At 45.3% G+C, this 72089-nt stretch overlaps 1 protein-coding gene across 1 annotated transcript; it reads left to right on the top strand.

Annotated features, from left to right (window-relative positions):
* The first annotated feature begins 37639 nt into the window (after window positions 1-37639).
* Window positions 37640-64865, top strand: HDDC2 (HD domain containing 2). The gene is made up of 6 exons (XM_040429095.1): window positions 37640-37749; window positions 40314-40435; window positions 43834-43936; window positions 47548-47616; window positions 61586-61724; window positions 64728-64865. The coding sequence occupies exons 1-6, from the start codon at window positions 37675-37677 to the stop codon at window positions 64823-64825; spliced, it is 606 nt and encodes a 201-aa protein (XP_040285029.1). The 5' UTR covers window positions 37640-37674; the 3' UTR covers window positions 64826-64865.
* The last annotated feature ends 7224 nt before the right edge of the window (window positions 64866-72089 follow it).

The raw sequence follows: 72089 nt of genomic DNA, 5'->3' as shown, positions 1-72089 counted from the left end.
AAAGGAACTGCTCATTATCCTAAGCATACCACCTCATTAGTGAAGCATGGTGGTAGTAGTGTCATGGCGTGGCATGTATGGCTGCCAATGGAACTGGTTCTCTTGTATTTATTAATGATGTGACTGCTGACAAAAGCAGCAGGATGAATTCTGAAGTGTTTCGGGCAATATTATCTGCTCATATTCAGCCAAATGCTTCAGAACTCATTGGACAGCGCTTCACAGTGCATATGGACAGTCACCCAAAGCATACTGCAAAAGCAACCAAAGAGTTTTTTAAGGGAAAGAAGTGGAATGTTATGCAATGGCCAAGTCAATCACCTGACCTGAATCCGATTGAGCATGCATTTCACTTGCTGAAGACAAAACTGAAGGGAAAATGCCCCAAGAACAAGCAGGAACTGAAGACAGTTGCAGTAGAGGCCTGACAGAGCATCACCAGGGATGAAACCCAGCGTCTGGTGATGTCTATGCGTTCCAGACTTTAGGCTGTAATTGACTGCAAAGGATTTGCAACCAAGTATTAAAAAGTGAAAGTTTGATTTATGATTATTATTCTGTCCCATTACTTTTGGTCCCTTAACAAGTGGGAGGCACATATGAATACTGTTGTAATTCCTACACCGTTCACCTGATTTGGATGTAAATTCCCTCAAATTAAAGCTGGCAGTCTGCAGTTAAAGCCCATCTTGTTCATTTCATTTCAAATCCATTGTGGTGGTGTATAGAGCCAAAAATGTTAGAATTGTGTTGATGTCCCAATATTTATGGACCTGACTGTATATGTAAAATTTGTTTTTGTTTTTTTTTGCATTTTACACTGTAATTTTTAGTTGAACATGCGATCTTCTGATCGCTTGTCACATAGACTGCAAAGATTGAATTTTATCACTCATCAAAATGGGGCTTGCAAAAATCCATGTGCATGCTACAGAAACCACCTCATTCAGATGCATGAGAAGGATTTATTGAGTCACAGAAGTTTCGCTGACGAATTTGCCGATCGTAAACGCACCTAACATGCGAATGCAAGGAACAATCTGCATTTCCACCCCCTGGAAGCACATGTAAAATCATGCCCTTTTTGTAGGAGACATTCTGAAGTTTTTTCTTCTCAAATTGTAGTAATTTATATCCAGTCAATCTTGATATTTTTGGGGGCGGAAAAAGCGATTAGAGATTTGTGAATGAAGAGAGTAATTGGTATATCAATGCAAAATACTTCTTTCATGCACTGTAATGTACGATGGAAGCAGAATAAAAGGAAAATAACCCCTTTAGTTGCAATGTAATCATATGCGATCCTCAGACCTTCAGGCTTTGCAGTAGGCCCTCTCCTCATGCTGCCTTTGACCTCACTCATGGTTGTTTGTTCAGGCAGTGACTCAGACTGGAATGGAAGGACTAGAATTCTTTTGCATAAATATCCACTAAGTACAAGAACTTAAGCTGGTGTTTAAAGTTCTCCCATAGGTCCAGCAGGGAGTATCAGAAACACAACCTTAACCACCCGCTGACAATATGGTAGATAGCGAAGCCAAAAAAATGGCTCAGTACAGTTGTGAGGGAATATGTGGCTTGGAATCTGTGCCAAAGAACTTATGTATGCCAGGGGATATGGGAGGGGGTTGGAGGAAATCTCACCTCATAATGAGAAAAACAGTCTTGGATAAGCTGGCACAAACAGGCGGCCCACTGTCACAAATCTGTATTTGTTTTGGAGAGTAAATATCTTTCTCATTTACCTTGGTTTACAACACAATAAAATGCTTCGTTTGTTACTTAGCTTCCAAATGTGGTTAATTGGAGATGTCCGTTCACACTTTCTATGTGCAAGTACAATTTCTGTTTTACATTTACAGCTATACTCACCGTATTACCCCATACCGTATATGCTAATATTTCACCTAACCTAGATACTAAACAGGGGTCAGGGCTTTAACACCCGGAAGGGGCCATTTACTTTAGCACGGAGACCTATATTTTTGTGACTATCAACTCCATCCCTGCCTGTCTTGTTCATGGCACAACAAAATTGGCTGTTGGCAATGTATCGTTAAATTCACATTGGAGCAAATGAGTCACATCTGGTTGAGCGCATTGCAGGTGTTTTGGAAGCTATGAAGTGTACGTCAATGGAACATGGTGGCATATAAAGCTGGCTGGTGGCAGGAATAGGTTTTACATATTTTATTAAAGGGGTTGTTCAGGGTCCTGATATAGATGCAGCCAGCATTAAAGTCATACCTGGTGCATTACCACACCAGCTTATCAGGCTCGTTTAGTGTAACCCACTGATTTTGGTGCTTGCTACATCTGTATCCTCAGGATAGGTCATTTATTTCTAAAAGGTAAAGGTCCAACATCCCGCACCCTCATTGATCCATTGTTCCCTGGAGCCACTGGCGCTGGATTTAGCACTTTTAATAGAGCAGGAACCACAGCTCCATTCAAAAAGAAGTGGCCATTCCGGGTTACTGCAGCTCAGCTCCTACTGAAGTGAATTTAACCTGGCATGGCCACAACACTTTGAACAGAACTGTGCTTTCTGGTCCATTTAGAGTGCTAGCTCCAGCACCAGAGACTACAGGGAACGGCTGATCGGTGAGGGTGCGAGGTGTCGATTCATACTGATTTGATGTTATTGACCTATCCTGAGGATAGGCCATCAATATCAGGAGATGGGAGAAACTCTTTAACCTTACAGCAGCTCTCAATTTTGAACAACCGCTTACCATTAAGCATATTAGAATAGTTTAAGGTTATTTGGGTGTGCTTCTTAATCAGATTAGGCTACTTTCACACTTGCCCTAGGAGGGTACTAATGCTAGCCCAAGTGTGCTGCCGGAAGCACGCTGTAGTTTTTTTTCCGTCAGTCTTTTGGCATTATAGTGAATGGGGCCGAAGCGGACTTCTGGTGGCACACTTGGGTTAGCACTAGTAAAGATCCGGCAGGCTAGTCCCCTGCCGGAACAGCCTGCCGGACCATCCTAGCGCTAGTGTGAAAGTAGCCTTAGACCCTACCTTTTCCACCTTAGACAAAGAGTATGTAGCAAAGAGAAATTCTCGATCTAGTGCATCGCTGACATTACATGAGATTGCACAGATGATAATTGAATTCAATGGACACTGTATAAAGCTTCATTTTAATTACATTTATCAAGTTGTTCCCCCTAGGGAAACGGATGATCAACTACTTGCCGGGGAACTTATAATATCAAAGACAAGACATGGAACGCATGTCACATGATCCTTTTCAGAACTGCTGAGTGTGATCGTGTCATATGTCATGTCACTCTAAGGTGAATGACGTGTGGCTGGCCTATGTTGGGTCTCTAGTTTAGCTCTAGTAGGGGATCATCCTGATGCTCTAAATGATATAGATCTGCCATAACCTCAAGTTCCCTGTACCTAGAATAGGACATTACCAGATTGTATCTTCAATAATTTTTTATTGAGTACTTTGCATAATACAGTACATGCATGCCCATCACGGCATAATATCACAGTGTGAAACATATCAAAGTACATTTTTCAGAGAGAAAACATACATAAAGTACATAACAGAAAACCAAAACAAAAAAAAGGTCCCAACAAATCCCACATTAATCTTGCCCATGTTGAGGTAAGTGTTGTGACATTACCAGATTTTATCCTTTGTGGGGATAAACACAGCAGAAGCCAATCATATACCTGTAACACAACAAAATCATAGGTTTGTCCTTTTCCAAGTAAACAGTTCTATAATGCATGGCAGGCTTTGGGGGAAATTAACAATAAGCAATTCAACAGTTTTTTTTATTAATTTTTTTATTGCTAGAAGTAGTTTATTAAACATGTACAGTTATGAGAAAAACTTTTAAAGGGATCAGGCCGGGTTCCCATCCAGTTTATTTTTCCATTCTTCAGAAGAACAGAGAAATAAAAAGAAAAAAAAATCCTGTAAAAAAACGGATCCTGAGCATCAGTTTTGCACATCTGGCATCCGCTTTAGCCATTTCCATCTGAGATCTGTTTTTTTAGATGGAAAAAGAAGTCCTGCATGCAAAAAGTGTCTAAAACAGTTAACTAATGCAGTGCCATGCATGTACTGTATGTGTATGGCTGGTTTTTTTTAGCATAAATTGCACCAGAATTCTGGTGCATTTTGAGTAGTAAATTTCCCTCATTGTCTTTATGTCATCTCAATCTTCACCAGTGTCTAGCATTGGGCTTCCCTTTAAATTATCTTAACTTTTTCTGATTGTTCGCTTTGGTTACCCCGTACAGATGGTTCTTTCGTGACCTTCTCACCCTCGATCTTTAAGACCACCATGGAGTGAAAATATGTATCTATGATTCAGATACACTTTGGTTTTCTTTTCACATTGTATCCTGTATTGACAAGGGAATACAAAAGAGGAAAATTGAATGATTGCTAAGGATAAATGAATTTAGAAGATGAGAATAACACGCACATGTCTGTATAGGGTTTACTGCATATTTGTGGTGGCTGTGTATTTAACAGAGACAGACAAGGCCAGATACCTCACAGCACTAATACTTCCATTGCCACAAATATTCTGAAAACAAAGAATATAATCACTGACGCAACAAAATCAGCATCTGACGGGCATTTGTGCTGTATTAAGTAGTACTGCAAACATGTTTCTTATATACAGTGCTCCTCTAACCCCAACCATGCTGAGGTAGAAGGGAGAAGACAGAGTAGAATAACATTGTGGTTAGTCTGTCAATAACACACAACCTTACTAAAATAATAGTGCTTGCTCAAATTGATATCATGATGCTCTGGATTTATATTCATGCTTGCTTGCTCTACGAATGCATGGCAGATTGGTGTAATTGCTTATTTCAAAATACTTCCAATAAAGCTCATTAAATGTCCATTCAAAGCTTCTGATGTGCCTTTAGGAATAAAGGAAATTATTTTAGGATTATAAGATCTTCTTGACTTCATCTTTATCTCTTTTAATGTTAGATTGGTCGGGGCCCAACTGCGGGGACCCCCACTGATCCCATGAACGTGGAACCTGTACCCTGTGGGGCCCCCTGAAATGAATGGAGCAGCAGCTTGTACTGCTGCTCTGTTCATCTATATAGGATTGCTGGAGATAGCTGAGTACAAGCGCTCGGCTACATTAAGCAGGTCCCATAAAGATGAATGGAGTGACATTACACATGCTAGAACTGCCTTTCCACTCATGTTAGGGGTCCCCGCAGGGTATGAAGCCCCTATCTTATGGTTGTTCCAGTGATCTAATGTGGATAGAGCAGTGGTGTGCTGGGGGTGAAAACGGTTCCGCCCCGGGTGCTCTCCATCAGGGGGGTGCCAGAGGCAATGAGCGCTTCCATCAATACAGATGGAAGTGCTCATTGCTGGAATGCTGGGAGCTGCGGTCCTGTCACTCACCACTCAGCTCCCCGCGCTCCTCCCATCCTTCAGGCCGGCGGTGCACAGAATGGTGAAGCAGGGAGACTTCTATCTGCTCAACCATTCAGCCTGCAGGCACAGATTGCGCTGTGGGCCTGTGTGGGAGGAGCCTGCAGCTCGGGAATTTGCCTAAGCTCCTCCCACACAGTGCTGCACAGTGATCTGTGTCTGCAAGGAAGAGCTGGATGTGAGCTTCAGGAACGAGACAAAGTGAGTAGTTACTGTGTGTTTTTTTGTGTGTTTTTTTTAACACAGGGGGCATTACTACTATAAAGGGGGCACAGAGAAGAGGGCATTACTACTATAAAGGGGGCACATTGGTCATTACTACCATGAAGGGGGTACCAAATGCATTACTACTACAAAGGGGGCACAGAGGAGAGGGCATTACTACTAATGGAGGGGGCACAGAGGAGAGGGCATTACTACTACAAAGGGGGAAACAGAGAGAGCATTACTACTACAAAGGGGAACAGAGAGGGCATTACTACTACAAAGGGGGCACAGAGGAGAGGGCATTACAACTAAAAAGGGGGCACAGTGGGCATTACTACTACAAATGGGGCACAGAGGGCATTACTGCCATAAAGGGGGCACAGAGGGCATTACTACTATAAAGGGGGCACAGAGGACATTACTAATATAAAGGGGGCACAGAGAGAATTACTACTATAAAGGGGCACAGAGGGCTTTACTACTATAAAGGGGACAGAGAAGGCATTGCTACCATAAAGGGGGCACAGAGGGCATTACTACTATAAAAGTGCATAGAGGGCATTACTACTATAAAAGTGCATAGAGGGCATTACTACTATAAAGGGGGCACAGAGGGCATTACTACTATAAAGGGGGCACAGAGGACTACTACCATGAAGGGGGCAAAATAAGCATTATTACTTTAAAGGAGGCACAATGGGCATTATTACTATGAAGGGGGCACAATGGGCATTACTACTGTGAAGGGGCATAATTGGCATTACTACTGTAAAGGGGGCACAATTGGCATTACTACTGTAAAGGGGGCACAATGGGCATTACTACTGTGATGGGGGCACAATGGGCATTACTACTGTGAAGGGGCACAGAGGGCATTACTACTGTGAAGGGCCATCACTGTTATGGGGCACAGAGTGGGCATTACTACTGTGTAGGGGGCACAGTGGGCATTACTACTGTGAAGGGGGCACAGTGGGCATTACTACTGTGAAGGGGCACAGTGGTCATTACGACTATGAAGGAGGCACAATGGGCATTACTACTGTGAAGGGGCCCTTACCAATACATTACCAATGTGAGGGGGCACAGAGCGGGCATAACTACTGTGAGGGGGCATAACTATTATGGGGGCACAGAGTGGGCATTACTACTGTGAAGGAGGCACAATGGGCATTACTACTGTGAAGGGGGCACAATGGGCATTACTATTGCGAAGAGGGCACAGACTGGGCATTACTACTGTGATGAGGGCATAATGGGCATTACTACTGTGAAGGAGGCACAATGGGCATTACTACTTTGTAGGGGGCACAAAGAGAGCATAACTACTGTGAGGGTACACAAAGAGGGTATTACCACTGTGAAAAGGGAACAGATAGGGCATTACTACTGTGAAAGGGGCAGAATGAAGAGATAAGTACTTTAAGGGGGCACAAAGTGGATTTTATTATTGTAAAGTTTGTATAATGAGGGCAATGCTTTTGTGAGGTAACACAAATTTTTTAAGTATTGGGGAGGAGGGTGCCAGAGAAAGGACCAGCCCTGGGTGCCAAACACCCTAGGCACGCCACTAGGATAAAGTATAACTTGTCCTAGTCAGATTACCCCTATAAGTAAGATTACAATATAGTGACATAGAGCATGCAAAGAGCATGTAGTACTGAACATGGTAAACAACCAAACACAAATGCGAGCAGTCATATTCCAGAGATATGCTTCCTTGACTTCAGTCTTCTTGGAATGTGGGGTCGTTGATGGTAGGCTAGGAGCGGTCCTCAAGGGATGAGGATTTTTTGTTATAAAACTTTTCACAAGTACAACAGAATATATTATTAATATGAATAAAAATTTGAATACAGGCAGGCAGGGTGTCAGTAATTAATTTCTTTCAAGTTTTTCACCTTTTTGATTGTTACATTATCACACATATGCATTTCTCATTGATTTATTAGCTAAATATCTGTCCTACCTGCCTAGAAAAGGCCCATTAGACTGCCTATACTTCCTGAAGTATCCAGATAAGCTGCATAGATCATGGGATGTTAGACATCCATTCCTGGCAGCCTCATAGTAGCCATTTCATCTGAACATTCACACATCTTTATGGAGTTATTGACAGCAAACACACATTTGTGGGACCCTATTTCAGAGATGATGTCCTCTACCTAACTATTAAAAAGCTGAGGGGTCTTCCGGAGAGTTGGTCAGTCGAGCTGGGCTGTGATGTCACCCTTTCTACGAAATGGACATATCCACACCCTCAACTAGGAATACAACATATTAATAATTTACAGCTAATTATTGAATGTTATATCAATAGAGGTGAAGCAGGAAAGTGGAAAGAAACCAGAAATCAACCAAAACCATGCTAGTGATTGATACAATAAATCAGAGTTAATTCTTTCCTTCCATACTTTCTCCTCTTTTGATAATTACATTATCATTCATATATACATTTCTCACTGATTTGTTAGCTAACTATCTGTCCTAGCTATTTTAGTAAAGGCCCCTTAGACTGTCTGTACTGCATGAAGTATCTAGATAAGCTGCATAGATCATGGGATGTTAGACATCCATTCCTGGCAGCCTCATAGTAGCCATTTCATCTGAACATTCACATATCTTTATGGAGTTATTGACAGCAAACACACATTATTATCTACCTAAAAGGATGACAACAGCAAGCCAGAGGTTCACCCCAACACAAGGACCACCCCGGAGTAATCCCGGTGAAATCATGCTTTTAGGGCATTGACTCTTCTTGTAGGAGTGGTGCTCAAACTGCTAGGGTGCATCTGTGGGACCCTCTTTCAGAGATGATGTCCTCCACCCAACTCTCAAAAAGCTGAGGTGTCATCAGGAGAGGTGGGCAGTCGAGCTGGGCTATCAGACGGTCAACTCTGTAGCTGTGATGTCATCCTTCCTACGAAATGGACATATCCACACGCTCAACTAGAAATACAACATATTAATCCTTTCTGGGTAATTATTGAATGTTATATCAATAGAGGAGAAGCATAAAAATGGAAAGAAACCAGACATCAACCAAAACCCTGATAATGATTGATACAAGAAATCAGAGATAATTCTTTCCTTTCACATTTTCTCCTCTTTTGATCATTACATTATCACTAATATATACATGTCTCATTAATTTGTTAGCCAACTACAGTATCTGTCCTAGCTGTCTAGAAAAGGCCCCTCAGACTGCCTGTACTGCATGATGTATCTAGATAAGCTGCACAGATCATGGGATGTTAGACATGCATTTCTGGCCACCTAATAGTAGCTATTTCATCTGAATATTCACGCTTATTTATGGGGTCATTGACACCACACATAATATCTACCTAAAAGGATGATGACAGCAAGCCAGAGGTGCATCCCAACACAAGGACCACCCCGGAGTAATCCCCGGTGAAATCACGTTTTTAGGGCATTGACTCTTCTTGTAGGAGTGGTGCTCAAACTGCTAAGGTGCATCTGTGGGACCCTCTTTCAGAGATGATGTCCTCCACCCAACTCTTAAAAAGCTGAGGGGTCATCAGGAGAGGTGGGCAGTCGAGCTGGGCTATCAGACGGTCAACTCTGTAGCTGTGATGCCATCCTTCCTACAAAATAGACATATCCACGCCTTCAAAAAGGAATACAACATAGTAATCATTTCTAGGCAATTATTGAATGTTATATTAATAGAGGAGAAGCAGGAAAGTGGAAAGAAACCAGACATAAATTCAAATCCTGATAATGACTGATACAAGAAATCAGAGTTAATTCTTTCCTTCCATATTTCCGTTATGCTGGAAACAAAGTTCTGTTGACAGTTCTGTCGGAGAACTTTGTTTTCCGTCCAGTATAACGGAATCCAGATGGACCCGTTATGCTTGCCCATATACTTCTTTTATGACGGATCAAAACTGAATATCTCTAAAGGTTTCCGTTTTGATTTCCGTCTTATGGATTCCATTTTTTCCCATTATAACAGAAAGCCATAACGGAATACATAACGGTGATGTGAACAAGCCCTAAGCTTCATAGATCATGGGATGTTAAACATCATCTGAACATTTACACATCTTTATGGGGTTATTGACAGCACACAACCAGATCATTATCTAATTGAATGACGACAGCCAGCCAGAGGTGCATCCCAACACAAGGACCACCACAGAGTAATCCTCAGTGAAATCACTCTATAAGGGCATTGATACTTCTTGTAGGAGTGGTGTTCAAACTGCTGGGATGCATCTGTGGAACCCTCTTTCAGAGATGATGTCTTCCACCCGACTTTCAAAAAGCTGAGGGGTCTTCAGGAGAGGTAGGCAGTTGAGCTGGGCTATCAGACGGTCAACTCTGTAGCTGTGATGTTATCCTTCCTATGAAATGGACATATCCACACCTGAAAGGAAGAATACAACATATAAATCATTTTGAGGCAATTATTGAGGCAATAGAGGAGAAACAGAAAACTTGACGGAAACTAGAAATCAGGGGCGGATTACAGGTCTGAGCCCTCCTCACAGCCAGACAGTGAAAGTTTTTGGGGATGTATTTTGTGCTCCACTGTGGTATTTTGCTCTGTTAGGGTAGTATAATGTACCACAATATAGTATTGTTGGCCCTGCCTTCCATCAATTTAACCTGACAACAAAACAGGGCCACTTTTAGTATTTTTTCCAAGGCCACTTAAAGTTCCCCATCCGTCCCTGCTAGAAATGAACCAAAACCCTGATAACGATTGATACAAGAAATCAATTCAACTGCTAGAACCGTGGTCTCCAACCTGTGGCTCAGCAACTGCTTCTGTAGAACTACAACTCGCATCATCCTATAATAGCCTACAACTCTCAGAACATGTTTGGAGTTGTTTTCCAGTCACCAGTCATCTGAGGGGAGATTTATCAAGAGCAGGGGGGTTGCATTTAATTTATAATGAGGTGCACATCTGGTTTAAATTAAGTGCATCCTCGGACAGTCTGTGCACCTAGAATTAATTCTAGGCCAGCTGCCATAGATTTCGTTCATCATTTACAGCAGAAAACTGGCATAGATTATGTAAATCTTCTGGGGCTGATGGCCAAGCCCACCCCTTTCAAACAATGGAGAAGTTGGCAGTAAAACACAATTCACGAACATTTTAAACAGGATTTGCAACTTTTTTACTTCAGTTTTCTAGTGTACGGGAAAAATAAATATCCCCTTGTGCTCTAAACTACCAAAAGCAGTGGACATAATAATTTATCATTGCTTCTCCTGACCTTGGTGTTATCATGGTTGCCGTTATTTGTGTGATCAGTGACAGTGACCAGTAAAATAGGGGGAACATTGACCAGTAAGATAGAGCAGCATCCAGTATGATAGGGGAGAGAGTAAGCAGTAAGATTGGATGAATAATGACCAGAAAGATAGGACAGTGGAAATATCAGACTATTTAGACCACTGATAGATACAATGGTCCCGAAGATAATTAATAATGGGTAAGGTCTGAGCGTCACCCACAATAAATATCATCCATAACCCCAATTCCAGTATCAAAAATATGACTTTATTGATTCATGACAATGCACAAAAACAGGACATAGAGATAACCCGTAATTCCCAACATATCTTGTTTGGTCCAATGTGTGAGAGAGAATCTAAATCGCACATCCTCATTACTATGCTTTTGATATAACAACTGTTTTAAATTTCAGCAAGATAAAAAATGGCTATACAGCACTATTATCATTAATTTGCTATGCACTATTAGGAGGCATTTAGTATACAGTTTGATCAAAGAGCATAGGCCCACTTACCACGACAAGGTCGCCTCCTTTCAAGTGGGGACCTACTCTAACTATGGCGCGGCGTAGTGCGGCGACCATCGCGCCCCCACACCGCTCCAGCAGGCAATAGGACCCAGTAGCCACACAGCACCCACTGTGCAGAAAAGCCACCTAGGCCCTGGGTCCCATTACTCCACCAGCACGGCACAAAAGCAGCGACGGCCACCGTCCAGCACCGCATGTGAACTGGTGCAAAGAGCTCACCTGTTCACAGCCTCTCAGGAACAACAACTGAGATTTGGTAGGAATTTTAAACCCTATGCAGACTTCTGCAGATTAAAAGCACCTGAGCCGAATGGGGAGGAGTGCTGATCCAGAGGGGGGGGAAAGCACTCCTACCAAATCTCAGTTGTTGTTCCTGAGAGGCTGTGAACAGGTGAGCTCTTTGCACCAGTTCACATGCGGTGCTGGACGGTGGCCGTCGCTGCTTTTGTGCCGTGCTGGTGGAGTAATGGGACCCAGGGCCTAGGTGGCTTTTCTGCACAGTGGGTGCTGTGTGGCTACTGGGTCCCATTGCCTGCTGGAGCGGTGTGGGGGCGCGATGGTCGCCGCACTACGCCGCGCCATAGTTAGAGTAGGTCCCCACTTGAAAGGAGGCGACCTTGTCGTGGTAAGTGGGCCTATGCTCTTTGATCAAACTGTATACTAAATGCCTCCTAATAGTGCATAGCAAATTAATGATAATAGTGCTGTATAGCCATTTTTTATCTTGCTGAAATTTAAAGCAGTTGTTATATCAAAAGCATAGTAATGAGGATGTGCGATTTAGATTCTCTCTCACACATTGGATATCTTGTTTGGTGTTCTATATTATCAATCTCAGTGAGTTGAAGATAGGACAGTTACCAGTAAAATAGGGCGGATAGAGATCAGTAAGGTAGGGTAATAACCAGTAAGTTAGGAAAGGCCAGTAATATATGGAAGTAAATTGTAAGATAGGATAGTTAGCAGTAAATTAGGGTGGATAGTGACCAGTAAGATAAGGAAGTGACCAGTAAGATAGGGCAATGACCAGTAAGATAAAGAGGCAGTAAATAGATGAATCAAAGGCACTTTCCAAATGGTCTGAGAGCTGGAACATTATTGGCTGCTATGAACAACCTACACTCGTATTTTGCAGTGGTTTAGTTGAATCTCTTCATTCATATAAATCATTCAATATAGTTCCCTGGTATAGTAATGGAACCTTCCAGATCCCCCTCCTGCAATGTCTGACTGAGAACTTACCATGATCTGAAGAGGGGTCGCAGACTTCACCACACACACGGATGCTTCTCTCTTGCAGACAGAGGAGGGGTGAGATGCAGCAAAGCTGGGAGAGATCTTCCTCCTCCTGCAGCCGGCAACCAGGCAAGACAGTTTGTAACAGCAACCATCATTCAGGTTTTTGAGGGAAAGTGCTGATTGGTTGAACAGATTCAAATCCACCAATCAGCAGCTGTCTGTTCTCTGCAGCCTGGGACTGGAGGAGCACACAACAGCCCGAGCCCTGAGTGCAGTATAACTTGTGTGTGACTGTGAGGTGGACTGCATTTTACGGATTAAAGGACCAATTATTACCCCTATAGCAAAGTGTTGGTAGGGTTGATGCAAATTACATTTCCCATTAGTATCCATACTTTTGCCCTTTTTCCACTGAAATGTTTCTACTTGCAGGGGACATATGGTTAAGGAAAAAAAAATTGTTGTTATTGCACTATGCTATGAATAAGCTTTATTATTAATCCCACTAGAGGGCTTTTATCCCATTCCTGTTATTTTTTACCCTTCTGTACACAAAGTTGGGGTCTGCACACTCGTGTTGGTACTAGCGAAATGACCATGTGGTCAATACCAGCATAACATTCTCTACCGCCTCCTCCATGTACAGTATTACCTCCACCCATTCCTCCATGCGTCAGGATAGCCTTCAGAACCAACAATACATTTTATGCACAAGCCGCGTTTTGCGGTCACCCGGGCAACCGTATTGGACACCCGACCAGTGTAACCTAATGACGTGATGAATAAAATAAAAATATAGAAAATAAATAATAAAAAAAAAAATCATAAATTAAAGATTTTTTTAAATATTTTTTTATTTATTTTCAGTATTTTTATTTTTTATCCTTTATCTTATTCCCCACCTTTTTTTCCTCTTTATTCTTCTTTTTATCTCCCACTTTTTTCTTTTCTCTTTTCCTTGCTGGTTCCTCCTTCTTCCTTTCTATTCCTTTCCCCTTCTTTCCTCCTTTTCCCTTGGCCTTCTCCCCTCTCTCGGGGTCCATTATAGTCCCTTAGGCCTCATGCACACGACCGTTGTGTGCATTCGTGGCCGTTGTTCCGTTTTCTATGATTTTCTGCTGACCCATTGACTTTCAATGGGTCCGTTGAAAACTCGGAAAATGCACCGTTGTTCATCCGCGGCCATGATCCGTGTTTCCTGTCCATCAAAAAAATATGACCTGTCCTATTTTTTTGACGGACAACGTTTCACTGACCCATTCAAGTCAATGGGTCCGTGAAAAAACACAGATGCACACAAGATTGGCATCCACGTCCGTGGTCCGTGGCCGTAGGCTACTTTCACACAGACGGATCCGCAGATCCGTCTGCATAAAAGCTTTTTCAGAGCTGAGTTTTCACTTCGTGAAAACTCAGATCCGACAGTATATTCTAACACAGAGGCGTTCCCATAGTGATCCCCTCCCCTGTATTTAACTCATTGGTGGCCAGTGCGGCCTCCCCTCTCCCCCCCCCTCCCTAATTAAAATCACCCCCCCATCATTGGTGGCCAGTGCGGCCTCCCCTCTCCCCCCCTAATTAAAATCACCCCCCCATCATTGGTGGCCAGTGTGGCCTCCCCTCTCCCCCCCTAATTAAAATCACCTTCCCCCATCATTGGTGGCAGCGGAGAGTTCCGATCGGAGTCCAAGTTTAATCCCTGGGGCTCCGATCGGTGACCATGGCAACCTGGACACTACTGCAGTCCTGGTTGCCATGGTTACTTAGCAATTTTTTGAAGCATTATACTTACCTGCGATGTCTGTGTCCGGCTGGGCGCTCCTCCTACTGGTAAGTGACAGGTCTGTGCTATAGGCAATGCGCCGCACAGACCTTTCACTTACCAGTAGGAGGAGCGCCCGGCCGGTCACAGACAGCGAAGGTAAGTATAATGCTTCTAAAATTGCTAAGTAACCATGGCAACCAGGACTGCAGTAGCGTCCTGGTTGCCATGGTTACCGATCGGAGCCCCAGCGATTAAACTGGGACTCCGATCGGAACTCTCCGCTGCCACCAATGATGGGGGAAGGTGATTTTAATTGGGGGGGGGGAGGGGAGGCCGCACTGGCCACCAATGATGGGGGGTGATTTTAATTAGGGAGAGGGAAGAGGGGAGGCCGCACTGGCCACCAATGATGGGGGAAGGTGATTTTAATTAGGGGGGGAGAGGGTAGGCCGCACTGGACACCAATGAATATAATACTGGGGAGGGAGGGAGGGGGGCCGCACTGGCCACCAATGATGGGGGGGTGATTTTAATTAGGGGGGGAGAGGGGAGGTCGCACTGGCCACCAATGATGGGGGAAGGTGATTTTAATTAGGGGGGGGGGAGAGGAGAGGCCGCACTGGCCACCAATGAGTTAAATACAGGGGAGGGGGGTCTGCCCCCTGCTGCCTGGCAGCACCCGATCTCTTACAGGGGGCTATGATACGCACAATTAACCCCTCAGGTGCGGCACCTAAGGGGTTAATTGTGCGGATCACAGCCCCCTGTAAGAGATCGCGTGCTGCCAGGCAGCAGGGGGCAGTCATGTACAAAGTTCTTAGTATATTCTAACTTGAAGCGTCCCCATCACTATGGGAACGCCTCTGTGTTAGAATATACTGTGATGGGGACGCTTCAAGTTAAAATATACCATTGGATTGGAGAAAACTCCGATCCTATGGTATATTAGCTCCTGACTTTACATTGAAAGTCAATGGGGGACGGATCCGTTTGCAATTGCACCATATTGTGTCAACGTCAAACGGATCTGTCCCCATTGACTTGTATTGTAAGTCAGGACGGATCCGTTTGGCTCCGCACGGCCAGGCGGACACCAAAATGACTTTTTTTTCATGTCCGTGGATCCTCCAAAAATCAAGGAAGACCCACGGAAAAAAAAACGGTCACGGATCACTGAACATCGGAAATCCGTTTTGCAGACTGCAAAAAAAAACGTCCGTGTGCATGAGGCCTTATTAGGTTTATTTATATCAGCATAACATTCTCTACCGCCCCGTCCACGTATTACCTCCACCCATTGCTCCCTGTGCGGAATGAGCACGTGTCAGGATAGCCCACAGAACCGCTCTCTGCATAAGTAAGCACACGCTAATATAAACCTCAGAACCGATAGTACATTCTATGCAGCCGGCTACCCGGGAAAAAGTCGCGTCTTGCGCGTCGGGCAACCACATCAGACACATGAAAAGCGTCACCTAATGACGTGATGACGCTCCCCGCCCCTTACACTTAGATAGCCCAATCAGATATATGACCAATGTCATCCAATGATGTGATGACGCTCCCTGCCCCTTACACATGCGCCCTGCATATAACAGGACGCTACTGCATCATACCACATGATCCAGCCTTCCCTGATGCCATACTACTCACACAGGTCGGTTTTACTTCTGCTCCTCCATGTGATCTCCCTGCTTCTTCCTTTCTCTGCCCCCTAGTACTGATCCTCCTGTTTTATATACTACCAAGGACACTCTCTGCTTACCTCATCTCTTTCTATACGTCTCATCTTATCTCCTAATTCATCTGTACTCGGTTAGGGACAATAATGGAGCTGATACAACATATGTTATATTATACAAAAATTTGGAATGATGATTAGGCCAACATGCTGAACTTTTGTTATTTATGTATCTTTGTATGCGACCCGTAAGCTTCTGGACATATACCCAATTGTTATGTTTTGTGTTATACTAATTTTTATTTTAGTTTTTGTCTGTCATATTCCATGAGTTTACCTTGACGTCCGTTCTGATCATGTGATGTAACTCATTGATTATATTATACTTACCTATAGGTAACACCGCTGAAGAAGATCCACTCGGACCGAAACGTTCAGTGATTTACTGCGGAAAAATTATGATAAAAATATCTGGATCAGAAATCATAGGCGGTGGCTGGCTTCCTGCTGCCGGCCGTACATAAGGTTCCAAGGGGGTTATTTAGGCACAGGATGTTAGTTAGTCCGTGCAGGTGATCTGCGTTATACCATGCTCTTCATGCTCGTACTCAGAGCTGTGCCCATACGAGAGCTGCTTAAGTGGTTGATAGTGAAAAAATAAAAATAAAAATGTATATATATATATATATATATATAAAATATATATATATATAATAATATATACATTTTTGAGTCTCTCACGCATGGCTTCTCCGTGTTAGTTTTACACATACGGATCTGCCATTAGAGTCTCTCACGCATGGCTTCTCCGTTTTAGGTTTACACATATGACTCCGCCGTCTGAGTCTCTCACGCATGGCTTCTCCGTGTTAGTTTTACACATACGGATCTGCCATTAGAGTCTCTCACGCATGGCTTCTCCGTTTTAGGTTTACACATATGACTCCGCCATTAGAGTCTCTCACGCATGGCTTCTCCGTTTTAGGTTACACATATGACTCCGCCATTATAGTCTCTCACGCATGGCTTCCCCGTTTTAGGTTACACATATGACTCCGCCATTAGAGTCTCTCACGCATGGCTTCTCCGTGTGAGTTTTACACATACGACTCCGCCATTAGTCTCTCACGCCTGGCTTCTCCGTTTTAGGTTGGCACATATGACTCCGCCATTAGAATCTCTCACGCATGGCTGCTCCGTTTTAGGTTTACACATATGACTCCGCCATTAGAGTCTCTCACGCATGGCTTCTCCGTTTTAGGTTACACATATGACTCCGCCATTAGTCTCTCATGCATGGCTTCTCCGTTTAGGTTCACACATATGTCTCCACCATCAGAGTCTCTCACGCATGGCTTCTCCGTTTTAGGTTTACACATATGACTCCGCCATTAGAGTCTCTCACGCATGGCTTCCCCGTTTTAGGTTACACATATGACTCCGCCATTAGAGTCTCTCACGCATGGCTTCTCCGTTTTAGGTTACACATATGACTCCGCCATTAGAGTCTCTCACGCATGGCTTCTCAGTGTGAGTTTTACACATACGAGTCCGCCATTAGTCTCTCACGCCTGGCTTCTCCGTTTTAGGTTGGCACATATGACTCCGTCATTAGAATCTCTCACGCATGGCTTCCCCGTTTTAGGTTACACATATGACTCCGCCATCTGAGTCTCTCACGCATGGCTTCTCCGTTTTAGGTTTACACATATGACTCCGCCATTAGAGTCTCTCACGCATGGCTTCCCCGTTTTAGGTTACACATATGACTCCGCCATTAGAGTCTCTCACGCATGGCTTCTCCGTTTTAGGTTACACATATGACTCCGCCATTAGAGTCTCTCACGCATGGCTTCTCAGTGTGAGTTTTACACATACGAGTCCGCCATTAGTCTCTCACGCCTGGCTTCTCCGTTTTAGGTTGGCACATATGACTCCGTCATTAGAATCTCTCACGCATGGCTGCTCCGTTTTAGGTTTTCACATATGACTCCGCCATTAGAGTCTCTCACGCATGGCTTCTCCGTTTTAGGTTACACATATGACTCCGCCATTAGTCTCTCACGCATGGCTTCTCCGTTTAGGTTCACACATATGTCTCTGCCATTAGAGTCTCACGCATGGCTTCCCCGTTTTAGGTTACACATATGACTCTGCCATCTGAGTCTCTCACGCATGGCTTCTCCGTTTTAGTTTTACACATATGACTCCGCCATTAGAGTCCCTCACGCAGAGCTTCTCCGTTTTAGTTTTACACATATGACTCCGCCATTAGTCTCTCACGCATGGCTCCGCCATTAGTCTCTCACGCATGGCTTCTCCGCTTTAGGTTTACACACAGGACTCCGCCATTAGAGTCTCTCACGCATGGAGATTAAAAAAAATAAATAAAAATATTTTCCTCACCAGGCCCAGCTGCGCTGGGACTAGTCTCCCATCTCACCATAGCTAAGAGACTGATGGCCAATTCCTTGGCCAGTAATACTCTGAGGGCTTACAAGACAGCTTGGCACCTGTTTCAGAGATATGAGAACACCTACCCGGCCGCTGGCCGGGGACCTATCACTCACCTATTGGGCTTTGTCTGGGTTTTTGCCACTCTCAATTAAACCTGTCCTATAGCATTGTTAACTATACATGGCAGGTATTCAGCACCATTGGTGCAGGCTACATCCGGACCTACCGTCACTCTTCTCCGCCCACCCAATCAAAGCGGCGTTGAAGGGTTTGCGCAAAATGTCTGTTGTGAAACGACATGGGCGTCAGCCATTTACCGGTAGCTTGTTCAGGCCGTGACAGGCAAACTGCAGGGGCAAACCGTTCGGGCCACAGGTTAGCGCTCTGGTAGAAACAGCCTTGTACCTGGCCTTCCATGGATTCCTCAGGTCAGGCGAGCTCATGGGCACCAATACGCTGGCTGGGTGCCTGCGGAAAGGTCAGCTCATCCGGCGCGGGTCCATCTATGTCCTCACCTTGGCCTCGTCCAAGACGTCACGGCCGGGGCAACCAGTGGCGGTCAGATACTTTCCCACGGACAGCAGATGGTGTCCGGTGCAGGCCTTGGAGGCTTGGCTGCGTAGTATTTAGTCCAAGCGGCATGTTCTCCCGTACTCGAACTAGGCAATGCCCGGCTAACCACCGCGGCCTTTCTTACGTACATTCAGGTTAGTTGACAGGTTCAGGGGTCGGTCCTCGCTGGATCACAGGACATTCCTTCCGCATGGGCGCGGCAGCGGCGGCGTCCATGCATAAGGTGCCAGTACATGTCATCAAACGGTTGGGTCGTCGCAGTTCCGTGTGTTCCATACGTAATATCCCGGATCCTTATACGAAATATCATTGGCTTTCGAGTTTTGGTCTGTAGTTTCTGTTATCAAGTTTTCTAACTCCTATGCATGGTTCTTTTGGCCCCTTTAGGCTACCCTTCGATAAGCAGTTCCGGCATAACTCTGCTGCTTCTAGGTTGGGGGGGTGGAGTATAGGCTTAGGTAGGGTACCCTCTCAGCATGAGCCGATCCGAGCACAAGTGGTAGGCAATTAAGAGTGCCGCATTTGTGTGAGGGGAGGCGGGGCGTTCACTATTTAAACCTGGCCCTCCTCCCCCCACTTGTCGGTTCGAACGATTTCAACCCACCCAGGAGCCCTCCCTTCTTTCAGGTCTCATCATTGGGGTAGCCCCCTTTAGGCTACCCTTCGATAAGCAGTTCCGGCATAACTCTGCTGCTTCTAGGTTGGGGGGGTGGAGTATAGGCTTAGGTAGGGTACCCTCTCAGCATGAGCCGATCCGAGCACAAGTTTAATTTCATTCTGTATTTGAGGCTCCTGAAAAATGGAGAAATCTATTGGATGAGTTGGCAAATCTCCTGGGCATCACAGAAGCATTCTGGCACTTCCCAAACCTGTGTGTGGGATCAGATGCAGCCCTGGCACCAAATGTACACTGAGGGGGGCAGTGCCATGTCATGAAAATGACGTGTTGCCTATTAGAATTGGGCATGGTCTGCAAAAAGGGGCTGTGCATTGTGCCTGTTTATACTAAGAAAGGGACGTGACAGACTCCAAGCAATCAAACACTGATGGCCTACCTGTACCCTAAGGCATCAAAATTAAAGTTGCAATTAAAACTTGCTCTGCTATATGGCTGCCCAACTGGGGTGCACAGTAAATTACACACTGATCAGCCATAACATCGAAACCACATACCATAGGTGAACTGAATAACATTATCTTGTGACAATGTCAATTTTGGATCATACACATAAGGTGACAAGTGAACATTCAGTTCCTGAAGTTGATGTGCTGGAAGCAGGAAAAAGGAGTAAGGATTTGAGTGATTTTGACGAGAACCAAATTGTAGTTGACAGACAACTGCATGGTCAGACTGAGGTTCCTAGGGACCACCAGAGCAATTTTCCTGGGGGCCCAAACCCCATATCACCAATAATGTCTAACAGATTTTTATTGAAAGAAATAGACCCTTTTAAAAATAGACCCTGATACCATAGTGGACCCCTTTTTTTTTCTCTTGAATCTTTGGGGTCCACTATGGTATCAGGTATGGGTAAAGACCATGGCACTCGTATTTGAAATGATCAAGAATAATTCATTTATTGTCCATCCCAAATGCCTCCAGATCTTCACCACTAAGGCCGTGAACAAGGTCCTGGTGGACCGAAACGTTGGCCAGTGTCATAAGATTTAATTTTTCGGATGGACAATAAATGAATTATTCTTGATCATTTCAAATACGAGTGCCGTGGTCTTTACCCATATCTATATTGAACATTACCACTGAGCACCGTAAGCTACACAAGGAGTGCCATCCACTACAAATTATTGTACACTATGGTATCAGAACCTGGGCCCACCGGAGGATCCTCTGGTTGTCTGGCGGGCCTGTCTGAAGCTGGACAACTGGGTCGGAGGATCTCCAAAATGGCAGGTCTTGTGAGGTGTTCCTGGTATGCAGTGATTATTACATACTACAAGTAGTTTTAGGCCTCATGCACACGACCGTTGTGTGCATCCGCGGCCGTTGTTCCGTTTTCCGTTTTTTTTCGCGGACCCATTGACTTTCAATGGGTCCGTGGAAAAATCTGAAAATGCACTGTTTGGCTTCCGCGTCCGTGATCTGTTTTTCCAGTCCGTGAAAAAAATAGGACCTGTCCTATTTTTTTCACGGACAACGGTTCACGGACCCATTCAAGTCAATGGTTCCGTGAAAAATCACGGATGCACACAGGATAGTCATCCGCGTCCGTGATTCGTGTCTGTGATCCGTGTCCGTTTTTCCTATAATTTTCAATGCAAACTTGACTTAGTTTTTTTTTTCACTTTTCATGTCCGTGGATCCTCCAAAAATCAAGGAAGACCCACGGATGAAAAAACGGACACGGATCACGGAACAACGGAAACCGTTTTTGCGGACCGCAAAAAAAAAACGGTCGTGTGCATGAGGCCTAAGGACGAACAATTGGTGAATCTGACAACAGGGTACCCAAGACTCATTGATCTGCAGGGGGGACAAAGACTAGCCTGTCTGAAGCAATACCAAAGAAACAAACAATACAGTAGCACAGACTACTAGATAGGTAAATGCTGGATGTAATAGAAAGGTGTCAGAGCACACAGTGCATTACAGTTTCCAGACCAGACCTGTAAATTAATTCAGACCCAAACCAGGCCACAAAATGTATTCTAACCTCTGACCATAACCCTAAATTAATTCAGACCTCACAGCAAACCCTTAAGTTAAAGGAGTTGTCACTCCTTCACTCCTTGTTCACTGAAAATGTGGCCGCTGGAGTCATCAGCTGATTGTTCTCTCAACATCTCCAGCAAAAGTAGCCACAACCATCCACATCCAGTCAGGCATTTCATTTCAGAAGAATGGCTGTCCCTGTAATAGAAGGGTGGCCTGAGTCTGACTGAGTCAGGGATGCTCATACAAAGCAGCTCTCAGTTTTAGCTCTTAGAGGGGAGTCCCAAGCCCTAATACAACAGCCGCATGTCAAGTTTCTTTGCTAGTCCAGAAGAATGGGAGTCCCAAGCCCTAATACAATGTCCTGATGCCAGGTTTCCTTGCTACTCCAGAAGAATGGGAATTCCAAGCCTAAATACAACGTTCTGATGGCAGTTTTGTTTGCTAGTCAGGAAGAACGAACTGCAGCTTGTAAACCCTATCAGTTGTGAGACGCTGAGAAAGGATTGCTGACAGGGAATGGGCCCCAGTGTTAGGTGCCAAGGTTGGGCCCCATCAAGCCTGGGTATTTAGGTATGGGGCTATGCAGTGAACTGAATCTTTGTGAAGGAAAGCTTAGTTATGAATCTGGAGTCTTGGTTGAGAGCGACAGGGCAGACACGCATCTCTAGGCATGTTACTACACAAATCAGCATTGAAAACTGTTGGTAGAACGATGGTTCTGCTGTCCTGTGGCCAAATGTGCTTGAAGTTTACAGTCAGGGAACCATTTTCTCTGCTGACAGAGAAATTACATTTTTTTTACTTCTGTAAGTAAATATGACAATAATTATTAGCCAATTCAAGACCATTTACACCACCCCCTTCCCTAACAAACACATCTTCTATTTATTTAGTACATGCGTCTTCAAAAGCCAAAACATTTCTTTTCCCATTCGGTCATTTAAATGTCTGCGTCTTTTTTTGTGATACGGTAAGTGAGAAATTTCAGTTCTCTGTTCAAGATAATTAAAAGGAAAGTCATAGGCCTCTTTCAGACGGGCGAGTTTTCCGCGCGGGTGCAATGCGGGAGGTGAACGCATTGCACCCGCACTGAATCCGGACCCATTCATTTCTATGGGGCTGTTCAGATGAGCGGTGATTTTCACGCATCACTTATGCGTTGCATGAAAATCGCAAGCATCCGCAACCAAGTGCAGATGCGGTGCGATTTTCAAGCACGGTTGCTAGGAGACGATCGGGATGGAGACCCGATCATTATTATTTTCCCTTATAACATGGTTATAAGGGAAAATAATAGCTATCTGAATACAGAATGCAAAGTAAAATAGCACTGGAGGGGTTAAAAAAAAAAAAAAATCATTTAACTCACCTTAATCCACTTGCTCGCGTAGCCCGGCATCTCCTTGTGTCTCCTTTGATGAAGGACCTGTGATGACGTCACTCCGGTCATCACATGGTACGTCACATGATCTTTTACCATGGTGATTCACCTCATCAGGAGCATGCACAGGTGTTGTAGGGAGGTCATACAGGCACGTGGAGGCCACACACACTACTGAGCCTCATTTTGACTTGTTTTAAGGACATTACATCAAAGTTGGATCAGCCTGTAGTGTGTTTTTCCACTTTAATTTTGAGTGTGACTCCAAATCCAGACATCCATGGGTTGAAAAATTTGATTTCCATTTTTTTATTTTTGTGTGATTTTGTTGTCAGCACATTCAACTATGTAAAGAACAAAGTATTTCAGAAAAATATTTAATTAACGCAGATCTAGGATGTGTTATTTTTGTGTTCCCTTTATTTTTTTGAGCAGTGTACTAATGCAATTCAAAATCCACAGAATATACTCTACCTGTGGTTGTACAGTTAGGCCTCTTTCACACGAGCGTGACGGATTGGCTCCGGATGCTTTCAGTGAAACTCGCACCATTTTGCAAGCAAGTTCAGTCAGTTTTGTCTGCAATTGCGTTTTTCTGCGCGGGTGCGATGCGTTTTGATGCGTTTTTCACACGCGTGATTAAAAACTGAAGGTTTACAAACAACATCTGTTATCAACCATTAGTGGAAAACGCACTTGCTTGCGGATGCAATGCGTTTTTTCACGCAGCCCCATTCACTTCTATGGAGCCAGGGCTGCATGAAAAACGCAGAATATAGAACATGCTTTTTTCACGCAATGCACAAGTGATGCGTGAAACACAATGCTCAAGTACACAGACCCATTATAATGAATGGGTCCGGATTCAGTGCAGGTGCAATGCGTTCATTTCACGCATTGCACCCACACGAAAAACTTGCTCGTGTAAAAGGGGCCTTAAAGTTATTCAACTTATTCAAGCTTGTTTAACCTCGTTTTACATGTACAGAGGAATTTAAATATGCCGTCTGCTCGCGGGCGCCATAGCCAGCGGGTCTCTGCTGTTTCAAACAGCAGAGACCCAGGGATAATGTCTGCGACCAGCAATAATTTTGATCTCAGGCATTTAACCCTCTAAATGGCGAAAAACCCTGGAAACGTGCGCCTCTGGGAAAGGATCGTCTCCCCCGTGCAGCGATTGGGGGAGCTGTTCCTTTGTTCTGAGTCTCTCTGAAGAGACTCAGAGTACCAGAGCTGCAGTTCCTATGAAGGCCTGGAGGTGGCCATAGGATAACCGCAAATAAAGCTTAGATTGTAGTTCTATAGAACTACAGTCCAAGCAAAAATTAATCTGACTACTGCATATTGTAGCCTCCTAGAGGAGCTAAAAAAAGTTAAATAAAAATTAAAAAGTTTTGAAAAATATAAAAATTTAAATACCCTTTCCCTAGAATAAAAATAAACATCATGTCGTGTCTGTAAACTCCCACACTATTAAAATATAATAATTATTATCCCATACGACGAATGGCATAACGGAAAGAAAAATCAAAATGACTGATTCGCCATTTTTTCATTGCTTCACTTACCCATTAAAATTCAATAAAATGTGATCAAAGTCATACACACTCCAAAATGGAATCAATAAAAACTACAGATCATCCCACAAAAAAGTGAACACCACACAGCTTGGTAGACATAACTTTAAAAATGTTATGGGGATCAGAATATGTATAGAAATTTTTTTATTTTTGTTCTATTATTAAAAACTATATTTTTTCAGTATTAAAACACAAGAAAACCTGTGCAAAAGTGGCATCTCTGTAATTGTACTGACCCAGAGAATGAAGGTCAGTTTTACCACACAGGGAACACTATAGGGACACAACCCATAAAACTGTGGCGGAATTGCGTTTTTTTCCAATTCCACCCCATTTGAAATTTTTTCTAGTGATGGACGAACATCGGCCGGGACGGTTTGCTATCGTGATTGCGCGAACGTGATCAAATGTTTGCGAACTACAAGTTCGCGGCGGGCCCCCATTCACTTTAATGGCAGGCGAATCTGAAAAACCTTCAGCTCATATTTGCAGCCACCAAATACTTAGTAGAAGTGGACAGTGACATAGAGTACCAGAGGTGAATCAATGCGAAAAATTCCAACAAAAATATGTATCTTAATCAGGGAACATTTTTATGCGTCTTAAAGGGAAATTCACTGAAATGTGCCCTGTTGGAGCCTAGAAAAATGTTATTTTAGGCCACAGGAGTACGGGCCTTAAAAATTAGGCATTCACCTGACATAAAAGAAATTGTGATTATGTGGCTTGAGGTACATCATGCGTTCACTGAATAACAATTTTACTGTAGCCCATTTTTTTTCACTTTTTTGGTGGGCAACTGGTACTGTATATCACACCAGTAGAAATTATTTGTTCCAATGTCGTTTGTCACCATCTGTAGCTGAGGTAACGCAGCTAAACCGCAAACAAATGCTGCACTACCCAACTGCACTATATAGAAAGTATATAATTGGTATATAACACCCCTGCTTCAATCTTTTTTTTTGGGGGGCAACTGGTATATCACACCAGTAGAAATGATTTGTTCCAATGTCGTTTGTCACTATCTGTAGTTGCGGTAACGCAGCAAAACCGCAAACCAATGCTGCACTAGCCAAATGCACTATATAGAAAGTATATTATTGGTATATAACACCCCTGCTTCAATCAGTTTTTGGGGGCAACTGGTATATCACACCAGTAGAAATGATTTGTTCCAATGGCGTTTGTCACTATCTGTAGCTGAGATAACGTAGCAAAACCGCAAACCAATGCTGCACTACCCAACTGCACTATATAGAAAGTATATAATTGGTATATAACACCCCTGCTTCAATCAGTTTTTGGGGGCAACTGGTATATCACACCAGTAGAAATTATTTGTTCCAATAGCGCTTGTCCCTCTGTATAGCTGCAGTATCGCAGCAGAACCGCACACAACTGCTGCACAATACAAATGCACTATAATATACTTTCTATGTTAGAAAGTATATTATAAGTATATTACACCCCTCAGTAAGGGTCCATTCACACGTCCGCAAAATGGGTCCGCATCCGTTTCGCTAGCACACCTATACCAGTCCTTAAAAGGACTTTTGTGGCCCTATTAGCTAGCGTTTGGTGTCCCTAACAGCTTGTCCCTGCTCCACACAGCAACCTCTCCCTACACTGGCAACAAACAGAATGTAAAATGGCGCCCGGATCAGGTTTATTTATAAGGTAGGGGGTATGTCTATGTGCTGAAACGTCTCAATTGGCTGTCCTGTACCACCTGATGGATGTGTCATGGGTCAAAGTTCTTCACAATGTAAAAGAATATAGCGCCGGCGGACATCGCCATATGTTTTCCCGTTTGGCGAACTGTGAACAAGCAAAGTTCGCAGCGAAAAGACCGCCGGGCGAACCGCAAGGCCATCTCTAATAAAAAAATAAAAAGTTATGGCTCCATGAAGACAGGGAAAGAAAATAAAAATCTAAATAATCAAAGCTGCACTGTGATTTATAAATTTCCCAAAGTGTATATATGTTCTGTAGTTATCGTCACTAGGGATGAGCGAATAGACTTCGGATACTACATCCGAAGTTAATTCATTAAAACTTTGTTGTAATACTGTACGTAATTCCCACTCCATACAGTATTAGAATGTATTAGCTCCGATGAGCCGAAGTTATTACTTCGCAAAGTTGCGCGAGACTTCAGGTAAAAACTTGGGAAAATATTACTGTAAAAAACCTTGGTACCGAACTCGGGTTCGGTTCCTAGCGGTACCCTTTGGGTTTCTACCATCAGAATTTCTGTTATGTAGCTGACTGACATTAGCGATGGGCTAATGTCAGCAGTACATAACAGTATGTTTTTTACATTTCTCCCTGCAGCCGTTCTGCTAAAATACACACTTTTACAATATGCTAATCAGCCTCTAGGTGCTATGTGGGTGTAGATTCAGCACCTAGAGGCTCGAAAAACTAACCATGTATCCCGCCCATGTCCTCCGTTCTGCCCGCCCCGCTCCTCTTGATTGATGTCCAAGTTCCATGCATCGTTGAGGAAATCCCGTGCCTGCGCTGTTCATTTCTGTATTCAACGCAGGCACAGTGAGTGAAGGCCGCGCTCCTGGTGCCGGCTTCCTCACTGCGCCTGCGCCGACTACGTCACATTGAGGAGGCCGGCACCAGGAGCACGGCCTTCACTCACTGTGCCTGCGTCGAATACAGATGTGAACAGCGCAGGCGCGAGATTTCCTCAACGATGCATGGAACTTGGACATCAATCAAGAGGAGCGGGGCAGGCAGAACGGAGGACCTGGGCGGGATACATGGTTAGTTTTTCGAGCCTCTAGGTGCTGAATCTACACCCACATAGCACCTAGAGGCTGATTAGCATATTGTAAAAGTGTGTTTTTTAGCAGAACGGCTGCAGGGACAAATGTAAAAAAATACACTGTTATGTACTGCTGACATTAGCACATCGCTATATCAGTCAGCTACATCACAGTATTTCTGATGGTAGAAACCCTTTAACAACATAAGCAGTACCCCAGACCTGAGTTCATCTACATTTGTTGTTTTATTGTCTATAGTTATGTGTTATTCATGTATTGGTTATGCATTCCAGCAGATGATGGAATGGACATATGAACATGCGACCAACACAGATGCCTCCAGCTGCCAAGCGCACATGCAACAGCTCAGCCCAAGGATGCCCAAATAGTGACCCTCCAGTTGTTGCAAAACCACAATTCCCAGCATGTCTGGATAGCCTACAGCTATCAGCTTATAGCTAGGCATGGTGGGAGTTGCTGATAGATGCCCTTTAAACTGTCTACATTTTAGACAGGATAAGTAAATCAGCTCCATTGCTTTTTTATCTTGATTAGGGATGAGCAAATTTCATATTTTGAAATTCGTTTTCGGTTTGGGGTATAATGTGAATTCACAAATTAAAGAATATATAGTAAATAGAATTGATAATGTGGTGTCCCAAACAATTACTAAACTACTTAAAGGGGTTCTGCACTTTGTTTAAACTGATGATCTATTCTCTGGATAGATCATCAGCTTCTGATCGGCGGAGGTCAGACACCCGGGACCCCCGCCGATCAGCTGTTTGAGAAGGCAGCGGTGCTATAGCAGCACCGCAGCCTTCTCACTGTTCACCGCTGGCCCAGTGATGTCACGACTAGTATCAACTAGCGTGGGCGGGGCTAAGCTCTGTTCACTTGATCATCAGTAGATCATCAGTTTAAATAAACTGCAGAACCCCTTTAACTACAAAATCAAGGACCCTTAAAACTAATACTTTATTAAAGGGGTTCTTCGGGCTTAACCTTTTTTTGTCTATTCAAAGCTAACCTGTGATGGAAAGATTATTGGTCACATACTTACCTTCCACAGTGAAGCCGTTCTTGAGATTTGCCTCCCGGTCACGTGGTCCCTCCAGATGGCTTTTCTGTTCTTCCAGGCAAAGTCCGTCTCCTCGTCTTCCGCTCTTCTCTTCCTGCATTGAGCAGGAGACGGATTGTTACTGATGACGTCACCACCTCCTGCAAGTGGAAGCACCGGCCTCCTTCTTTTCCTTCCTTCCTACTGCGCATGCAGGCTTTTACATTACAGCAGCTCTTCTGTGGGATCTGACCAGACAGGTCAGGTTTCACCCCCACATCAAGAGAACATGGGTGTCCATGACACTATTATATCCAACCTTGTGACCACTGCTACAACATAATGTTGTCTGATGGGCGCTATGTCTGATGGGCGCTATGTCTGATGGGCGCTATGTCTGATGGGTGTTATATCCGATGGATGCTATGTCTGATGGGTGCTATGTCTGATGGGTGTTGTACGGGGATGTGGTAGATACAGGGACAGACACTGTAACCACGTAGAAACCATGGAAATGTACCGTATTTTTCGGCAGCCATATACAGCGCAGTGCATGCTGTCCTGCGGCGCAGATAACATGAGGAGCTGGGGTTGTATGTGAGGAGTGTGAGGGACCGGGGACATGGTGCCTCCAGGCCTGAGAAACAAAAAGACCTGCAAAAGGGGGTGATGACTGCACAAAAGTATTTGCAGACCAGATCTGTAGCGGCATACAGGCGAGCACTGGGCACAGTATACACACTGGACTGTTACTGAGGGGCTACTAACAGTGTGCCATCTACAGATCCCCCATAACAGTGTGCTATCCACAGATCCCCCATAACAGTGTGCCATCCACAGATTCCCCCATAACAGTGTGCCATCCACAGATCCCCATAACAGTGTACCATCCACAGATCCCCCATAACAGTGTACCATCCACAGATCCCCCATAACAGTGTACCATCCACAGATCCCCCATAACAGTGTGTCATCCACAGATCCCCCCATAACAGTGTGCCATCCACAGATTCCCCCATAACAGTGTGCCATCCACAGATCCCCCATAACAGTGTACCATCCACAGATCCCCCATAACAGTGTACCATCCACAGATCCCCCATAACAGTGTACCATCCACAGATCCCCCATAACAGTGTACCATCCACAGATCCCCCATAACAGTGTCATCCACAGATCCCCATAACAGTGTCATCCACAGATCCCCCATAACAGTGTCATCCACAGATCCCCTCCATAACAGGGTCATCCACAGATCCCCTCCATAACAGGGTCATCCACAGATCCCCTCCATAACAGTGTCATCCACAGATCCCCCATATAACAGTGTCATCCACAGATCCCCTATAACATTGTGTCATCCACAGATCCCCCATAACATTGTGTCATCCTCAGTGGGCCACTGCTCCGTTCACCTGTCCTGGCTGGCTCTCAAGTTTCTCTTGAGAGACTCAGTTGATTATCTAATAAAGTTTTTCAGGTCAGGCTGGGTCCCTTTACATACACGACAGACAGTGTGTGTATGTGTATATATATATATATATATATATATTGTGGGCAGTGGCGACTCTAGGAACAATATATAGGGGGGCACAAGTATACCACAGTCAAAAATGGGGGGTCAAAAACAAAATAAGTATATATTAATAAGATTACAAAATACGAGAGAATTGCGGTATGCAGGGATACATTTATAATAAAACAATTTACTTACAAAAGAAGCTATTCAGTCTGCTGTGCCGTCCTCTGCTTGCTTCCGCGGATTCTTTCCCCTTCTTTCTGTCTCTCGTCAGTGCGCAGGCGTACTGTTATGGTGGATCTGTGGAAGACACACTGTTATGGTGGATCTGTGGAAGACACACTGTTATGGTGGATCTGTGGAAGACACACTGTTATGGGGGCATCTGTGGATGACACTTATTATGCCTCTCATTAGCCCTCATTATCCCTCTCATCACTCCCATATCAGCCCCCATGCCTCTCATTAGCCCCCATATCAGCCCTTATGCCTCATTAGCCCCCATTATAAGCCCTTATGCCTCATTAGCCCCGATTATTCCTCTTATTAGCCCCCATTATGCCTCTTTTCACCCCCATATCAGCCCCCATGCCTCTCATTAGCCCTCATATCAGCCCTTATGCCTCATTAGCCCCCATTATAAGCCCTTATGCCTCATAAGCCCCCATTATTCTTTTTATTAGCTCCCATTATGCCTCTTATCACCCCCATATCAGCCCCATGCCTCTCATTAGCCCCCATATCAGCCCTTATGCCTCATTAGCCCCCATTATAAGCCCTTATGCCTCATTAGCCCCCATTATTCCTCTTATTAGCCCCCATTATGCCTCTTATCACCCCCATATCAGCCCCATGCCTCTCATTAGCCCCCATATCAGCCCTTATGCCTCATTAGCCCCCATTATAAGCCATTATGCCTCATTAGCCCACATTATGCCTCTTATTAGCCCCCCATATGCCTCATTAGCCCCCATATGCCTAATTAGCTCCCATATGCCTAATTAGCTCCCATATGCCTCATTAGCCCCCATTATGCCTCATTAGCCCACATTATGCCTCTTATTAGCCCCCATATGCCTAATTAGCTCCCATATGGCTAATTAGCCCCATTATGTCTCTAATTAGCCCCCATTATGCCTCTTATTAGCGCCCATATGCCCCTTATTAGCGCCCATATGCCTCTTATTAGCGCCCATATGCCTCATTAGCCCCCATATACATCATTAGCCCCCATATGCCTCATTAGCCCCATATGCCTCTAATAGTCTAATTAGCCCCAATTGTGTCTCTAATTAGCCCCCATGATGCCTCTCATTAGCCCCCATATGCCTCATTAGCCCCCATTATGCATCATTAGCCCCCATATGCCTCATTAGCCCCCATATGCCTCTAATTAGCCCCCATATGCCTCCAATTAGCCCCCATTATGCCTCTCATGATTAGCCCCTATTATGCCCCCAGCAGCCACATTTTTTATAAAATAAAAAAAACACTTACCTCTCCTGCTCCTGGACACCGCCTGCAATTTTCTCTCTCCTCAGTCGACTGTGGTCTGAACTGGCATGCACAGCGTGAGGTCACAGAGCACCCTCACGCTGTGCGCAGCCCTGCACAGCCGACAGCCGAGGACCAGGAAGTGGTAAGTACAGAGCGTTTACCACTTACTGGTCCTTCGGTACTAATGAGCGCTTCCATAATGGAAGCGCTCATTAGTATTCACCGGCCTGCTTTGGGGGGAATCAGCGGGGGGGCACCTGGGGGGGGGCAAAGAATAACTTAGGGGGGGCGCAATTGCCCCCCTCGCACCCCTGTAGCGACGCCACTAATTGTGGGGATTTGCTCTGGAAGACAGGGTAAGCCGTGACCGCGCTCTTCTCGCGCATGCGTCGTGCGTGTCCTGCCACAGCATGATCCCGGCTACGGCTCCTTCCCTCCCTGGCATCTTCTTGTTCACTGCACCTGCGGCGTTCCTATACAGAGCGCTCGCGCCCATCGCTTCTCCCCTGCGGCGTGAGCGCGATCACTGTCTGCTTGCACTGCAGCGCAGGCGCAGTGAACATGCAGATGCCAGGGAGGGAGGGAGCCGTAGCCGGGATCATGCTGTGGCAGGACACGCACGACGCATGCGCGAGAAGAGGATCTCGCTGCGGCAGGACGCGCACGGCGCATGCGCGAGAGGAGCGCGGTCACGGCTACAGGGAAAAATGTCCATCAATATGTGGAGGAGCGGCATAGGGGCGGGCTTATCCGACGGTTGAGTCAAGGAGGCCGCTGCCCCCGTGACTTCAGCACGACTTCAAAAAGGTGCCAAACACAGTTTTATAAGTCGATTTTATGAGACAGCACAACGCAGAAAGAAGATATGAATACATCTTTGGGCACACTATGAGAGATACTTTAAGGTACTGTGATTAGTGTAAATTGTCTTTTCCAGGTGACAGGTTCCCTTTAAGTAGTATAATGTGAATTGCGTTATGGATTCCGTTACCACGGACCATAACTCACTTGCATGATGGAATGCATAACAGAATGCCTTTAGAGGTATTCCGTTATTCATTCTGTCCTAATAGAAGTATTTGTGCTGCAAAACGGATCCGTCCGGTTTCCGTTATGCTGGAGTCCTCTGCTGCATAATGGAAACCGGACGGATCTGTTTTGCAGCCCATAGACTTCTATTATGACAGAATGAATAACGGAATGCCTCTAAAGGCATTCTGTCATGCAATTGCATTATGGTCCGTGGTAACGGAATCCATAACGCAATTCACATTATACCACAACCCGAACCGAAAACGAATTTCAAAATATGAAATTCGCTCATCCCTAATCTTGATGTTCCACTACTAATCGATAATGCCAGATTTAGAAGAGGGACCTACAGCTCAGGGGATAACCAAGCACCAAGCTTTCAGAGTAAGACCTCTTGCACACGACCGTATGTATTTTGCGGTCCGCGGAAAATAGGGATGACATCCGGGTGCATTCTGTATTTTGCGGAACGGAACAGCTGGCCCCTAATAGAACAGTCCTATCCTTGTCCGTAATGCGGACAATAAAAGGACATGTTCTATTTTTTTCCGGAAACGAAATGCACACGGAGAACCTTCCATTTTTTTTGCAGACCCATTGAAATGAATGGTTTCGTATACGATGCACAAAAAAAACGGAACGTAAATGGAATGAAAATATGGTCATGTGCAAGAGGCCTAAGTATGTAAACTGTGATTGCTGTCCAATATCATAAACAGCTGAAAACAAGAACTCACCGTGGAATATTTAGCAAAATGCACATAAACAAATCATAAGAGGGATGTATTATTAAGTTATAGATAGAAGACCAATAAATGATTCATATGAATATACTGTACATATAGTATCACTTGATAATGTTATATGGGGTCACAGGCACATAGTCTGTTGCTCACAAACTAATCTTGAAGACTATGGACACCCTTAGGGCTTATTCACACGGCTGTTGTGGTTTCGTTCTGTGCATTGGGGACCGCAATTCGTGGCAACGTCCGTGCGGCGGCCGGGACAGATCGAGACCCATTCAACTTGAATGGGGCCGTGATCCGTCCGCACCGCAAAAAAAAATAGAATATGTTCTATTTTTTGCGGTGCGGAGGTACGGACAGAAACACCACGGAAGCATTCCGTAGTGCTTCCGTGGGGTTCCGATCCGTGCTTCCGTTCCGCATCTCCGTGATTGCGGACTCATTTAAATGAATGGGTCCACATCCGTGATGGGGAGTGCACATATGTGGCCCGCAGCACGGGCACGGAGCCCTTATGTTCGTGTAAATGAGCCCTTACACCGAATTTGTATTTTCACTGATCATTTGCTTCTAAAATGCAAAATAAAAAGGGTTGTGTAAGAACGGGGGAGTTTTGGCAAAAAGGGATCTTCCCATTACAGGTCCGGCCAAGTGGGGGACACTTGGCCGGACCTGTAAAGGGAAGATTATTTACCTGCTTCCTGGCGGCTCCTCACTCCAGGTCCGCGACGCTCCGCTGCGGTCCCTCGCTGTAAACATCCGTTTTGATATTGCCGCAGCCAATCACTGGCCGTAGGGGTCACCGGCTCCTCCCATGTCATTATATGGGTGGCTTTGTTTAGCATTCTCTATGGGACTGCTGGAGATTGTCAAGTACAGTGATCAGATATTTGCAGCAGTCCTATAGAGACTTGGGATCTTTCATCCTTGAGATCTAGCATTGTTATTATATTATTATGTAACCATTTACACATTCTGAAATTTTTTAACATTTTTTTCGGCTATTGCAACACCAAGGAGGGAATTTATGAAGCACCGTACTCCAGAATTCGAGCTTCAAAAGTCTCAATATGGGGCTTGCAGTACTTTTTTTTAGTCTGAAAAAAATCTGATCTCACGGAAATGGCCAAATGTGCATAACTGATGCACAGGATCCGTTTTTTTTATTTTTATTATTATTTACAAGATCCATTTTTATTCTTTATTTTTCTGTTCTTCTGACAGATCAGAGGAATGGAAAAATAATGGTGATGTGAACTCTCCCTTGCACTGCCAGAGTATGAGGTACAGGCCTCCTCATAAAATAGGCACATCCTTCAGCAGTCTGTGTGCCTAAGCAGAAATCGACAGCAGCCCCACGTCCCCTTTTTGGGAAAGTAAAAATGCCACTTGCGACAATATTTTCTCACAGTGGCATTTGTAAAGTCACAAACAGCGGGCTTGTAACTTTTTTACACCAGAAAAGTGGCATGAGGGGAATGATATATTCCCCCGATGTGTTTTTGCTCTTTTACTATTAATATACTATTAATTGTAGCTATTTCTTTTACATTTTTTCAGCCCCACAAGGGGATTTCCATAATTGATATTTATTTTCACAGTGTATAAAGCAAAGGCATTTGTTGTATCATATTTAGTAAGTATGCCACATGAGCTGACAATATAAAAAGCCAGCCCTGGACCGTCTACCCAATAGTTTGTGCAGGCTGTGTTCAAAACGGCGCACCATAGGGTAATAACGTTTGATTAAAATAATAGAAGTGTCTCCAAAAATGGAGGCTCACCTTGGAGGGTTGTGCTAAGTGTAGACACAACTCTAGTGTAGGCACGTATGGGGCTGTTAAAGTCCCCTTGTAGCAGGTACTTCTGGTCAGGGATGCCTGGGGTCCCTCAGAAAGCCGGTAGATCAGCAGGGAAGAATGTCCCACGGCGCAAAAACCACCCGGTGGTTCGGTTAAGATGCAGGATTCTTTACAACGCGTTTCGGGGATAAAATACCCTTCTTCAGGTACTAATTACTCTACGATTGCCTCTCAGGGGGGTCCTGTTCTTTGTTTCCTCATTTTTATACAGTAATCAATATTTATTTGGGTAGACAAAGGATTAAACAATGGAGACAGAGTAGAAATGTTCATCTCACAAGATCGGAGTGCTGTGATAGTATGTTGCTGTGTGTGAATGGGCTTCCACTAGTGATGTACTATTTCAATGCTGTTAGATACCTTGCGCAAACTTAGAATTTATATTTAATTCAGTTACATCAACTAAAACAAAGGAAATGTATTCTACGAACACAAGTAAAAACGCATAAATTGTTCGCTCCGTATAGATGATTTAGAGAGATTTTTTGTTAAACAGCGCCACCTTGTGGTTATTTAACAAACCGGGCCACTCATTTTCATTATCTGTGGCCTCAGCATGGTGGGAACGTTATAACACTGGGAGGTGATTGGCTGTCACCACAATATATCTCACAAGGCAATAATTTGGCATAGTGCTGGGCACGTTATACCTAGGCCTCATACACATGACCATATCCATTTTGTGGTACGTAAACAATGTAGTGCAGTCTGCAGCAGTTTCCCATAACTGGGGAGATACACTGTGGCTAGCTCACTGGCTGACATGGGGGGTAACCCTTTATTTAACCCGTAGGATACCAGCGCCGGATGGTGCTGGAAACTGGGATAGAAATCCCAGGAGCTGCGCCCGCCCCATCAGCTGCAGGGGTCCGGCAGTCACAGATAGCCGGACCCCTGCTGTATGCGCCGGCAGTGGTGAAAACACTGATGCCGGCGCATTAACCCTTGCACTGCCACGGTCAGCGCTGACCGAGGGTGCGGGATCCTGCCGGGTGCGGGGTGGCCATCGGGTCCCCGCGCTGCTGTGACGGGGACCCGATGGCATCCTTATGCATCGTGGATGCCTTCCGTGACAGCCTGTGAGATCTAGCCCCCTGGATCTCACAGGCAGAAAGCAGTAAGTATATTACACAGTGTGTAATACACTTACAGCCAATGCATGACAATACAGAAGTATTGGAATGCATTGTAAAGGGGATCAGACCCCCAAAAGTTGAAGTCCCAGAGTGGGACAAAAAATAAAGTTAAAAAAGAAGTTAAAAAAAGAAAGTTTAAAAAAAAGAAATGAAAAGTTTCAAGTAAAAAAACAAACAAGCGTCCTTTTATAAAGTTATTTTTTTTAAAAAAAAGTCGGGAAAAAAAGAAAAGTAGACATATTAGGTATCGCCCGGCTATATAAAAAGATCACATGATCCACCCTGTCAGGTAAACGCCGTAAAAAAATAAATAAAAAATGTGTCAAAAAAGCCATTTTCTGGTCACCTTGCCTCACAAAAAGTGTAATACCAAGTGATCAAAAAGTTTTATGTACCCCAAAATGGTACCAACCAAACTGCCATCTTATCCCGCAAAAAATGAGCCCCTACCTAAGACAATCGCCCAAAAAATAAAAATAAATAAGGCTCTCAGAAAAAGGCAAGATTTTATTCTGATCAAAACTGATTTGGAAGCGCTTTATTAGTATTCGCCCCATAAGACACGGGCATTTTAAGTATTTTATGAGGAATTACTGTCTTAAAAGTAGAAAAATACAATTTAAAAAAATTATGAATTTCTCAATTTTTTAAAAAATTTTTTGGATTATTTTATAAATAAAGGTGAAATATATTGACTCAAATTTACCACGGTCATGAAGTACAATGTGTCACGAGAAAACAGTCTCAGAATGGTTTGGATAAGTAAAAGCGTTCCAAAGCTATTACCACATAAAGTGACAAATGTCGGATTTGTAAAAATTGGCTTGGGATTTAGGTGAAAAGTGGCCCTGTACTGAAAGGGTTAATTACTGAAGACAATAGTGGAGGGGATTGCCCAAAATTAGGGCAGGAGCAAAGCGGCAGTTGCCCATAGCAACCAATCACATTCCAGCTCTCATCGTTCAACGCTCTCTAGAGCCTAAAAGCTGAAACCTGATTGGTTGCTATGGACGACAACATTTCTCTCCCACACTTTCGGTCTCTGGCTCCAGGGCTCGCCTCCCAGCTGATACAATATGGCGGCTGGCACGTTTCCATAGTAGCACACACATGTAACCAGTCTCCCTTGTATACGTCGCCTTCTCCAGCCTTAGAGCTGATTGGTCACATCGGCATTAGGGGAGGGGCGAGTGCAGGCTGCCGCTTCCTGCATTCTCACGGCCGGCATGGCGGCGGTTGGTTGCGGGAGCGGTGCGGGGAAGAGCCTGCTGCGCTTTATGAAATTCGTAGGGCAGCTGAAGGTGAAGTAGCGGCCGGTACCGTGCTGCGTACATGGCATCCATTTTCAGCTTCTCACTGCCGCGCATGCGCCATCTGCCCTATGTAGACGCCTGCTGGAGGGTCAGAGGCACGGTATCCCCAATGTTTACTTGTGGTACCCCTTCTGGTATTAGTGGGGGGCCTCTGTGAAATTCCGGGGGCAGGATCGCTCATCATGGGAATCCCTTCTGTCGGCCAGTTCACACTGACATGCGTGTTTCTGCCTCAAAACAGCCTCTCGTTCATTTCAATGGGAAGCAGCATTTACGTTGTTTTTTTTTCTGCCTGGAAAAAGGAAGCAGCATTCTGTATCTTGGGGTGAAATTGGTGCTAAATCTCCCATTGGAATGAATAGGAAGCATAAAAAAAATGCAGTTTTTTGTATTGAAGTAAACACCCATTAATAAAAAAAAAAAAAGGCATGAAAAAAGCATGGATTCTGCTCGAAATCTTGTAGGTGGATTTTCAATAGGCTACATACACACGGACGGATGTATTATGTGGGGGTGTTCTTAGATTTACCAGAGGAATAAGTGCAGCATAATACAGTGCCAGCAATGTCGGCAATCCCATCTACCTGCCATATTGACACGCAGGACAGATTTTAGAATCGGCCTCATGTACGTTTATTTTACTTTCAACGTGAGGGGAGTAATCTGCATGTAATCCATGTGGATATATAGAATGCAGGTTCCCTTAAAGGGGTTGTCCCAGTACAGCATCCGCTATCCACAGCGTCTGATTGGCAGGGGTTGACTGCGGGGGGCTCCACAGGGACCTGTGCTCATTCAGCTATTTGGGACTGTCAGAGATACAGTAGTTGAGTACAAGCTTTCCTCGGCAGTGTATATACACGACCGCCTCCCTGTTCGAATGGGGTCAGAGCCCCTCTGATCGGAAGCTGATTCCCTATCCTGTGGATAAAGCATAAGGGTCCATTCAAACGTCCGTGTGTGTTTTGCGGATCCGCAAAACACGGAGATCGGCGATGTGCGTTCCGCATTTTGCGGACCGCACATCACCGGCACTTAATAGAAAATGCCTATTCTTGTCCGCAATTGGGGACAAGAATAGGACATGTTCTATTTTTTCAGGAACGGAATTGCGGACCCGGAAGTGCGGGTCCGCAATTCCGTGTCCGGGCAGCACATCGTGCTGCCCCATAGAAATGAATGGGTCCGCAATTCCGTTCCGCAAAATGCGGAATGAAATAGCGGACGTGTGAATGGACCCTAAGTTGTAATGGGATAACCCCTGTAAGGGGTTGTTTAGCCATTGATCGTTTCTTCCAAAAGCAATACCCCACCTTTCTTCTGCTGTGCTCATCCTCTCCCCATCTCTCCTTTCTGTGCCCTCCCTAGCAGGATATGTGACGCAGCAGCCAATCGCTGGCCGTAGCAGGTCACGATAGGTTTGCCGTCCACCATCAGTTTGGCGTTTCAAGCAGTTAAACCAGAAAATGACGGTGGGGGAAGCTTAAAGGGGTTTTCCTAGCTTTGTCCGTTCTCTGTTCGCTGCAGCGCTGGGACACACTATACAATGGACGACGCTGTGTAGTTGTGGCGCCTGATGTACCGGGGAACAGCTGATTGGCAGGAGGGCAAGGTGTTTGACCCCTGGCTTATTTTCAGGATAGGCCATCAGTGTGAAATAACTGGAAAACCCCTGTCCATATGCTCTATTAGTGCTCATTCAGACAAACCCGGTCCGAACATTAACCCATTAAAGTCAATCGGTTAATTCGCTGGAAGGACTTTCCACATAAACCATAGCCTGCACCATCCACATCCAATTCTCCTGAGCTCAGGAATGGCTCTGCCAGAAGAATGCACACAGAAGCCAATTGTGCGCTGTCACTTTAAAAACTCCTCTGTGTTTAGCACCACTGCTATTTTATGTTCTTATGATTTGTTTTATGTGGTTGTGAAACAAAATGCTAGTGTTCCATTAAGGGTACAGTCATACAAACTTAAAGGGGTTGTCTCATCATGGACAATGGGGGCATATAGCTATGATATGCCCCGATTGTCTTATAGGTGCGGGTCCCACCGCTGGGATCCGCACCTATATATCGAGAATAGAGCCCCGCAAGTGAAGGAGGGTGCACTGCGCATGCGCAGCCGCTCTCCATTCATTTTCTATAGGGCCGGCGGAAATATTTCCGTCAGCCCCATAGAAATGAATGGGAGCGGGGCCCGTGCATGTGCGGTACGCTCCCATTCACTTCTATGGGAGGCCGGCTTGGTGGTGGCCGGACCGGAGTCCTCCAGCCACCACCTTGCAGGGCTCCGTTCTCGATATAGGTGCGGGTCCCAACGGTGGGACTCGCACCTATAAGACAATGGGGGCATATCCTAGCGATATGCCCCCATTGTCCATGATGAGACAACCCCTAAGGCATCTGTGCTCGTGAACCGTTGTTTGCGGTCTGCAATACGGGCACAGACGACCTACAGCCGTGTGAATGGACCCTAATTGACATAACTGCTACTCATAGTTCAACTTTTGCAATTCCCAAAATAACGGTCTTGCTTTTGGTTTGCAGAGAGTCCCAAGAACAGGATGGGTATACCGCAAAGTGGAGAAGCCAGAGAGCGTGTCAGATCATATGTACAGGATGGCGGTCATGGCGATGTTAACAGAAGACAAGAAACTAAATAAGGATAGGTATGGTCATAATGACTGGACATACGAGGCAAGCTGCGTTGGCATTAGGACCTCATGACTGTAGGACGCCATCCATTATCATATCTTATATCAGTGTAGAAAACAGGGATCTGACAGGGTGGGGTGAGTTCTGGAGGAATCATTTCTTTCCCCTGAAGCTAGGGAGCACTACAGATATCAGGCTCTGCTTCATTAATGTTAGATACACATTCAGAATGTATGGCAAGGGCCAGTATAGAGGGGTCATCTCAGTAAGAGGCCACCTGTGATGGCTAACCTCCAGCACTCCAGCTGTGGTAAAACTACTACTCCCAAGATGTACACTTCCTTGGCTGTTCTCAGAACTCCATAGAAATGAATGGAGCATGCTGGGAGTTGTAGTTGCACCACAGCTGGAGTGCCAGAAGTTTGCCATCACTGTCCTAGAGTCTAACCAGAGAAACAGTGGCTCTCGATTATGTGGCCTTCATCTGGCCTCCTGATACATGGTCGGGCATTCAACTGCATCTCTGGCAAGCTGCAAATTCAGCTGAAATTGGAGGTTTCAGAAGCTGGGTCCAGAGGAATCAACTGGACACTGTGCCAACGTCTTACTCACAAGGGCTGTCTCGATGAGACTACCCACTTAAAGGAAATGTGTCACCAGAGATGTTATCTGCAGTTAAAAGATCACAAAACATAGCTTTTTTTTCTAATCTGTTTTTATTTTCTGATTGATTCTAGATTGTAAATCTGTTACCCGAACATGATTATGTGGGCGGCCATCGTGCCTGAGCTGTTCTTTACAGCATTTAGAAAAATTGCTTTACGGCAGTCCCATGGGCCATAGACACAATGGTCTGGAGGGGACCTCACTGACTTCTATTAGGAGAGTTTTCTGGGCATGCTCTGTGACCTGTGCAGAGGTCATTGTACAAGGGAAGAATAGATAAACTCTGACAATCACCTGTATCACCAAATGGTGGATCCTGTCTTATCTGTACACAGAGGTGATATCATTACAGGCAGGATTAGAATGACAGATACTCAGGTAACTGCAGTAAAGGGATCTGTACTGGACAAGAAGTAGCGTCTGGTATTAGGCTTAGTGGCCAGTGCTTAACCCTTTCATCCCCAGATGATTTTTTTGGTTTCTCAATGGGCGTCTCCTTCTCCCCGGCTGTGACCCTCTCCGCTGGGATTGGACCACGTTACAGCCAGGGAGAAGGAGATGCCCATTGAGAAACAGGGAAGTCTCCTCCTCCCTGTACAGATGGTATTCATTAGCATACCAGGTGGGAAAAGTAACAGGGGGGCACAGCGGGGGAACGGAGCACCGGACAGATAACCTGGTAAGTGATCTTACATCCCTGCACTATGCCCTACACAACCCCCTACTTCTTTCATAGCAACCAAAAAAAAGACGAATTGGCCATTTTGACTTTTTTTTTCCGTTTTGCAGTATGGGGCAAATATTTTTATATTTTGATAGTATGGGCGTTTTCACACATGGCGATACCAGTGATGTTTGTTTATTTTTTAGCTATTTTTATTTAGATTTTGGGATGAGGGTGTGTTTTTTATTTTTATTATATTATTATTTTTTTGAACATTTTTGTATTTTATTTACATTTTTTTTACACTTTTTAATAGTTCCCCTATTGAGCTTGAATAAGCAATCATCAGATTGGGGTCTATGAGACTTGCGCTCGGAACCTATGTGCGTCAGCCTCGGATCATTCAGGAGGATCACATTTGACCACGGCATCTGAGGGGTTCAATGTATGTGATTGTTGTTATGGTCGATTGCATACATTAGTCCCGAGTGTCTGCTGTTTAAAACAGCAAGCACCCAGCGACACTCGTGAGCGGGCGCCACCTTTAAAGACCTGCCAAGTGCAGTACATGTTGCGTTGTGCAGATCCGGCAGGCAGTTTCGTTGCCAGAACTGCCTGCCGGATCCGGAAATCCGTGTGCAAACGGATAGCATTTGTTTCCGGATCCAGATACGGATCCGTCTAACAAATGCATTGAAACACTGCATCCATCTCTCCGGTGTCATCTGGAAAAATTGGATCCGGTATTTATTTATTTTTTTGCATTTTTAAAGGTCTGCACATGTGCAGACCGGAAAACCGGATCCGTTTTGCCGGAACACTTGGTGCCTGATCCGTCATTAATGCATTTCAATGGAAAATAATGCCAGATCCGGTGTTCCAGATCCGGACGGAGAAAATACCACAGCATGCTGCAGTATTTTCTCCGGCCAAATGCCGTAAGAGGGACTGAACTGAAGACATCCTGATGCATACTGAACGGATTGCTCTCCATTCAGAATGCATGGAGATAAAACTGATCAGTTCTTTTCCGGTATTGAGCCCCTAGGACGGAACTCAGTTCCAGAATAGAAAAACCCTAGTGTGAAAGTACCCTAAAGGGGTTAAATATAGATATTAACATTGGAAATTAAAAATAACATCGTCAAAAATGTTTTATTCTCTTTACGTGGCACCCTCTAATTAATTGCTGTAAGCCAGGGATTTGAAACCTCCAGCGCTCCAGCTGTGCTCAAACCACTACTCCCAACATGCGCACTTTGCTGTTCTTAGCACTCTCATAGAAGTGAATGATGCATGCTTGGAGTTGTAGTTTCACAACAGATGGAGTGCCTGAGGTTGCTGATCTCTGCTGTAGGCAGATGTCTTCATTGGAAGATCATGAGTGCGTTCTTCCTTGTGCGCAGTGCCTTGGACCTGTTGGATTAACTGACGGTACCATATTGCTATAATTTCCACCTAAATTCACCTTCAGCTGTTCTTTTCCCCCAAGTGTTTTACATTTATGTTGAGCTACCTTTTATTTATTTTTTTCATATTTTTTCCCCCCCATTTTCCAGAGTAATACTGAAAAGTAATACTGACCACATGATGCAGCTGGCTGCCCACGTGCATTGACATGTGGCCACATAATTTTGCCATTATATCACCCAAACTGGAGGAGGACAGAAAATGGCATCTACGGTTGGCCACCACAGAGAGACAGCTTTTGCGGCAATATATTGTGCTGCACTGTGGTATATGGTTCTGATGAGACGGTATTTTGCGCTATGGTATTGCTGACCCTGCCTAATTGCGTTCCCATTTTGCTGCTGTAAGCGACGTGTGCATGTAGCCTAAGAGGTAATGCTTTCTTCTGGTTGTAGAATTGCTGCTTTCTCGATGTGCTGCATGCATCACAAACAGTATGTCTGTGGAAACTGCTCAGCATGGTTATCCTTCTCATACAAAGACCATGTTGGATGCTTTAGTTCCCTTTCATAGTACACACGCAATACTGCCTAGAAAACTAGCGCCACAACTGAGACTTGAGCAGTTGCTCGGACGGGTATGTTTCTTATTTCTTATAGCTCTTTCTTTCAGGTGTATAAAGCTTGCTCTTGTGCATGACATGGCAGAATGCATTGTGGGTGACATAGCTCCGGCTGACAACATCTCCAAGGAGGAGAAACACAAGAAAGAAAAGGTAAGTGGCTTTATGGTCTTCTCAGGCATTAAAGGGGTTATCTGAGGCTGGAAATGGCCCCCCCCCCCCCCAATATGCCTGGGCCCCTCACACACAATATACTTACCTGGCTCCCCGCTCCCTGCTCCGCTTCTGGTCCCCGCATGGCCGCAGCTGCTTCATCCAGTGTCAGGGGTGGGGGGGTTGAGCAGCCAATGGCAGGCGGTGACGGGGACGAGTCTTCCTAGCATCACGGGTGACGCTAGGGAGGCTCGTCACCACCTGCCATCGTCACCCCCGAGTCCGGATGTTTTCATCCACGCACGGGGAGAAGCAGCTGTGGCTGTGCAGGGACCAGGACCGGCGCGGGGAGCCAGGTAAGTATAGTGTGTGTGAGGGTCCTGGGCATATGGGGGGGCATTTCCAGCCTCAGTTAATCCCTCGTTATGTGTAACCTATAATTTTATCTCACAGTTATAACCAGACAGTGACGCACATCCTGTTTTTTATTTTCTTATTGCAGATTTTTTTAAATTCTATTTGCTGAACATGATTTTGGGGGCAGCCATCTTGCCTAAGCTTGTATTGTATTAATAGGGTTGTCTGGGCGGATGACATCTCCTTAGACATCGTTCACAGAGACTCACAGACCACACGGATCCATTGATATTTATTTGTTAGGCTACTTTCACACTGCTGTTTCTGGGTCCGCCTGTGAGATCTGTTTCAAGGCTCTCACAAGCGGCCCAAAACTGATCAGTTCAGCCCCAATGCATTCTGAATGGATAAGGATCCGTTCAGAATGCATCAGTTTGGCTCCGTTCCGCCTCCATTCCGCTCTGGAGGCGGACACCAAAACTCTGCTTGCAGCGTTTTGGTGTCCGCCTGGCGGTGCGGAGCCAACCGGATCCGTCCTTACTTACAATGTAAGTCAATGGGGACGGATCCGTTTTTCACTGACACAATATGGTGCAATTTTAAACGGATCCGTCCCCCATTGACTTTCAATGTAAGTCAGGACGGATCCGTTTGACTTACACTTAGACTTTTTTTTTACTTAGTTATGCAGACGGATCTGTACTGAACGGATACCAGCGTTTGCATTTATAGGTGCGGATCCGTCTGTGCAGACACCAGACGGATCCGCACTTAACGCAGGTGTGAAAGTAGCCTTACCTAACACATCAGTTGTTTTCCACTGACCAAGGGTCAATAAAAAAACTGGGAACATGGACTATTTTGGTTCTGTCAGTGGTTTTTCACTGATCATTTGTAGGAGATGCTCTGGAAGCCAGTTTTCAGCCTAGCAGTGCACATGGCATATGGATGACATAGTGAAGGCAACTGACATCTTCACAGATGAAATACTGACCATCTTGTCACAGATGTCATCATGGAAATGTGAACAAGGCCTTAGGATAGTGTAGTAAATAGGAGCTGAGCTGCAATCGCCCTCCACGGCCAACCGTGTACAGAGCTGTCCACTGGTAACAGAAATGATATTGATGACCTATCCTTTAACCCCAGTAGTTACATTAAAATTGGAAAAACCCTTATGAAAATGTCACTTTTTTTTGTAGTTTTAAAACTTTTGTCTGAAGTAAACATAGTTGGTGCACAACTCAGATGACTGAAGTGCATTTTAACCTCTTAGTGACATGACAGTAAAAATGTTCATTCCATTCTGTGTTCCAGCGGTCATAAAAATTTTTTTTTTTATCTCTGAGACCTTGAATTTTGCAAGACCAGTTGTAGTTTTTTTTAGGAACCATTTTTAGATACATTTAGAGTATTAAATATTTTATTTTAGGGGTAAGGTTAAAAAACTGCAATTTTAACGTTATTTTGTGGAATTTATTTTTACGGTGTTCACTGTGTGGTTTAAATAACATAACTTTATCCTGTGGGTCAGTACAATTATGATGCCATGTTTATATAATTTTTTTTTATTTTGCTGCTTGCTTAATAAAAACACTTTGTTTTTTCAAAATAATCCGTTTTTGTGTCGCTACATTCCCATTGGTCTGACGACATAACCTGGTGAGGGCTAATATATTAGATTCCTCTCTAGTGATAATCATTTTCATGAGAGAATGTTTTTTCTTTTCTTCCCTGGCTGGCTGAGATCACGTGGTGGTGGGCAAGGGGTTGCTTTAAGCCTTTGTATCTCAGGCTCTGTAGAAAATAGAGATGTGGACCTGGCCTTGTTTGAAAGCTGGCATTCTAAGATTTGAAACCAGATCAGAGAATTATCTCGTACATTGGGAGACACAGGGCCAGATTTATCATTAGCTCAAGTCAGAATAATGGAGTGAAAAAGTCTCAAAAAAATGCGCAAACGCTAAAACTGCGCACAAATTTGCGACTTTTTACTGCTCTGCACTATGCTTGCCAGTTTTCTGAAAGTGGGCATGTTTACTTATGTAAATGAATCTCTAGACAGATTTACTATTGGGACTATTTAAAAAGTCGCAAAAAATGCGCAATTTCACTCCAGTGAGGACCATGCTTATCTTATGAGACTTTTTAATAGAACATGCGACTTTTTCGTAAAACGTGCGACTTTTTTGTAAAGATGTGCGACTTTTGTAAAGCTGCTTACTGACGGATAAACTGCTACCGTCAAACCAGATTTATTACAGTCTTAAAGGGCCGATCATAAATCTGACTTGGCTAAAACTGACTTTCAGCTGCCATCACTCCTGAATTCTAAAGGATATATCTCCCAATGAGGAGGAGATAATGCTGTGATTCTCATCTTGTTTAAAGGTTAGATTGCCAACCTTCAAACAAGGTTATTTTATAGAACCGGAGATATAAAAGCTTAAAGCAGCCCTAACCCTGCTGCCTGAATTCTTCTCGGGCTGAACTGTTAGGTCTTTTTCCCAGAGCCCGAGCAGAGCTTGGGCAAAACTGTTATGGTGTTAAGGCACATATAAGTACATCTGTATATATTTTATAAGATCCGGCAGCCCTTCTGCGTTTAAAGAATAAAGGTCTGCACTGTTTTTCATAGCTAGTACTTCTGGATCCAACAGCTTTTACTTGATCAGCAGATGCTTCGCAATATGGGAAGCTGGGTTGTCCTTGAATGTGATCCTTCATGGTTTAATCTGTCCTGGTCACGTGATGTTCACTCGCACACGGCTCTGGTAACTATTTGGCTGTTCACCTGTATTGAGCTTCACAAGACCTGGACAAATTTTAAGGTTCCCTTTCAATGATTGCAAGTTGAGATCTTGAAAAGCCCAAGGATTGTTACACAGAATATAGTAGGAAATTGCATAACATATTTATACAGTATGTTGCATAACCTTTACTTTTCCTTACATGAAATGGGGGCAGCCATGTTCCTATTTCAGCAGAACTTAGGATTTGTAGTACAGCAGGCTCCCGGACACAAGAAAGCTACTTTTTGACTTGTATGGAAAATGTGGGCATGCTCTGCGACTTGCAGAGGACTATGTCCCTCACCTATTGTCAGTGGTGATGTCACTTATTTGCTTTCAGCGTTCTAATAGATGGGTTTCTTTAATGGGATATATAGAGCTTTATATGGGTAAGTCAGTGGAGTGCTATACAGATGTGTAATTACATACATACTGTAATTTTTGATTTCTTCTTTCTTTTAGGATGCGATGACCTATTTGTCTGATCTGTTACCCGATGATATGAAGAAGGAGGTGTATGAACTGTGGGAAGTAGGTGTGAAAAAGTCCCTTTTTTCTATCTTCACATCATTACACACTTGGTTCTTAAGTATCTTTAATTGATTGCTCTTTGTAAACTGAGTAATGGCTAATTGTGTATTGCCACAAAAGTAACTACCCAAATATACTGGTCATTAAAGCGATGTGCCAGAGCACAGTATTGATGGTCTGCCCTTACAATAGGTGGGGGCCCAAATCTCAGCACCCCTGCAGATCAGCCGTTTATAGAGGCTGCTTTGGGGTTACCATTGTATTCTCTGACAACCCCTGAAGCAGATGCCCACAGTTCCTTCTCTTCTTCTGGCAAGCATGTGGTCACATGCACATTACAGGCTGTGAAGATGATGCCTTCGTTGGAGTTTATTATGCACAGGCACTGGAGAGCATTTCACAAAGACAGATGAATGGTGTTGTAAGGATTTGGGAAGGGCATTAGAGCAAAGAGGGGAGGAACCATAAATGATTAGAAAAGGAGGACTTTGGCACATGCTTGATGAATAATATCCCCTGAGCACTAATTAGGTTTTAGGAATATAGATTTTCTGCTGCCACAAATGCTAATTAAAATATATTTAGGATGCTGTTTAGATGTAAACAGCAAAATGATGTGCCCGTTTGGGCGCTAACCATACAGAGAACGTCTCTCTCACCTAAGCCTTCAGCCTGTCAGAAGGATTCGGCTTTGCACAGCTACACGGTCACATAGCCAGCTGACTCTGAGGCCTCTGTTTATTCCCATTGCTTGTGAACTCCTCAGTCGAGGGGGAATAGCTGTGCTGGAGTAAGGGTGTGAACTGGTAGGTCCCTCTACTAAACCTACCTACCAGTCCAAAAAAATCCAGCCCACAACACAGTCTTAAATAACCTGTCTCAGCAAGCTATGCTTTGCTGAGACGACACAGCTTTCTAAAATTTTTTATCTCACCCAGCTCAGGACCTCTTCCAGCACTTTACTACCCACTTTACAATGCTGTGCTCCCACAAACCGGTAGTAAAACGCATCAAGAGGACTCCTGAGCTCATGCATATAATGGAGAAAACTCAAGGAGGTGGCATCTCAATGCATTTTACTGCTGGTTTGTGGAAGCACAGCGTCAGAATACAAGTGAGTATGAAGATAGAAATTACATAACCGGACTTGGCACCACTTACACTATGCACTGCTTACTATAGTTTTGGAGCTGGCAGACCCCCATTTAATTCACCAGTACTGTTGATTTATGCAGACATGTGAAAATGTAGAGACCATTTAAGGAAACTGGTCCCCACAATCTCTTTACGACATGTAGGAATGCTGTACAGTCAAAGAAACTCAGTGTTTAGCAATGACAAGTCGTGCCCTCCATGGATAACCATAGTCCTTATTCTGCTTCCTGTCATCTGTCTATACTCGTTCCAGTATGAGACCTTTTGTCTACTAGTGATGATGCGGAGAAGATCCTCTGTAAAATGTATAGTGCAGGGTCTGTGCTGTACCCGGCCATTAGGTGTCAGCACATGTCTGTGTATCCAGTACGCTGTAAACTGTACTCGGTGCCACTTCTGTAGGGGGACCATAAATGTGTGTATGACAGCGGAAAATAAGTATCTCCAGGCAGTGACTAGAGATGCAATCGTAAAAATATGCATAATGGTCAAAACTAAAGCAGCTCACTTGTGACAGTATTGTGTTCAACGATTGTGATGTAACTTGCATGCAAGCTTCAGGATAATGTCCGTGTCCCACAAAGATAATTGTTGCCGGATCTTTACAAATTATAGCGGAATAATTCAGGATCATGCCTGTGGAATAGAAGTATGTATGTGTAATAAAGGATAATTATAGGATTCTGTTCTCGTGTATAGCAGATACAGCTGCAAAACACATGAAGACTACCGACGTATACTTTAATGAAACGCATAAACTGTCCTGACGCACATCCCGCAAAAAGGGAATAAAATAAAAGACCTGCTCCAACATGAAAATTATTTTTGTTCTTCTTCCAAGTTCTAGGCTACCAGAATGTTATCCTTTAGCAGGGTTTTCTGGGAGTTTGATAGTGATGGCCTTTCCTCAGGATAGGTCATCAATACCTGAAAGGGGGTCCAACACAAGGCACTTCCGCTGTATAGTCATTTAAAGAGGCCGTGGCGTACCAAGCCGAATGCTCTATTCACTTGAATGGGACTGAGCTGCTGGTAGGCTATGTGATGAATGAACATGATGTCAATGGCCTAGGATGAGGCCCCTTTAAACAGCTGATTGGTAAGGCTACATGCACACGACTGGCCATCACACGTCTGTTTTAAGACTAATGGTAGTCTATCGGGTTATTCACACTGCAGTTTTTTGGACTGTCAGTGAAAAACGGACGTCAAAAAAATAGAACATGTTCTATCTTTCACTGACCGACTGCCCCCATACAATTGAACAGGTCCTTTTAATGTCAGTTTCTCAGAAAGGCATCGGTGCAAAAAAGTCCATTAAAAATGGACAGTTTATCCGTTTTTAATGGGCTTTTTTTTCACTGTCATGTGCATATAGCCTAAGTCTACATGCACACGACCGTTGTGTGTTTTGCGGTCCGCAAATCGCGTATCCGCAAAACACAGATGGCGTCCGTGCGCGTTCCGCAATTTGCAGAACGGCACTGGCAGCCTTTAATATAACTGCCTATTCTTGTCCGCAAAGCGCGGACAAGAATAGGACAGGTTATATTTTTTTTGCGGAGCAACGGATGCGGACAGTACACGGAGTGCTGTCCGCATCTTTTGCGGCCCCGTTGAAGTGAATCGGTCCGCACCCGAGCCGCCAAAACTGCGGCTCGGATACGAACCAAAACAACGGCCGTGTGCATGAGGCCTAAGGGTGTCAGATCCCCACCGATCAGACATTGATGACCCATCCTGAGGTCAACTACATTGAATTTTCGAAAAACCTATTTAAAATGTCTCACTGGAGATGCACCCCATCCTTCATCTGTTTCAGACAAGATCAGGATAGAGTTTACTGACGGTAAGCAGAGATCATGAAAAGAATATTAAAAGGTTGCAGGAGCGGGTCTTTAATTGTTCCTGCTTCAGTTTAGTGGAATCGTCTTTTTGAGGCAAAGATATTTTGTTTTTGCTTTTTATAAAGGAGATCAGGATTAAGATATTCTGAGTTGGTCGATAAAAATAATCTTTCCTCTGGTTGAGCTTGAGCAGTGACATCCTGTCAGACATGGTAGACGACCCCGAACCGTTTCTCTAGTCTACATTGCAGGGTCATTTCTATTTTTATGCTTGTTGCTGCACTTTGTTAGCATTTCGTTCTTTGACGTTCTAAGTGGTATGTGTATACATGCTTTCCCAGCTTGATTGGTTAGCTACCTGTGACTGTCAGCAGTTCTGTCAAGAGAACAAAGATGTTCCCATTCCACTGTGCAGCCTAATCTGCTTTTCATTCCGCAGAACATGTGGTTTCCAAGGTGACTTGCTCCTCTTTTAAGCCAGGATTCCAAAAACTGCTCTTGCCTGTGCAGAAGGAAACTAATCCAGGCTCTTTTTTTTTACCGCTGTGTAGCTATGCGTCAAGGAGCGTCATGAATATTAGTCTGTTTACCAAGATATCAGACTATCGCCCCTTTTTATTTTTACCTCCTTAAAAGAATGCTTTGCTTCATGGTATGCAATTGACTTTGTAAGCTTTTGTAAGAAATCTAAACTAGTCGGATTAAACCTGAAGTGAACAAAATCTTGAAAAGTCCCTGTTTCCAGATAGTTAATGGTCTTAAGTGCAGCAGCCATATTCTTGAAAGTGCAAGCTCCTCTATAGGCAGAGCTGACAGCCAGGTCTATTAAGGGGTGTTCATGGCTCCAGTTGGGAATATATGATGGGAAAAGAGTATGCAGTAGAATACTAGGGTACCAAAACGTCTTTTACTGTATACCTTTACATGGAATAGCATACTTTCTCCTTTTTTTATGGACTTCTGATACCAGCTCAGCCATGGCCAAAAGGACACTCTTGGCCTCCATCAGTTGAATGGAACCCCGGGGATTTGTTTAGCTTGTATACTTGCTGAGGTTATTCATTTGGGGAACTGAAAGAAAGCACAATGATGCTAATGGCTATGAACACCTTTGGAGCAGAGATAAGCAAATCATTTCTAAATTGATCTCATTTGGCCCAGATTCTGTAAACATTTGAGTTGCATTCAACTCTGAATATTAGATGTTTCGGGTGAATTTAGAAAGAGAGAGGGAGTGGAGAAAAAAAAAAAAGTGAGTATAAGACGCTCCCTGTATAAGATGCCCTCCCCCCAAATGTCAGTGCATCTTATGGGGCAAATACTAATGAGCCTCACCATTGGGGAAGCACACATTAGTACAGCAGGACTGGAGAGCAACGGAATGCAGCGCTTCCTGTGCGGGCTCTGTACTCACCGCTTCCTGGTTTTCTCCTGCAGGCTCTGCACGCTGTGCTGTGACCTGCACACAGTGTGAGGACGTCGGCACGCTCTGTGAGCTCACGCTGTGTGACGTCGGGGAGCAGCACAGAGCTGTAGGAAGAGTGATGGATCTCGGGGGCAGTGGTGTCCGAAACAGAGATTTACTTTAACTTTTTTTTTTTTGTCTGATCTTAGGTCTGATTAACACGAAAGTCTGTTTGGGCGTCTTATTAACATTCGGGTTCTGAGCTGAGGTCTTAGTTGGGGTCTTATTACTATTGGGTGGTCTGAGCTGAGGCCTGATTAAGATGGGGGCACTGAGCTGAAGTCTGATGAAATATTTGGTAAGTGAATAATAAAAAAATCACCAAAGGTGTCCATAGTCTTGAAAGGGGTATTCCCATCTCTGGTGGATATATCTATAGTATATGCCACCAGTGTCAGGCTTAGTTCCCACCTCTGGGTCCTGCTCCTTTCTACAGAACGGATTCCTCAAAGTGAAGGAAAGTGTACCACGCAAGTGTGGCCACCCTCCAATGACTGCCAGCTGGGCAGTCCCATAGCAGTGAATAGTGGTGCCCATGTATACACGCTGTCCATTCACTTTTATGGGACTTCAGAAATAAGTCTCCTATTTTTGGAACTCCCATAGAAGTGAATGGAGAGTATGCACAATGGAGAGATCCCCTTTCTGACCCACATCTGTCCTATCCTATCAATATGCCACCAATGTTTGAGATGGGTAAAACCCTTTAAGAAAATAAAATGATAAATTGTATAAATAATGTATATGTAAGATAAATACGGTACATTTTAATTGAAATATTAGTGCATGTATCTTGGGGAAGAAATGAATTTGTTGTCCTGGTAGAGCAGAGTAAGAAGAGAAGTAGATTGTAAAGTAGGCCATTATGTTCCATGCTTGGAGCTATAAAGCTTAGACAAGCTGCTGCTGATATACAGTGATCTGCATTGTCCTGATGAGGGATAATTTGACAATTTTTGGCTTTCATTTATTGCACAAACTACCCCTTAGGTTTGTGACGGAGATATGCCTTTTTCCATTTAACCAGCAATGTCGTTTGACAGGAGAAATCCAGGCTAAGCAGTAGTGAGAAATGAAATATAATTATGTGGTGGAGGGTTAATGCCACTTAGCCTTGTTGGTTTGGCTGTGTGAAATATTTTCTGGTCAAGTAGCGCTTAGATTTGTTGAAATTCCATGGAAATAAGAGCTAGTCTGTGTGATGGATAATGAAGTGTGAATAATTTTCTCATTATATAGATAACCAAATTCACACTTCTTCTCTTTAAGAGGTGGTCATTACAGCAGTTTAACCCAAAACTGGGAAGCTGTGCCGAGCTTCTTGACAAGAAATGGGGGCTATCTATTGGTCGCATGTTATAGACTTGTGGAAATCACAGGAACATAGACTTGTTAATGTTGTGCAAATGATAAAAAAAATGGAAACAAAATATTTGAAATTTAATATTCAGTATCGAGTGTGAGCGCCACAGGCAGAAAAAACACACTTACTTACACGCCTTGGCGTGCTATTGGTGTGGTTATTAATGGTTGTCCGAGAAATCTTCTGTTATGCCAAATACACTTGGCACACAAAGCTTTAAGATCCTCTGCTAGTAACTCTCTTTGCAATTGCCAACCAGTGACATTCCCGATGTTCTCAATAGGAGACAAGTCCGGAGACTCTGCATGCCATAGTAGCATGTTTAGGCCACCCGGGCTGCTCACAGTAGCACGAGCAACAAGCAGCCTGGCTTTGAGTTGTTCCATGACCAAATCAAGGTAATGCCGAGCTGTTAGTGTACTAAAATTATTCCACCGCACACCATAATCCCAGGAATGGGACAAGTGTGACTTTCCCTTGTGAAGGCCTCTTCATGGTGTTACCAGTGTGGTCTCCAGACCAATCTCCGGCTATCGTTGCATCCAAAGCAAAAGTGGGACTCGCTGCTGAAGAGGGTAGACCTGCATTCTAGCCTTGATTGTCATCTTGCCATGCACCATAATAGCCTTTAAGAGTGGTGGCATGAGGTCAATGGGACACCTGTAGCTGGACGTCTGGCTCATAGCCCAATGTCATGCAAAGGCCTACTGATGGTTTGCGTAAACACTGTTCGCCACCCTAGGCTAGGGATGTGATGTCCAATTTTAGAATAGATCAATATGTTCCATTCTTCTAATCAAATGATCTGTTCATGCAGAGATTCGGCTCTGTGAAGCGCTTGCTGTCATTTAGGATTGTGTTTGCCTTCTCAACCACTTAGACACACAATATTGAACAGTGCTCACATCTCGTCTATGGGGTGTATCGCTCTTCTGGAGTGATAAAGCAAGTTCTCTCATACCAAGGATTCTGTCCCTTTCATTTTGAGGCAAGTGGTGATAACTGGCATGTCAATGAACAGGAAGCATTGCACAATCATCTCAGATGACTTGATACGATTTTTGAGGTTTCATGTGGTTAAAAACATTTTCTCGCCCAATTCCTTGGGGGACACAGGAAACCTTGGTATAGCTCATCTCCATAGGAGGCGTGACACTAAGTGAAAGACTGTTAAGCCCCTCCTCCAGCAGCTATACCCTCAGCCTGGAGCGAGCGACTACCAGTTTTTTGCTTAGTGTCAAGGAGGCAAGACACTCTCTGCACTGCAGAGCTGTCTTTGCTAAAGATTTTATTTTTTCTCTTTTATTATTTTCAACTTTTTTTTCCTTTTTTCAACAGGGACAACAGAGTCGCATTAGACCTCTCTGTTTTCCCGGGGTTGAGCTGCGCCAGTGCCGGTTATCCGCACTGCTGCCTCCCCCACAGAAGAAAAGGAGGACCAGGGCAGCCCAGCTCCCCTGCATCCCGCTAGCACAAGGGTCGCCCACCTGCAAGCCCCTCTCCAGCTCCCTGCCACTTCGGTGCCAGTGGCTGAAGGGGCGTCCCTGCTGGATGGACAGAGGGTGAAAACGTCGATGGTGAGGTGGCTGTGCAGCCGTTCTACCCCCTCCCCCCCCCCCCCCCCGTTAGGGCCTGATGCTGCTGTCCCCTCTGCCTGACCTTCATGTCAGTTACAAGTTACAGCTCTCTTAGCTGTGAGTCCTGCGGCTCCTTTGTGTGTGGGGCAAAAGCGGAGCGATGCTCGTGGGGGAGGGTTACAGTGCAGTTTTACCTCAGGTGCGGCGGCCGTGGGCCGCCTTTCGTTATCAGCTGCTGGATAGCAGGCACACGTGTACTGCGGCTGTGTTCAACTGTCGGCTGATATTCTGACAAGCGCACGCTCTTGTCCGGCCACTGGTGTGCGTTCGCCTCCGCTTATATGGAAGTGAACGGGGGACATTATTCTGTGGGGTTTCGGCGGCATGTAATATTTTGAATCACGCGCGCGCGCGCGAGAAGTCTTATCGGTGGGCGGAGCTTCGTTCCGTTCCACTGTACATGTTAGGCTTCAGTCAAGGGGCGGACGTCTTTCTTCCCGCTCCTCACTAGCCCCGCCTCCTCTTCGTGCCTGCCTGCTCTCAGGACAGATTACCTCAGGGCTCTGAGGACCGCTGCTGTTGCCGCTGCTGTGCCGTCTGCTCCCACTGTGACCTGGTAGGACTGTTGACCCCTTCCAGCACTGCAGCCCTCTGGCCTGGACGTTTTTTGTATATTACTTCCAGCCAACATGTCTGACCCCTCAGTGCCTGCTGGTCCTTGGTATCATACCTGCACCGCATGTAAGGCACCCCTTCCTCAAGGGCAGCCTGACCCGCATTGCTCGGCTTGCAAAGCCCCATTACAGGGTCCGCCATCTGCTGTGTCACCCCCTGGCCTCTTGGATCCCCCTGACTGGGCTAGATCCCTTTCCCAGGCTGTGGTCAGTCTCACTAATGTTGTGGGCCGCCTTGCAGATACATTGCCCTTACCGCAGCTGGATAATTCCCCTGCTGGGCCCTCCGGGTCCGCTACCTTAGCTGACCCGTCTGAGTCTCTCTCTCCAGGCGACACCTCCAGAGTCCGTCAACTCCAGAAGCGGTCCAGGGCGGAGCACCTATCATCCTCGGATGCTTCGGTATCACCCCCAAGGGTGCGCCCTTAGTCGGGTCCTTCCTCATTACAGGATATGCCCTCTGAAGGGGAACTAGCCGATTCTGATTGGGATATGGACTCGGCCTTGCCTTCAAAGCTGGCTTCTGCTGTGGGCCATCTTATTAACAATATCCGTGATACCTTTAAGATTCACGATGACCCTCCTAATTCTGAAAAGGCCAGTGTTTCCTTTTTTCGCCAAAAACAGGCGTCTGCGGTTTTTCCCCTCCACGCTGACTTCTCGTCGGTGGTTTCTAAGGCCTGGGCCCGTCCTGATGCCCGTTTTACCCCGCCTAAGAAGTTGGATATCTGTTATCCATTCCCGGCGGATTGCATTACAAACTGGGCGTCACCACCTAAAGTCGACCCCCCTGTGGCCCGTTTGTCCAAAAGCACGGCTATTCCCGTTGCAGATGGTTCTTCCTTACAATCCACGGAAGATCGCCGGATAGAGGCCATTACAAAGGGTATCTTTGCAGCCTCCGGTTCCGCCCTCAGGCCGGTCTTTGCCTCCGCTTGGGCTGGAAAAGCGGTTTCAGAATGGGCGTCTCAGCTGGATCAGGAGCTTGAATCCGACGTCCCTATTCAGGACCTCCGGGCTCTGGCCCAACTTATCGTTCAAGCCGGAAAATTTGTCTGTGAGGCATCCCTGGATGCGGGGGCTCTTATAGCCCGTTCATCTGCCCTGGCCGTTTCGTCTAGAAGGGAGCTTTGGTTAAAGGTTTGGACGGCGGACGCCACGTCAAAGCGGTCTCTTACTGGCCTTCCCTTCACTGGTTCTCGATTGTTCGGGGCCCGCTTGGATGAAATCATCTCTGAAGCCACGGGAGGGAAGAGTACACATCTTCCCCAATCCAGGACTAGGAGCACCACTCGAGGCCGTCCCACCTTTTCTCGCTTCAGGTCTTCCCGCAGAGCTCCCACACCTCGCACCACTTCAGGTCCATCCTCTAACCCTGTCCAAGACAGACGTAAGAAGCCTTTTTTTTCGGACCCAGCCCTCCTGGCGCAAGTCACAGCCTGCTCGTCCTCCCGCGACCAAGCAGAACCCTACCTGAAGGTGCGCCCCCACCCACCCGGGTGGGGGGACGTCTCCTCCTGTTCAGGGACTTCTGGCAGACGCACGTCTCCGACGCCTGGGCTCTCGAGGTGGTGTCTTCCGGGTACAAACTCGAGTTTGCGTCCCTCCCCCAAGTTCGGTTCTTTCGCTCCCGGGTTCCTCGAGATCCCCAAAGGGCGGCCGATTTCTTTACTGCCACTCGTACCCTTCTGGACAAGGGGGTCATCGCTCCGGTTCCTATGGAGGAAAGATTCAAAGGGTTCTATTCGAACCTTTTTGTGGTCCCCAAAAAGGAAGGCTCGGTTCGTCCCATTCTGGATTTAAAACGGTTAAACCGTTTCCTTCGTCTTCAGCGGTTCCGGATGGAGTCTCTCAGGTCGGTGGTGGCCTCTCTGGAAAAAGGGGAGTTCCTGGCCTCTATCGACATCCAGGACGCCTACCTTCATATTCCAATCGCTCGGTGTCATCAGTGCTTTCTGCGCTTTGCAGTGGGGTCCGACCACTGCCAGTTCGTTGCCCTCCCCTTCGGGCTGGCGACAGCCCCTCGCGTTTTCACAAAGGTCCTAGCCCCTGTCCTCGCCTTACTTCGTTCCAGGGGAGTTTTTCTTCTTCCATATTTGGACGATCTCCTTATCAAGGCACCCTCTCTGTCACTGACATCTGCCAGTGTGGACCTCTCGCTACAAACCTTACGCCGGTTCGGTTGGATTATCAATCTTCCCAAATCCGCTCTTGTTCCATCCAGGCAACTGATCTTTCTAGGGATGCTGCTGGATACAGATGCAGCGGAGGTTCGGCTTCCGTCAGAGAAGCGCCAGCTCCTTCATCGGTCGGTTCAGAGCCTTCTGAACCACCGCCGTCCTTCCTTCCGGTTCAGCATGCGGGTCTTGGGACAGATGGTATCCTGTTTCGAAGCAATCCCCTACGCGCAGTATCACTCCCGCACCTTTCAGACTGCCATTCTGTCCGCATGGGACAAGTCCCAGGAAAGTCTGGATCAGCACTTTCCCCTTCCCCCCCAGGTTCGCTCCTCTCTACTCTGGTGGTTACGGACCCCTCTCCAAGGGAAGTCCTTCCTACCGATAACTTGGTTGGTGATTACCACCGATGCCAGTCTGCGGGGTTGGGGGGGGGTGTTTCCTCCTCGGTCCGTACAAGGCACTTGGTCTCCATCGGAGTCCAAACTGCCGATCAACGTTCTGGAGCTGAGGGCGATTCTCCTCTCACTCCGGCATTGGACTTCGCTGCTTCAGGGTCACCCTGTTCGTGTCCAATCGGACAATGCCACGGCTGTGGCATACATAAATCATCAAGGGGGCACTCGCAGCGCGGCAGCAATGAGGGAGGTGTCTCTAATCCTTCGCTGGGCGGAAGTTCATGTTCCAGCCATTTCGGCCATTTACATCCCGGGGGTGGACAATTGGGCGGCGGATTTCCTCAGCCGGACGACGATCGACCCGGGCGAGTGGTCTCTGCACCCCGACGTCTTCGAGTCTCTTTGCCTCCGTTGGGGTCGTCCGGACGTGGATCTCATGGCCTCCAGATTCAACCACAAGCTCCCCACCTTCATGGCCAGAACCAAGGATCCGGACGCTTACGGCGCGGACGCGCTTGTCCTTCCCTGGACGGAGTTCTCTCTCCTCTACGTTTTTCCGCCCCTGCCTCTTCTTCCACGAGTCCTTCGGAAGATCGCGGCGGAGGGCACGCCTGCGATCCTAATAGCCCCGGATTGGCCTCGTCGTCCTTGGTACGCCGACCTTATGTTGCTCCTGGCAGACGCCCCCTTGCCTCTGCCTCTAAGAGAAGACCTCCTCTCTCAAGGGCCGATCTTCCACCAGCATTTAGGGTCGCTACGTTTAGCGGCGTGGCTATTGAGACCGCGGTCCTAACGCGGCGGGGGTTTTCTGCTGACGTGGTCCGTACCATGATTCGTGCGCGTAAACCGGCATCGTCCAGGATTTATTACCGAACCTGGCGGGCCTATTTGAACTTCTGCGAGACCTTAGATGTTCATCCCCTTCGGTTTTCTCTCCCCACGATTTTATCCTTCTTGCAGTCTGGTCTGGACTTGGGTTTGGGTCTCAGTACCCTAAAGGGTCAGATCTCAGCGCTTTCGATCCTTTTTCAGCGACCTCTGGCTCCGCTCGGTCCAGTTAAGACTTTTCTGCAGGGGGTTGCTCACTATGCTCCCCCGTATCGCGCTCCCGTTCCATCTTGGGATCTTAATGTTGTGCTGACGGCTCTCCAATCTTCTCCTTTCGAGCCTTTGCGCAGGGTTTCCCTTCGCTTGTTGTCTTGCAAAGTTTTTTTTCCTCGTAGCCATCACGTCTCTTCGGCGTGTGTCTGAATTGGCGGCACTTTCTTGCGTAGAACCCCTCTTGGTTTTTCACCAGGACAAGGTGGTTCTCCGCCCGGTTCCGGATTTCCTTCCGAAGGTGGTGTCCGCTTTTCACCTGAATGAAGATATTATCCTTCCTTCTCTGTGCCCGTCCCCGTCTCATCCTCGGGAACGGGATCTTCACCGTCTGGATGTTGTTAGGGCTCTGAGGATCTACTTGGATGTAACTAGACCCTTTCGGCGCTCGGATTCTCTATTTGTGGTTCCGGAGGGTCCGCGCAGGGGGCTGGCGGCATCTAAAGTGGTTATTGCCCGCTTCATCAAGATGGCTATTGCTGAGGCTTACAGTGCTAAGGGCAGGGAACCGCCCTTTGGTGTTACCGCTCATTCTACCAGAGCGGTCGGGGCTTCCTGGGCTCAGCGAAATCGAGCTTCGGCTGAACAATTGTGTAAGGCGGCCACCTGGTCTTCTTTGCACACTTTCACCAAGTTCTACAAGGTGAACACTTATGCATCGGCGGATGCTGCTTTGGGCCGCCTGGTCTTGCAGGCGGCGGTGCCTTAATGCCTATGGTGCTTTAATTCACTTTGGGTTGTGGTCCCTCCCTATTTGTGGACTGCTTTTGAACGTCCCAAGGTTTCCTGTGTCCCCCAAGGAATTGGGCGAGAAAACGAGATTTTTGTATAACTTACCAGTAAAATCTCTTTCTCGCTCTTCCTTGGGGGACACAGCACCCACCCATTGTTTTGGTTGCCCTGACGGGAGTTTTGACTTGTTGGTGTTAATTTGGTTGATCCTTGCCTTTGTTTTAACTACTTGGGCACATAACTGGTAGTCGCTCGCTCCAGGCTGAGGGTATAGCTGCTGGAGGAGGGGCTTAACAGTCTTTCACTTAGTGTCACGCCTCCTATGGAGATGAGCTATACCAAGGTTTCCTGTGTCCCCCAAGGAAGAGCGAGAAAGAGATTTTACTGGTAAGTTATACAAAAATCTCGTTTTTGCGTCCAACCTGACTTTTATGCCCCTCCCACATGGCATGGATTGGAGTTAGGTGCTTAAAATTTGATAATTTGCAGATCTTAGCGACACATGCTACTTCCTCAATTTCCATAACCTTATGGCTTGTTCCTCTTGGTGTTGCATCATTATGAGGGTGAGTCAAATATTATCCGCACTCTGGCTGTAGAATTTATTTTAATCAACTTTCAGAAAAGACAAATACATCATTTTTCAAAATAATCTCCCTAGTCACTGCTGTGTAGGTTTGAATGTGTTATGTCAGTTCATTTGTTACTGCAGTGCGAGAAACAATGGCGGCGTGCATGAATACATTTTTTGTGGTCTCGGGGTGTGTCTGGTGCTCATATTTATTGAAGACTTTTGGGGCTCCTTAATTCAGAAATACATCTAGATTAGTCATATTTTTGGTACGGATTGCAGCACAAAAGTGATTTGTGCTGCATTCTGCGACTTTTCCCTGCAGCTCAGCCTAAAACCTTTTTAATGAGGGAATAGAAAAAGCTTGTTGACAGAAGGGCAGAGTGTATTTAAATGCAGGAAGATTGTTAAAAATAAAAGAAATGTATATGTCTTTTCTGAAAGTTGATGACAGAATGCTGGTTTCTGGCTTGCTCACTCCCCGACCTCCGCTGCTGGTCTCGGGTCCCTACATAAAAACTCCTTGTTTAATGCTGCTGCATTCAGTCACTGGCCAGTGATTTGCTGCATCAGCATCAAACCAGCAGTTTACATGGACTGACTTGAGACCAGCAGCAGTGCCGGGGATCACCAATACCTGTGTCGCAGCAGGGGGAGATGCCACCCAGTAGTAATGACACTGTCTCAATATTTAACACACACTAAAGGATGCACCACATTGGTTGTGTGATCGTTCACCAAGCACCTCTATCCATTTATAAATTGTCAATCTGAGCTCAGTCACATTAAGGTTTCTTGGTGTATATAAATTTTTCTACATTTGCCAGTAAAATGCCACAGAGAACCCCATTTCTTTTTAGGATTTGTCCTGCAGTGTTCTGTATAGAATATAACAGTTTGTGCTTTGCACAGGAGTATGAGCATCAGTCCAGCGCTGAAGCGAAATTTGTGAAAGAGCTTGACCAATGTGAAATGATCCTCCAGGCTCTTGAATATGAAGAGCTTGAAAAGCGACCAGGAAGACTTCAAGATTTCTACAATTCAACTGCAGGTATGGCATTTATGTGGAATCTGTTAAATAAAGACTTATATTTTGCAGTCAGCGTGATATTTATAAGGGCTCATGCACATGGCTGTTCCGTGCATTGGGGACCGCAATATGCGGTCCCCAATACATGGGCAACATCCATGCGGCAGCCGGGACAAATCGAGACCCATTCAACTTGAATGGGTCCATGATCCGTTCAGACCGTAAAAAAAAGTACATGTTCTTTTTTTTATTTATTTTTTCACAGTGCGATGGCACGGACAGAAACACCATGGAAGTAGGGGTTGGCAGTATAGGCGATATGCGATATAAATTTGGGCCACGATATGGATTTTCGCCATATCGCCGGACCGCGATATGATCGCGCTCTCTGCGCGCACCATTTTCTCCTGAGCTGGCCGGCACAGTGGAGGGAGAAGGAGGGAGTCCCTCCCTCCCCACTGTGCGCGGCTGCCGCTGAACACCAATGAGGACAGAGTAGGAGGAGGAGGGGAGGGACTGTGGCCACTGCTCCACCAATGAATGTGCCGGCCATATCCCACAGGGTCCCCCTCCCCCCCATCATTGGTGGCAGTGGGCAGTTCCGATCGGAGTCCCAGCAGTGTAATGCTGGGGCTCCGATCGGTTACCATGGCAGCCAGGAGTCACGCTACTGAAGTCCTGGCTGCGATGGTATGTTAGTGAGCAGCATTATACTCATTATAGCATTAGCAATGCGCCGCACAGACCTATGAGAAGAAGGAGCGACCGGCAGCCACGGCGCACGTGAGTATAATGCTGCTCACTAACATACCATCGCAGCCAGGACGTCCTGGCTGCCATGGTAACCGATCGGAGCCCCAGCATTACACTGCTGGGACTCCGATCGGAAATGCCCACTGCCACCAATGATGTGGGGGAGGAGGAGGGGGACCCTGTGGCCACTGCCACCAATGATTAATACTGGGGAGGGAGGGACCCTGTGGTCACTGCCACAAATGATTAATACTGGGGAGGGGGGGTGGGTTTGAGTTACCATAGGGGGCGGATCAGAGGCTGGGGGGGGGGGCGGCAGATCAGAGGCTGGGGGGGGGGGCGGCAGATCAGAGGCTGGGGGGGGGCGGCAGATCAGAGGCTGGGGGGGGCGGCAGATCAGAGGCTGGGGGGGGCGGCAGATCAGAGGCTGGGGGGGGGGCGGCAGATCAGAGGCGGGGGGGGGGCGGCAGATCAGAGGCTGGGGGGGGGCGGCAGATCAGAGGCTGGGGGGGGCGGCAGATCAGAGGCTGGGGGGGGCGGCAGATCAGAGGCTGGGGGGGGGCGGCAGATCAGAGGCTGGGGGGGGGGCGGCAGATCAGAGGCTGGGGGGGGGCGGCAGATCAGAGGCTGGGGGGGGCGGCAGATCAGAGGCTGGGGGGGGCGGCAGATCAGAGGCTGGGGGGGCGGCAGATCAGAGACTGGGGGGAAGCACATGAGAGGCTGGGGGGGCGGCAGATCAGAGACTGGGGGGAAGCACATGAGAGGCTGGGGGGCACATGAGAGGCTGGCAGCCATGGTCAGCTCCCTGCTGTTGTGTGCACAAAGCACAGGGCAGCAGGGAGAGTGTAAAGTCCTATTCACCCTAATAGAGCTCTATTAGGGTAAATATGACAAGGGTTCTAAGCCCTTAAGGAGGCTAATAGTTATTAAATAAAAAGTTAAAAAAATAAATAGTTTAAACACCCCCCCCCCCATATAGAAAACAATATATCGCATATCGCACATGCTTAAAATTATATCGCAATATAAATTTTAGGCCATATCGCCCACCCCTACATGGAAGCACTCCGTAGTACTTTGGTGCCTCCGTTCCGCACTGCAGGGAGCACACAGCCGGTGCCCACATATTGCGGTCCCGCTGTTTGCATGAGCCCTAAGTGAAATGATGCTTCAACTTAAAGGGCATCTGTCAGCAGATTTGTCCTGTTGCATGTGCGCTTGGTAGCTGAAAACATCTGTGTTGGTCCCATGTTCACATATTTCGGCATTGCTGAGAAAAATGTAGTTTGGAGCCTCCAGGAGCAATGCGGGCGTTGCTGTTACTCCTAGAGCCATGCCCTCAGCACTTTGATTTACTTTAGGAGAAGTCAAGGCCGGTTGTGATGACATTTTCACTGCCTGGTCCTGTCAATCAAAGTGGAGATGGTGCTGCAGTTGTAGATGGAGCTGAGCCTCTAGGAGTAACGGTAACGCCCCCGATGCTCCTAGAGGCTCATTTGCATAAATCATCATTTGTGTCAGCAATGCGTGCACATATGAATATCAGACCAACATGGATGCCCTGAGCTGCCAAGCGCACATGCAACAGGTACAAATCTGCTGACAGATGCCTTTTTAAATGGGTTGTCACATCAGGAAAAAACCCTTTCTTTATGCCATATTGAAGCATAAGGAAATCACAGGGGATTGTCTGAGGAAAAGAACCACTGCAAAAAGTAGTTCATGCTCTGCAGGACCACATGGCCATGAGTTTTAGTAGTTGCCTGATCATTTGAATGCAGTCAAAATGTATGGCTGCTTGCCTTTTTCCTGGCAATATAAAACCCGACGCATTCAGCCAAGTCTGTAGAGTATAGATTGTCCTGCTAAGAAAATGTATGATTTTACTTAGAATTCTTGTTTTAACAGTTTTAGTCTGAATAAAAAATTGGGCAACATTTCAGCTAGTGTAATGGTTTTAAAAAAAAGTGCAGTGCAGAGGAGCTCTGATGGATTTTGGTCCACCCCCTCGTGCACTGAATACCTAATTTGCATATTAAAACTGTTCTTTTTCCCAGGAACGGCACAGCACAGGAGCAGGATTAGCCCTACCAGGCTTTATGCCTGGTTTGATAAGTTTGATTCTGATGAAATATGCTCTTTAAGTTGTCTTTTTTTCTAATTTGTATACATACATTTCATGCTTCTTTATGTAGATATAGAATGTTAGTGTTCAGAAGTAGAGCTTTGTTTTAATCAAAACTGTTTTCTTTTTGGTTTTTTACAATATAGGAAAATTTAAACATCCAGAAATTGTTCAGTTGGTGTCTGCAATTTATGAAGAAAGAGACTCCAACATAGCTTCACAAGGAAGTAGCTCTCAGCTGTAAAATCGTTTTATTTCTGCCCAGAATAAACTATTTATCCTTTTTTTATACTTGTGTCTTTTTGGAATTTGGAGTGTGGGGAGGAACTTTAAGACTGGAGATTATTTTATTCCAAAACCTCACTATAGCAAATGTGGGCAGAAAAAAACAAGGAAGGTAAAGCTGCTAAACACTTGCATGACCATTTCTTTCTCTTTGGGAGATTTTAGGAGAAATATGTATAGTGGGACAACCCCTTTAACCCTGTTTAAGGACCTCTGCCGAACAGCAGACACCACGGTTTAAAGATGACTCACATTCAGAAGCTGAGCGGTCAGGTGCCTGCCGTTTTAACCTCTAGATGCCATAGCCAATTGAGACCACAGCATCTGAGTGGTGAAACCCCAGGAGCGCCGTACTCCCGGGCCCGAATGGTTTCCCTGTGTTGAGATTGATAGAGCGATTTGGTTGCTATGGCACTCTTGGGCCCTTAGAAAGCTCCAAGGCCTGCTACAGTGAAGTTCCTGTGGGAGGACTCCATAGGAACATAATGAATCTCCCATAGACGGCAGTGTTAAATCAGATGATCTCATGTTTAAGTCCCCTAAGGAGACTTAAAAAAAAAAAAAAAAGTGTAGAAAAAAAAACCTTTCCCCCATATTAAAAATAAGCTATAAAAATATATATATCATTAGCATTATCATGTCCCAAAATGCCCGAACTATTAAAATATAAATGTATTTGTCGCTGAAACAGCAAAAGATAAATAAAAACATTATAATGTCCAGTTTGCAGTTGTTTTTTTTTTTTTTCTATTGCCTCACCTCACACCAAAAAAATAAATAAAAAGCGATCAAAAAGTTATACAAAAAAAACTAAAGATCGCCCCTCAAAAAATTAGCCCTTACACATCTCTGTAGATGTAAATGTAAAAAAATGGTGGGGGGTTAGAATATGGCAATGAAAACGCAAAAAAAACTGCATGTGTTATCACTTTAATTATGGAATACTGACCAGGAGAATGAAGGTAAGAGGTCATTTTTACCCCACAGGGAATGTTGTAAAAACTAAACCCATAAATGGAATTGTGATTTTTTATTTTATTTTTTATTATTAAAGAAAAAAAAATTCTAGCTTCCCACAGCATCACATGCAATATAAAATGCCATTAAAAAGTACAACCTGTCCCGCAATAAACAAGCTCTCATATGGCTATGTGAACGTAAAAAAAGTTCTGGCCCCAGAAAGGCATGTGTTGAAAATAGAAAATGGGTCCTTAAAGGGAACCTGTCACCAGTTTTATGGTGTCCTAACTAAGGGCAACATAAATAAGTGACTGATTCTCTTAGCAAAATGCTGGGTCACTTTCTTTAATTGACCCAGTCAATCTGCCAACATCTTGTATTGAAAAGCTCCAGCTGATAATGATGAGTCCTGAATATTCATGAGCTCCTGACTCTCCCCGCCCACCTGCTGCTGAATGACAGTTTTTTTTTCCATATGAACCAGCAGCAGGTGGGCAGGGGAGTGGTTATAGCTCTGAATTAAAAATACGCTGGACTCAATGACATCACGCTGGACTCAAATCAGCTCATTAGCATGCAGCATCTTTGTGTGTATATTATGAGGTAACCATCTGTCACACCAGTAAGTGAATACATCTAAGGTACTTTTTAGTAGTTAATGATTGTATATAATTAGTTAAAATATAATCAAATATCCACATGACAGGTTCCCTTTAAGGGGTAAATCATGTTTATTGCTAGCATTAAATGTCTGATTGCATAATCCGTTATATCTAGTCTAGATCTCACCCAGTCCTAATTTCACCAATGGTTTTAAAGTCTAACAATGAAGCGGATTTCATTCACTAAAATCTAAAGTGAATAATGAATGTCTTGAGGGATGTGTGCTTCAAACAAACCTTGCTTACTGGTAGTACTCAAGGATCATGGAGTTATTACAATCACTCCCTTTTTACAAAGCTATTAAAATCCTGTTTTTTAAAGGCCCTAGAGGTAGAATATTTGAATTACGGCTGCAAATGCATCAATCAAAAAAATCGTTTTATGCACTTACTTAGATCAATTAAGAGAAATGAACTAGTAAAAACTAGAGTGATTCTATCATGCAATAAATGACCTAGTTACATACATAAGTACATAGTAAAGATGAAACAGACCTACAGTAAGTCCATCAGGTTGAACCAAGGGAAGGGGAGTGAGAACCAGACTTCTACATATTTCCATAAAGGAACGTCTACACAGTGAATTTGCGCTCGCCACATCATACACCAGAGTTGTGCCCCAGTATCGCAGTGTAGCAGGGCTACCTTAGGAATGAATGGGATGCAATGCGACTTACACATTTGCTGCGACCGCAACATGCGAATCGCAAAAAATCCAGCCGTGGCCAAAATTGCAGTGTAGACGTACCCTCAATGTAAACTCGCACACCACCTCCTTATCATGCCCTCTCTCTGTTGGTATCCCTCCAGGGCCCCCTACTTTTCTCCATTTAAACATTTGGCCTGGGACAGCTCATAGAGTCCTATGGCTTTGATAGCCACCCTTATGCTGATGAAGCCCATATCTACCTCTCTGGCCCAGATGTCACTTCCATTTTATCCAGAATCCCAGTGTGTCTTTCAGCTATATATTAATTCTCCTCCTCCTTCTTTTTAAAGCTCAACATGGATAAAACAGAATTAATCATCTTTTCCCCTTGTCACTCAAGTCACCAGACCTATCCATTAGGCCCCTTTCACACGAGCGAGTATTCCGCGCGGATGCGATGCGGGAGGTGAACGCATTGCACCCGCACTGAATACCGACCCATTCATTTCTATGGGGCTGTTCACATGAGCGGTGATTTTCACGCATCACTTATGCGTTGCGTGAAAATCGCAGCATGTTCTATATTCTGCGTTTTTCACGCAACGCAGGCCCCATAGAAGTGAATGGGGTTGCGTGAAAATCGCAAGCATCCGCAAGCAAGTGCGGATGCGGTGCGATTTTCACGCACGGTTGCTAGGAGACGATCGGGATGGAGACCCGATCATTATTATTTTCCCTTATAACATGGTTATGAGGGAAAATAATAGCATTCTGAATACAGAATGCAAAGTAAAATAGCACTGGAGGGGTTAAAAAAATAAAAATAATAATTTAACTCACCTTAATCCACTTGCTCGCGTAGCCCGGCATCTCCTTGTGTCTCCTTTGTTGAAGGACCTGTGGTGAGCATTAATTATAGTTCAAGGACCTGTGATGACGTCACTCCGGTCATCACATGGTACGTCACATGATCTTTTACCATGGTGATTCACCATGGTAAAAGATCATGTGGCGTACCATGTGATGACCGGAGTGACGTCACCACAGGTCCTTCAACAAAGGAGACACAAGGAGATGCCGGGCTACGCGAGCAAGTGGATTAAGGTGAGTTAAATTATTATTTTTTTTAACCCCTCCAGTGCTATTTTACTTTGCATTCTGTATTCAGAATGCTATTATTTTCCCTTATAACCATGTTATAAGGGAAAATAATACAATCCACAGAACACCGATCCCAAGCCCGAACTTCTGTGAAGAAGTTCGGGTTTGGGTACCAAACACGCACGATTTTTCTCACGCGAGTGCAAAACGCATTACAATGTTTTGCACTCGTGCGGAAAAATCGCGGGTGTTCCCACAACGCACCCGCACATTTTTCCGCAACGCCCGTGTGAAAGAGGCCTTAGAGTTAAGAGCACATGCTCTCTCCAGTCTCACAGATCTGCTACCCTGGAATAACATTTGATTCTGCCCTGTCCTTCAAGCCACAAATCCAAACCCTTACCACCTCCCTCCTATAACCCGCATGCCCTTGTCATCTCCCGCCTAGACTACTGTAACATCCTCCTCTGTGGCCTCCTATCTATTACTCTTGCACCCCTCCAATCTATCTTTAACTCTGCTGCCCAGTTATTCCACCTATTCCCTTGTCTCTCCTCTGCCAATCCCTTCACTGGCTTCCAATTGCCTAGCGAATTCAGTTCAAAATACTAACTACTGCAGTACATATTAGGGCTCATGCACACGAGCGTATTTTCTTTTCGTGTCCATTCAGTTTTTTAGGCGGAACGTATACGGAACCATTCATTTCAATTGGTCTGCAAAAAAAACGGAAGGTACTCCATGTGCATTCCATTTCCGTAAAAAAATAGAACATGTCCTATTATTGTCCGCATTACGGACAAGGATGGTACTGTTCTATTAGGTGCCAGCTGTTCTGTTCCGCAAAATACGGAATGCATACAGACGTCATCCGTGTGCATGAGGCCTACGGCTGTCCAGAATCTATCTTCTTACATTTCTGACCTACTTTCCCAATTTATCCCTGCATGTAATCTCGGAACCTCACATGACCTTCTCATTTGTTCCTCACACGATCTTATACAAGATCTAGTGCATCTCTCATATTCTGGAACTCCCTAACTCGGCACATCAGACTGTCCTCCAACATCCAAACCTTCAAAAGAAACCTGAAAACCCAACGCTTGAAATAAGCATGCTGCCACCACACAGCCAGATGAGCAGCTTTTACCCAGGCTTATTGTACTTTTTATGCTTGTTTTGTTTTGTTATGTACAGTATGTATACCCCATTTTAGATGTGCAGCGCCTTGAAATGAATGGTGCTTTAAAATGTCGCTGTTATGTATTTTGGAGAATTCATCTAAGTCTTTTTAAAAACCGTCCACTTTTCCTCCTGTGACCATGATTTAAATTGTTAAAATCAACCCCATAACCCCTATATTTTCTTGAGGTTTCATTTCAAAATGCTCTCTCTCAAAGAAAGTTGGGTGATAGGCAGTATATTCACAATTTTAGCTTTAGTCTCATAAGTGGAACACCTGCCCAGTTTTGCAGCAGTATGGCAGTTGTATCACCAGGCAGACTTGCCATTGAGGCAATAGCTAGGTAGTAGTGATGAGCAAATCAGTTCTTACGCTAGCGGCGTATGCAGAGTCACTCCTCCGGAAGCGGAGCCTCTGTGCTTGTGAAGTGGTGCAGGTGTGAGATTGGCCGCTTTCAGACGAGCGAGTTGTACACGCCGGTTTCTGATAGGCCACAGGCATTAGTGCCTGCAGCCTATCAGAACAACAGGGAAGGGACACCTCCCCCCCTGCCCTGCCCTGCTGCAGCACAGACATCTGTATCGCTGTCCTGAGGACGGAAGCTAGAGATGTGCACTTCCACAATGGAAGCGCTCATCTCCTACTGCTCCCCCACCCCCGGCCCTGAGGAATTTAAAAAAAATAAAAAATAATTCGTTAAAGACGGCCCAGCGGCTGTTTTTAACATGCTTTAGGGTGGCCTGGGGGGCAATTGCCTCCCTGTTCCCCGTCCCAGCCCGCCCCTGATCACCATGCATTTGTACTCCTAAAGCTTTATCATTAACAGCAGCAATTTCAGACCAATATCTAAACAACTTGGGACATCTCCAAATTAAATGAACCAGACCTGCCTGTTCTTCACCACATCTTGGACACTCATCTGTGTCTCTTAAAGGGAACCTGTCACCTGGATTTTGGGAATAGAGCTGAGGACATGGGCTGATAGATGGCCGCTAGCACATCCGCAATATCCAGTCCCCATAGCTCTCTGTGCTTTTATTGTGTAAAAAAAAAACGATTTAATAGATATGCAAATTAACCTGAGATGAGTACAGGCAGCATGAAGGAGCCCAGAACCGTCCCGCATCCGCCGAATCTCCTCCTTGCTCCCCGACGTCACAAAGCTAGAGCGCCGTAATCTCACGCTGCGCAAGCTAGCGCATGCTCAGTTCGTTCCCTGAGGCTGATGCCAGCACAGGGAAGGAACACTATGCCGACACTGCGCATGCGCTAGCTCGCACATTGCTCTAGCTTTGTGACGTCGGGGAGCAAGGAGGAGATTCGAAGGATGCGAGGCGGTGCTGGGCTCCTTCATGCTGGACTCATCTCAGGGACAGGACTCATCTCACGTTAATTTGCATATCTATCAAATCTCTTTTTTTACACAATAAAAGCACAGAGAGCTATGGAGACTGGGTATTGCGGATGTGCTAGCAGTGATCTAGCAGTCTATGTCCTCAGCTCTATTCCAAAAATCCACGTGACAGGTTCCGTTTAAGCCCATTTTTTTAAATAATAAAGGTGAATGATATAACCTATGAATAAGAAAGAACTGAGATACCCCGTGTGAGGCCCTTAATGAGACCAAAGGCCTATTACTTAATACATCTTCCCACTTCTCATCTGTCAGACCATCAACCTCTTTTTTCCATTTCTCTTTAGCTAACATTTTAGTCTTTGTATTACCTTCATTAATTTTTTTTATATCTCCTTGATAATACTACCTTTGACCTTTCTATTCCCGAGAAATTGATTATTATTCTCAGAAAGGGCTTTTTTATTTTTCTCTAAATCAGCTGATGAATTAATTGCATCCCTAATTTGTAAGTACTTAAAATAATCTTTTTTTTGGGGATCCCAAACTCCTTATTCAAAGTTTCAAAAATTTTCAATACATCCCCCTCAAAAATGTGACACAAAAACATATTCCTCTATTTTTCCAATTTACATAGTGCTTTATTTTCTGAATTTCACTCAAATTACTATTTTTCCATATTGGAGTGTATTCCAGATAGCCTTTTATACCCGTTTTGTTTTTTGTTTCTCTCCAAGTGTTATCCATTAAGTTTAATATTTGATTCAGTGCTAGTATTCGCCAAAATACCAGATTCTAATACCTCCACCAATGTACCCTGTTTGGCCTTATCCCCCATTTTCATTAGATTCCATCTCAACATTGGACTTACCTCCCTTCCTTCATATTCCCAAATTGTGCAACCAAAAAATATAAATACTAGTTCGGAAGCGACAAACCCCCTCTTTAACAGATGTTCCCCCCTTCCAAATAAATTCCCCAATTAACCTGTCAATCATCCTAAAGACATTATTCAGTAACCACACTGGAGAATTCTGCAATACAAAAAAAACCTTAGGGAGAAAAAACATCTTTATCAAATCCTCGGGGAGCAAGGAGGAGATTCGGAGGATGCAGGGTGTAAAAAAAAACGATTTAATAGTGGGTGTGGCTGGGCTCCAGAAACGTTAGTAACAGCTCCTTACTAGCCTCATTTACATACACATTATATATATAATTGTTTTTGTGCCTAAATAAAAGCACTCAGAGCTATAGGGAATGTATATTGCAGATGTGGTAGCAGCGCATGACCGCAGCTCTATAGGCAAAATCCCG

This window comes from Bufo bufo, chromosome 4 (genome assembly GCF_905171765.1).
Source record: "Bufo bufo chromosome 4, aBufBuf1.1, whole genome shotgun sequence".
In the NCBI taxonomy this organism is placed as follows: Eukaryota; Metazoa; Chordata; class Amphibia; order Anura; family Bufonidae; genus Bufo; species Bufo bufo.
Note: the sequence above shows the minus strand (reverse complement) of the source record. Positions and strands in the feature narration are given on the sequence as shown.

Bases quoted from the DNA above. Each gene is read 5' to 3' on its own strand.
- HDDC2 (XM_040429095.1), top strand. From the start codon at position 37,675: ATGGCGGCGGTTGGTTGCGGGAGCGGTGCGGGGAAGAGCCTGCTGCGC. The intron at 40,436-43,833 runs GTATGGTCATAA...TCTTTCTTTCAG, and splicing joins AAGAAACTAAATAAGGATAG to GTGTATAAAGCTTGCTCTTG. The intron at 61,725-64,727 runs GTATGGCATTTA...TTTACAATATAG, and splicing joins TTTCTACAATTCAACTGCAG to GAAAATTTAAACATCCAGAA.